General features: G+C 30.8%; 6 protein-coding genes, 1 long non-coding RNA gene and 1 other non-coding gene across 19 annotated transcripts in view; 3 read left to right on the forward strand and 5 right to left on the reverse strand.

Annotated features, from left to right (window-relative positions):
- Positions 1-4,330: 4,330 nt before the first annotated feature.
- Positions 4,331-6,533, forward strand: LOC100500165 (uncharacterized). The gene is made up of 6 exons (NM_001250876.3): positions 4,331-4,418; positions 4,558-4,604; positions 5,185-5,240; positions 5,332-5,384; positions 5,937-6,055; positions 6,149-6,533. Exons 2-6 carry the CDS (start codon positions 4,568-4,570, stop codon positions 6,244-6,246), a joined length of 363 nt encoding a protein of 120 aa, NP_001237805.1. The 5' UTR covers positions 4,331-4,418; positions 4,558-4,567; the 3' UTR covers positions 6,247-6,533.
- A 15,177-nt stretch (positions 6,534-21,710) lies between these two features.
- LOC100795374 (uncharacterized) lies at positions 21,711-23,565 on the reverse strand. Of its 6 annotated transcripts, none has more exons than XM_014776830.3 (3): positions 23,324-23,565; positions 22,300-22,449; positions 21,711-22,195 (listed from the first exon to the last, which is right to left on the reverse strand). In XM_014776830.3, the coding sequence occupies exons 2-3, from the start codon at positions 22,303-22,305 to the stop codon at positions 21,929-21,931; spliced, it is 273 nt and encodes a 90-aa protein (XP_014632316.1). In that variant the 5' UTR covers positions 22,306-22,449; positions 23,324-23,565; the 3' UTR covers positions 21,711-21,928. The 6 variants fall into 6 exon arrangements, with proteins under 6 accessions (XP_014632316.1, XP_006582360.1, XP_014632317.1 ...); XM_006582297.4 differs by having other exon boundaries at positions 21,711-22,199; positions 22,323-22,449; positions 23,324-23,514; XM_014776831.3 differs by having other exon boundaries at positions 21,711-22,199; positions 23,324-23,514.
- Positions 23,566-25,783: 2,218 nt separating this feature from the next.
- LOC100796242 (membrane metalloprotease ARASP, chloroplastic) lies at positions 25,784-29,092 on the reverse strand. 2 transcript variants are annotated; one of them, XM_006582299.4, is made up of 2 exons: positions 27,497-29,092; positions 25,784-26,026 (listed from the first exon to the last, which is right to left on the reverse strand). In XM_006582299.4, the coding sequence occupies exon 1, from the start codon at positions 28,980-28,982 to the stop codon at positions 27,639-27,641; it is 1,344 nt and encodes a 447-aa protein (XP_006582362.1). In that variant the 5' UTR covers positions 28,983-29,092; the 3' UTR covers positions 25,784-26,026; positions 27,497-27,638. The 2 variants fall into 2 exon arrangements, with proteins under 2 accessions (XP_006582362.1, XP_040872672.1); XM_041016738.1 differs by having other exon boundaries at positions 25,784-26,118.
- Positions 29,093-40,203: 11,111 nt separating this feature from the next.
- On the reverse strand, positions 40,204-40,320 carry MIR171T (microRNA MIR171t). The gene has a single exon (NR_126689.1). It is a non-coding gene; the product is annotated as a microRNA MIR171t (primary transcript).
- A 5,835-nt stretch (positions 40,321-46,155) lies between these two features.
- On the reverse strand, positions 46,156-55,079 carry LOC100793596 (zinc finger CCCH domain-containing protein 13). 6 transcript variants are annotated; one of them, XM_041016742.1, is made up of 12 exons: positions 54,404-54,539; positions 51,293-52,055; positions 51,109-51,175; positions 50,526-50,559; positions 49,655-49,796; positions 49,497-49,553; positions 48,609-48,706; positions 48,401-48,472; positions 48,002-48,216; positions 47,043-47,200; positions 46,592-46,792; positions 46,156-46,511 (listed from the first exon to the last, which is right to left on the reverse strand). In XM_041016742.1, the coding sequence occupies exons 3-12, from the start codon at positions 51,122-51,124 to the stop codon at positions 46,473-46,475; spliced, it is 1,032 nt and encodes a 343-aa protein (XP_040872676.1). In that variant the 5' UTR covers positions 51,125-51,175; positions 51,293-52,055; positions 54,404-54,539; the 3' UTR covers positions 46,156-46,472. The 6 variants fall into 6 exon arrangements, 5 of the variants coding, with proteins under 5 accessions (XP_040872676.1, XP_040872673.1, XP_040872674.1 ...); XM_041016739.1 differs by having other exon boundaries at positions 49,655-49,798; positions 50,527-50,559; positions 51,065-51,175; XM_041016740.1 differs by having other exon boundaries at positions 49,655-49,798; positions 50,527-50,559; positions 51,065-51,175; positions 51,293-51,984; positions 54,404-54,527.
- Positions 55,080-56,973: 1,894 nt separating this feature from the next.
- On the forward strand, positions 56,974-60,042 carry LOC100796773 (uncharacterized). Its single transcript, XR_136609.5, has 3 exons — positions 56,974-57,132; positions 57,570-57,725; positions 59,589-60,042. It is a non-coding gene; the product is annotated as an uncharacterized lncRNA (long non-coding RNA).
- A 2,641-nt stretch (positions 60,043-62,683) lies between these two features.
- SIP1-6 (aquaporin SIP1-6) lies at positions 62,684-63,794 on the reverse strand. The gene has a single exon (XM_003527452.5). The coding sequence runs from the start codon at positions 63,532-63,534 to the stop codon at positions 62,815-62,817; it is 720 nt and encodes a 239-aa protein (XP_003527500.1). The 5' UTR covers positions 63,535-63,794; the 3' UTR covers positions 62,684-62,814.
- A 5,152-nt stretch (positions 63,795-68,946) lies between these two features.
- Positions 68,947-72,089, forward strand: part of LOC100797670 (L-ascorbate oxidase homolog) — a 5,260-nt gene continuing 2,117 nt past the window's right edge. Inside the window, exons 1-5 of the mRNA XM_003527453.4 lie at positions 68,947-69,753; positions 69,852-69,961; positions 70,648-70,918; positions 71,472-71,574; positions 71,688-72,033. Coding sequence (XP_003527501.1) covers positions 69,616-69,753; positions 69,852-69,961; positions 70,648-70,918; positions 71,472-71,574; positions 71,688-72,033 — 968 coding nt within the window. The 5' untranslated portion in view covers positions 68,947-69,615. The remainder of the gene's footprint in view (positions 69,754-69,851; positions 69,962-70,647; positions 70,919-71,471; positions 71,575-71,687; positions 72,034-72,089) is intronic.

Below are 72,089 nucleotides of genomic sequence, written 5' to 3' on the forward strand. Positions count from 1 at the left end.
TTATCAATTTAACAAGAGAGAGAATTTAGAGGAAAGGGAAAATACAAGATATTAAAATAGATGTTAAGAAAATTTTATTCATGGAAGAAAAGGGGGTCTTAGTAACATATACGTAACCTAGTTTTACCTTTGGTGGGTCTTCCTTTCATTTATTTCACACGCGTCTTCATATAATCACGAGGAGAGGATTTAGTATTTGAGTGACTTTGTGGAGGGAAAGTTATTTCGACTTTTCCTCTTTTAGGTTATTAGATCAATTTTATGGTTCAATTTTTGTCTCTTGGCCTGTGAATTGCTTGTTACTTATACAATAAAAATGAAGGATGAAGTAAAGGTATAAAAATCCTATTTTAATTTTTAAAACTTTATATAAAAACAATGAAATAAGATTTTATATCTTTTTACAATTACTTATATAAATTATTATAAATAAGAAAATAAAATATAACATTTTCATAATAATGATTGGAATGAAAACAAAGATATTTTTTAAATCAAATAGTTTTTATATAATGATTACTAATTACTTCAAAATACTTTTCTTATAAAATGTTTTTTAAGGTTGATCTAAATTATATATATATATATATATATATGATCAAATTACATTAGTTACTTAAATAACTATTATATAATTCTATATTTCCTTTCACATGTAAAATTTTATATGAATCTAAAATTATTTACTATACATATAAGAAATATTGCATTACTAATTCAAAGATAAAAAAGTATTATACAACTAATTAATGTAAGATATGTGGGAAAATTAGAATTGTAAAATTGATCTAATGAGGGGAAGACTTTCCCTCTGCAAAGTCACTTATCCTCTCGCATAATTATGGTAACTGAACAGCAGCTACAAGGACAATACACAGTATACGCTTCAAACTTTGGATCCATATATACTACACATACATAATGTTAGCAGGTAGACACAAGCATGTGAGAATGACTACACTACACCATTAAATAGTGCTGCGACCTCTTGATGAGAATGCAAGCACGTGAATCAGAGGGGAATAAAATTCACCAAATTTAAATCTGCCATGACAAAGTAGCTCTAGTGACAAGGCAATGAGCATCTTTTTTGTAATTAAACCCTTCCCCTTTTGACATTGCCAAGCATCTTAAAGATTTGTTAAGACTCCAACACAAATTATCTTACTGTTTAAAAGTTATACGCATTTAAGGAATTTTGCTGAAGTAGTTACTTAATTCTTTAGTTGTAAGTTTCCAAGCACAACTCCAAAAAGTGTTTTTTTTTAATTAGATGATTTAATTGCATTTTTTTACCATAATTTTTTTAAAATTTTTAACAAATTTTATCCCTAATAAATTAACTTGACACATTTTACTTCATACTTGCAAAGAAATTTGTGAAATTTATCTTTTCTCGTTTTACTTATAATATAATTGTATTTTATTCTATTGTTTTAAGCAAATTTTGTACCCAAAGTTTTCAAAAAATTTATTCTTATATTTTTGATAATTTTTTAGCATAAAATTCATCAAAAATTAAAAATTAAGGATAAAAAATGAAATTAAACTTAAAATTTATCACCTCTTTCTAATGATGTATTATATGAGGGATTGAACAAATTCAATTTTTTTCACAAATTTAACATATATTATTAATCGAGTTATACTTTATTGAATAAAAAATAAATTATAGTGTGAGCTGAGATATATTGGTGGGGACAAGCGTACTGCCATAGGGTTTGAGGTGTAAGATTTTACTTTCATGGTCAATTTAATTATGAAGGACTGACCATACGAAAAATGAAATGAAGGAAAAAAATCCACCAATTGGCTACACTTGCAATGGCATGGTAAATTTAATGCTTCCGAGATTCGATTAGGGTCCAGCATTAGCAGTACAAGAATAAAAATATTAACAACATAGAATTTTGAATACATTTTATTATATTATTAATTAACAAAAAAAATTATGAGTATCATAGAGAGTCTCTATCGTAATGTTATAATTTTAAAAATAAATAATTGTAATAAAAAGTTTGTTAAAGCTAAAAATAATGTGTTTGGTCATATATTGTTAGTATATTTTTTTTTTAATAATTCTGAGTCTGATCCAACCTTCGTACGCGTGGCACGTTGAGACAAACATGGACTTCGATACACTGTGGTTCTTTACCAGACTCTTGCCAAACCTTGGGCTCAGAACTCAAAGTTAATAACTGTACTGGTTGACCTAAAATAAATCAATGTATGGTCTTTTTGAATTTTCTAATTCGATTCCAAAGTTACAATAAATCAATAGAAACGTTTCATTTCATTTTTTAGTAATAAAAAAATAAAAAATAGTGTTCCAACCCGTCCCTAAAAAAAATACATCATTGATGATTAAATAAACAAAACATTGTTAAAAACTAAAAAAAGAATTTCTCAAAAAAAAAACTAAAAAAGGAATTACCAATTGTTTGCCAATTTTTGGCTTCGAATTACTCTCTTATTAGTCTATGTTTACCAATCAAAACATAGTCTAAGTGGGCATTTGTTTGCAATAAAAACTTTAAAAACTCAAATTAAATTTAATAGTATTTAAAGATACTAAAAATATTTGGAAAATCAAATTTGTAACTACTTTAGATAAGGAAGCAACAAAAATCGAGTGAATAGGTAATTTAGTCTCTGAGATTATACTCATTTTGCATATTAGTCTCTAACTTAATATTAAATTTAAAATAATCTCTATCTTTGCATAAGTGTTGCAAAATAGTCCTTTCGTTAAATTTTAAAGTAACGCTGTTAGTGAGGTCAATTTTAGTGCCACGTGGACTATTCAACGTGATATTAAAGGATGACATGACATGACACGTGAATGTGCCTCTTAAAAGATATCACGTCATTTGATGATAACAAAACGAATAAATAGACAATTTAGTCCCTGACTTTGTACCCATGTTGCATATTAGTCCCTAATTTAATGAAAAATTCAAAATAGTCCATATCTTTTGCATAAGTATTACAAAATAGACCTTCCGTTAAATTTTAAAGTAATGTTGTTAGTGAGGTCAATTTTAGTGTCATGCCATTTGATGATGATAAAATGAGTGGCTTCTTCAAATTTGATGGTTCTGAACCAATTGAGGCAGATATACGAAAAAGAACCACACACACTTGCACAAATAAAAAGAACAAAAATCCACAACAACAACCTTATCTCTGTAGCCGTCAACACCAATGGGCGAGGTTTGCATAACCATTCTCTTTTCCTCTTTTTTTTTCTTCAATTACCATCAATGTATCATTCTGCGTTCTGTTTTTTTTTTTGTGTTTTGAATAGGAAGAGAAAAAACTAGAGGAAAACAAAGTGGAGGAGAAAAAAGCAAATGAAGAAGAAAAGAAAGAAGAGAAAAAACCAGATGAATCAAAAGATGACAAGAAATACAAGGAGGAATCTATACCGCCAGAAATCGTGCTAGGCACAACCTTTGCAATGCATGGACACTTTAAGCATGATTTCTGACATCTTTTAAGTTAGGGACTATTTTGCAACACTTATGCAAAAGATAGAGACTATTTTGAATTTTTCATTAAGTTAGGGACTAATATGCAACAGGGGTACAAAGTCAAGGACTAAATTGCCTATTTACTCGTTTTGTTATCATCAAATGACGTGACATCTTTTAGGAGGCGTGTCCACGTGTCATGTCACGTCATCCTTTAGTGCCACGTTGGATAGTCCACGTGACACTAAAATTGACCTCACTAACGACGTTACTTTAAAATTTAACTGGAATGACTATTTTGCAACACTTATGCAAAGATAAAGATTATTTTAAATTTAATATTAAATTATGGACTAATATGTAAAATGAGTACAATCTCAGGGACTAAATTGTCTATTCACTCCCAATCCTTATCAGAAAAAAAAAAACCCCAAATTTATGTTCTATCTAGTTTATGAAATTAGATTTCTTGCGATAACTGGGTTACAAATTTGGCCAGTTAAGTGAATTAAACCATTATTTTACTTATTCATTTTAAGTATAAGGTATTGATTAAAATATGATTAGTTTGATATTAATAAGAGGATGATTATCATTAATGTGTGTCAAAATTTGTGACAGCCGCATATTGAGGTCCCTATTTTATTTGTATTTTGAAAGAAAAAACTGAAAATCTACCAAAATCGTTGTGTGGAAAATATTTTAAATTTGTTCACGTATTTTATTTTGTTAAATCTTAATCATATCTTAATTGTGCAACAAGAGAGTTAAGAAACGGTGTCGTTGAGAGGAGTTTTTTTTTTTTTTTTTTTTTGTGAATATTGAGCAGAGACATTGACACACAAATGAGTATAATAGATTTTCCTAATTCCTTTGCTTACAGGGAACTTCCTCGATTCTCTTCTCTTATCTCAATCACAATTTCTCTCTCTTTTCTCTCTTCTGGTACGCAATATCGTTTTCCATTGCAATTCTTTTTCTGTTTCTCCTTTTTTGGTTCATCAATTGATCGCTACCTTCGTAGCAAACCCTAATTTCGTAATTTGCCTTCTTTTTTTCTTTTAACCTTTGTTCTCTGCTGCAGAATTATTGTCATGGCTAAGAGCTCATTCAAGATGGAACACCCACTTGGTTCGTTTTTTTCTCTTTATTTTTGTTTTAACCATTTCTGCATGCTATAGTGAATTTTTAATTAGGAATTAAAGTTGATGCTTGTAATTCTCGGATAATACTCGAGGGCATTTGAATTTTCATGTTTGTGGTTTAATTGGGGCTGTGAAATTTTTATTTTTGAGTCTCATTATGTGTCCTCTCTGGAAAATTGAACTTTTTTTTTTACTGAATTAGTAATTTTGTATTTTCCGCTTTTTTTTTTCTTTTTTCTTTTATTTAGCATAGCGTGAAAAATGGCCTATGCTATATTACTTAAATATGCACTTTCCTTGCATTTGTTAATTCAGGCTTCGGATGTGTGTTTTACTTTTGGTTTCCACATGATATGATGTGATGATATGTTACTTTACTTCATATGAATTGGGCTGGTTGTTATTAGTGAGCCATGCCTTTTTAATTTCATCTTTAAACTCATGGCGATCTGTTATTTTTGTCTTGGTGAAGAAAAAACTCTATGAACTAAACATCATTAGTGATGTAAAAACTTGCATTTGTTATGCTCCTTTGTTTTCTAATCTGTGCAAACATTTCATGCCAGAGAGGAGGCAGGCTGAAGCATCTCGGATAAGGGAGAAGTATCCCGAAAGAATTCCAGTAAGATCTTATTTTCTGCTGTTTGCATATATCATTAATTCATTATATTCTCATTTTTTTGCTGATTAATTTGGTTGATGTTTCGATGTAGGTAATTGTTGAAAGGGCAGAGAAGAGTGATGTTCCTGAAATTGATAAGAAAAAGTTAGTTTCTTCTGTTCTTTGGAAAGTGCAATTGTTAATATTGGCACAGTTTATTTACTCCGAGTATTAGTGTTAGTACTTTTTGAATGTCGGATTGCTTTTACTTTAAATTTTGTAAAGTATATTTTATACACTATATATACACTCTTATTTTGTTTGGGTATGGATTGAAGCTATATATACTTTCTATATTGAAGTCTTATACGTATTGTAAACTGTAAGAGGTTTGGATGATTCCTGACTCTCACTTAATATCATCTCACCCCTCCAAAATTGAAGGAAAAAAAAATGGCTGTGAAAAAATGTTGTTCCAAACTTAGAAGAATGAATAACCTGGCTGGAGCATCGATCTTGCATGAGTATGAGTGTGTTTGATGTGGTCTATGTTTTCATATGCCTTTGTTAACTGTAATAAATGCTTCAAATTCTTACTCCATGGAGAACATTGACAATCATTTGAATGTTCGAGTGAATACATGCCATCTTGTTTCATCTCTTTTCTTTCCTCTTTATTTATGGTGTGTATTATTGTTCTTTTTTGGATGAATGTAGGTATCTGGTCCCTGCTGATTTGACTGTTGGCCAGTTTGTGTATGTGGTGCGGAAGAGAATCAAGCTGAGTCCCGAGAAGGCCATCTTCATTTTTGTTAAGAATATTTTGCCACCAACTGGTAATATATATGGATTTTGTGGGTGTGTATGTGGAATATTATGGTTCTTATGGCTAATTTTGTGAAGTGAGCTGTGATTTTCTGTTTATGCAGCGGCAATGATGTCTGCAATTTATGAGGAAAACAAGGATGAAGATGGATTTCTATACATGACTTACAGTGGAGAGAACACATTTGGGCTTGTGTTCTGAAATAATCCGTGACTGGTAACCATCTGAATAGTACTTCCTAAAATTGACCAATGTGAAGAAGTCAGCTTAATTGTAAATTCTCTGGTTTGATGCTTTTATGTAAAGTTTATTATGTCTACTGGAACTTATTTGAAAATTGTCGTGTTTCTATCAGTTCTAAATTGCATAAGTTTAAGGGTATGTTCTTTGTTCACACCGTTGATCCCTGACCTGCATGTCCGATTGGTGTCATACAATTTGTAGTTTACATAATAAAGGAATAAAATCTCGTCTGTGTTCAAACAAAATGGAAGAGAAACAGAAACAGAAACAGAGTGCTACCCACACTTTTTTTAACAATGGTGATAGTGGGCCTAGAACAAATAATCTTGTATATAACTAATATTGAGTTACATGATTTAACCTAATTTCATATTTTTCCTTATTTAATGTGTTACATGATTTTATGATTTTTAATATAATTAATAATGAAGGGTTTGAGAGGATGTTTATTTGACTAATGTAACTCATAAAATTATAACAGAGGAAATATTGTATGTGCTGAGAGTGTAATTGAATTTTACACTGATTTTAGTAGAGTAAGACAATCTTATACCATTTTTTTTTTTTGAGAGGACTTTATGCCATTATTTGATCACAATGGAATGTTTGTTAAACATAATAATTCTTTTATACTTTTTAGGTCACATTGACAGAACTAATTTACCAAATTTTGTGATCCTCTGCTTAAATTCTTTCTTTTCTTATGAAATAATTAAGATGGGAGTCTGCCTTCTACTGTTGGAGCCAACACAACTGGATGAATGCACTTCTATGGTGAATAGTCTTTACAGCACTGAAGAAGTATTTATTCTTGAATTTTAGTATCATAATTTACATAATTTCTAAATTCAGCAAATATTTTTGAAACGTGTTACTGTGTTAGTCATTGACCCAACGATTAGTGTCTTTTTATTACCATGACTTTTGTTCAAAATATTTATCAGCTTTGTTTATTAATAATTGTCAAAAATTGATTGAGGAGTCAATCGTTTCAATCATATTTTTTTTCATTTATAAAATTCGAATCTAAGATCTTGGTTAAAGAAATTAAGTCTAATATCATTTGGATTATAACTTGATGAAATCCAACAATAAGTATTATAAAAAAAATATTATTTAATGTTATCTTTATTTCTATACCAAGAGAAGAGAGACACCCTTTGTCTCTTTATATATTTTAAATAAAATAAAGGTTTAAATATATTAAAAAATACTTTGACAATGAAAAAAAATTGTTATCTAAAATATTTTAATAATGAAAAATAAAACAGCACATTTTATAAGGATTAAAAGGAAAAAAATATTATAAGTACGAAAATGAAAAAAAAATGTTACTAAACATACGCACTAAAAATATATTTAAGTCTAAAATAAAAAATAAAAAAAGATTTAAAATCTACAAATAAATAAATAATAAGAGTAAGAATAGAAAGTAACTTAACTAAAAAGTAATGTCACAGTTGTTAAAAAGAAAACATCAGAACTTGAAGTTTAAAAACTCATGGAGCATAAAATCATTTGAAAAATGTGAGCACCAAGATAAGATATTCTCTTTATTATCAGTGTAGATAATATCAAATACTTGATTTACTTTATTTGATATCATTAAGGCTGATTCCTGTCCAGAGTTCCATCCTTATGCAGATTTGCTTCTCCAAGCTACCATAGAAATCAAAATATTTCTACTAGTTATGTTGATGGGGATTGTAATAGAGCTGCCAACTTTCTTGCAAGATGAGGGTCACGGCATGATTCTTTTCTGGTTATTTGGGATTCTCCTTCTCCCTCCCCGTCAAACTATTCTTGAGCATGATAGATTAGGGTGAGTTGTGTTTTTATTTTTCCAATGAATGAAAAAACATCAAGATCAATCAAAATAGTTAAATTAGTTTATTTCAATTAGTCATGAATTTAAAATTTATTTAAAAAATGCCGAGATTTTATTAGTTTTAGTAGTGGTCAAATATAATGACATTAACCATAATTTAAGGAATAATTTTTCAACCAACCAGCCTGAGTTATATTGTTAATAACTCAATAAATACTTCTTGAAAGTTTATTTTCCTATGTACCAATATTTTTCTTAATGAAAAATTTTCTTTATTTTTTTTTAAATTTTAGTTAATTATACTCTTAATATCTTTTATTTTTTCTATTTTTCTATTTTTTTCTGTTATGCTCTCAATTTTTATTTTTATTTTATATTAATTTTTTTTCTCTAATGATATCTCAGCTGATCTATAGTTGCATCTAACTATTTATATTTGGATTAAAGTTTATTATTTTGGGATTGGATATTTATTTAGTCTTGATTTCTTTTAAAAGTAATGTCATTATTAAATGCTCTTTTAAATTAGTTATGAGTACTTTTTTTTTTATAATATTGTGTATTTTAAGGTTTATTTGTTTTAAAAAGAATGAAATAAAAGCCAAAAACTAACCCAACTCAAATTTATTCTGATTGGATTGAAATGGATTTGAATTTTAACATTGATTGGATGAAGAAAAAAATTGTTGGATAAGTTTTCTCTTTAAAACTGTTTGAATTCAGTATACGAATAGCTAACAAACTTAATCCTATCATCGATGTGTTACTTCATAGTTGGCGAATTAAGCTTATGTTTGATTTTGCGTTTGAGATTCTTTAATTGGTTGGTGAGAAAGGAAGAGATGGCGATTTGAAGCCTTTCACTTTTACTGTCATCAGTTTATTCACTGTTCACTTCTGTTTCTACTTTCTTCTTCTCTCTTAGTACAGCTTTGGTCTGCGGCCAAGTCAATTGACTTTTTTTTTATATATATATTTTGCTTTTTTTTTTTATAAATTATGTGATATTATCCACTACATGTAAAGGTTAAATAAATTAATAAATAAAGGATTTTTAGACGGATCAAATCATATATTGTTATTTACTAGTGCACTCCTTTGTTGCTATAATACTTAATTTCCTACTTCATCAATATAAAGAAAAATAATAAATTTAATTGATGATGATAAATTTGTCTTAAGTTTATAATTTTTTAAAAATTATTCCATTAATTAATATTTTTAATTTTTTTATTTATTAATACATTCTCTCTTTTCTTTAAATTACATGTATTTATAATATAAAAATAATTAAGAAACATTATATATTTAGTCTTATAAAAAATCATCATTTTAAATTTTTGTCTTATAAGTAGGAAAAAAAGAAACGAAAGAGTATAAGTTATTGACTTGTATAATACTCTGGTGTCTTTAATTAAAAATACTTTTAACAAGATTACACATATCAATAAAATTAAATAAATTAGTTAGTTTAATTGGGTTTTTTTAAAAAAAATATTACTAATATCTATCAATTTTATTCTTTTTTATGACTATTAACTTGTTATGTGTGATACCAAAACATTAAAATCTAACAGCATTATGTAATACTGTCAATAAAAAAAACACATACACCTAGAGTATTTAATAATACCAAATAATGAAAAAAATTAAATGCTTCACAAAAATTATAAAATACCTTATAAAAAAGACAATTTTTTTGTTAGAAAAATAAATAAATAACTAAATATTAATATGGGTATAAGGGATACCCAAATCAATTTATGTGTGTGTTTTATTTTTAAAAAAATGATACACATAATTATTATGGGCAATAAAATTAAAATAATATGATATTAATTAATCCACATATTCAATGTAAAAAAAACATGTGATTAAAATCTAAAGAAAAAACTTAAATAAAATTTGTGTGTCAATAAAATGTATGAGTTTTGATTTTGGCTTCTGTAAAAGATATTCTTTATTTTTTATCTTTGAAATTTGAAATCACTATTTTTTGTCACGTGAAATGAGTGAATTTTTATTTTGGTCTTAAAAAAAATTCTTTGATTTTTATCCTTTCAAATCTAAAATTACTATTTTTAGTCTTTAACATTTATTTTAAATTTTAAAGTCCCCTAAAAACACATTCATTTTAAAGTAAATAAATAGCATTCATTGTTTTGTAAAAAAAAACAAAAAACATTCATTCTAGGAATTTGGATTTATTTCTTTTTGAAAATGCCACATGTTAACATAGTAGAATAGTACTATAAACGCTAGTGGATGTTAGTTGAGATGATTACTTAATGTCTTTTTTTATATATATAACTAAAAGTTTAGGTGAATTGAATATTGGACACTCATCATAAATTAACAAATATCAAATAATAACTAGATAAAAACAATAATTTCATGTTTTTGTAAAATTTATCCCATAATTTATCTAAATTCATGATTTTTGGCTTAATTACATGATTATCACAGCATTTTCCTTCTATTACATTAATAACATTTTACACCTTTCTCTAAAAAAAGAACGTTTTACACTTCTAATTCATATTAAATATTTGTTACTCACATTTTTTTTGGTACTTTTAAGAGCTAGAGGTTTTTAGACCCATATAAATCCAATTATATGTGGAAAAATGACTGAATTGTAATCAGTTTTGCTTATTATATAATATGAATGTATATGATATGACTGAATGTGTGTATCTTAACCAACACTCAACACATACAGCATTCCACACAACCCCACTATCTATGATCCTTGTCATTTTCTTCTTTCAATTCTTCCAAATATCATTACGAACTCAATCAACAAACCCATTATTCAATCACAAACCTTCGACAAAACGAATTCGTTTCTTCTTATTTCACAAATTCACACACCGCAATTCATTTTTGTACTAGAAAGAAAAACCAAAGCATAATACTGTAATAGTAATTTAAGAAACAAGCAAAACACTTTTACTAGAGCATCATCATGTATGTACTATTCACCAAAGCTATTGAAATGAAACTGTCTGTCCAAGAAGCAAGTAAGTGAGTGAGTTTTCACTTGAAAGTCTTTTTCTTGTTCTGATTGTTGTCACTTTTCATTGCCAAGACGGTTGCCAAGAAGGTTTCCATTCTTAGTTTGGGTCTTGCTATTCCCATTCCCAGCATAGTTGTATAAGGCTCCAGAGGTTCCAGAGGGTCCAGAGGGTCCAGAGATTATGGTCGCCGGCGGCGGCTTCTTCACTTCTATTATCGATGGGGGAGTCGGACTTGGAAACTTGCCCGCGCTCGCCATAGTCTAGCTTTCAAAAAAATTTCAATACACATTATTGAGTGTAAATCAAGTGCGTGTTTGGTTTCACGTTGTTGAACCATTCAAGATCACAATGATATATGGTAGGAACAATTAAGAGCTACAGCTATGATAAAGCACTAAAAGAAATGATAAGTGACTGAACCTTTTTCTGCCTTTATTCATTCATGCATTCACGTATTTATACATTAAGTTATCACTAGCTAAAGAAGGGATAATATCCCATTCTGTTATAACCATAAGATGCTGTCCCCTAACACTCGACAATACTAACGGCATCACTCATAGTCGTTCAAGTATGTAGGCCTCGTGTGAGTGCGTGAAGTCTGGCGTGTGGGCCCTTTGTCAACATTGGTACGTGGTACCTGCAGAGTTGGTTACATGGTTGAAATGCTATCAATACCCCCTGTCTGAAAACAGACCTTGTCCTCAAGGTCGTAAATGTCCTTAAGCTGTGTCCAAGACTCCCATGTAGTATCTTCAGGTGCCAAGTTGGTCCATTGTACCAGGACTTGTGGAATGGGTGGAGTGGTGGACTCATCCATTTTCCAGTCCAGAAATTGCAGTGGTTGGACGAGTGGGTGATTGGTAGTGCTAAAGGGCGGTAGTGCAAGTAATTCCGGTGGAATTGGGCCGTGATGAACCTTGAGAAGGGATACATGAAATATTGGGTGGATTTTGGAAGTTGGTGGCAGCTGCAAGCGGTATGCCACTTGGCCCACCCGTGCCTGTATTTGATATGGCCCGTAAAACCTTTTGGACAACTTGGTATAGGTGGATTGTATCGAGGTCTGGCGGTAAGGTCATAGGCGGACATAAACCCAATCACCAATGTTGAAGGTGAGGTCCCGACGGTGCGAATCGGCTATACGTTTCATCGAATCCTGATACTTTTGGAGCCTGCATGTGAGGGTATGATGAATGGTGGCCAGCGAATGTAATATAGCATCTACAGCTTCAACAGTGGAAGTTCCGGCAGAATACAAAGGAAGAGCCGGTGGTGGTTTACCATACATAACCTCAAATGGTGAGAAGCCGATACCACTATGGACAGAGGTATTGTAGCACTATTCAGCGAGAGACAAGAATTTGAACCAATGCTGAGGATGATCATGTACGAAAGCGCGCAAATATTGTTCGAGGATGCGGTTGATAACCTCTGTTTGACCGTCTGTTTGCGGATGGTAAGCCGTGCTGAATCGAAGCTTGGTACCACTTATGTGAAAGAGCTCATGCCACAAACCACTGATGAAAATGGGATCCCTGTCAGAAACGATACTACGCGCAAAATTGTGGTGCTTGCAAACAGTATCCATGAATAATACGGCAGCCTTATGAGCGGTGTAATGCGTTAGTAAGGGCCCGAGGTGGGTTCCCTTGGAGTAATGGTCGACAACCACCATGATGGTGGTGTATCCTTGAGAAGCCGAAAGACCCGTAATAAAATCCATGGATAAGTCACTCCAAAGGGATGAAGGAACTGGCAAGGGATGTAGGAACTGGCAAGGGTTGCAGGAGGCCGACGGGTTTGCTCGTTTCCGTCTTCATCTGTTGACATGTGGCACACTGAGCAATATATGGGCGGATATCTTGGGCCAACATAAATGTTGTTGAATGCGATGGAGTGTTTTCGTAACACCCATATGGCCGCCCAACGGTGTGAGATGACATTCCTCCAGCAACACCTTCGAAAGATCATGACCGGCAGGAAGCCATAGCTTATCCCGAAAAAGAAGCATATTTTGCTTAACTGTGAATCTTGGGTGGTCCACTGGACAACGTAGGACCTCGTGGAGCAATTCCTGGTACGCGGTATCTTGCGAACAAGATTGTCGGAGCTGTTCCATGAAGAGATTATGTGGGACCGATAAAAGCATAAGAGATGGTTGAGCCGGAACCCTAGACAAAGCATCCACAACCACATTTGTCGCATTAGGTTTGTATTGGATGGTATAGTCATACCCAAGAAGCTTGGCCAGGTAACGCTGTTGCTCGGGAGTTTGAATGACCTGTGACATCAACTCCTTTAAGCTTCGGTGGTCTGTCATGATGACAAGGTGTGCCCTAACAGGTAATGCCGCCATTTACGTACGGCGGTGGTAATAGCATGCAACTCGCAGAAGTAAGTAGATGCTCTCTGCAACTTGGGACATAGTTGCTTACTGAAGAACGCGATGGACCGCGACTTCTGGAGTAGGACAACGTCGATGGTTGTGCCGGAAGCATCTGTTTCCAAAGTAAAGGGCAAAGTGAAGTCTGGAGATGCGAGGATTGGTGCCTGAGTCATTAAGGTTTTCAAGTGTTGGAACGCGGTCTGAACTTCAGGATTCCACATAAACTTATCCTTACAGAGTAACATTGTTAAAGGAGTAGCAGTGGCGGCATAATTCCGAATGAATTTGTGATAAAAACCAGTGAGGCCCAAAAAACTTCTGAGGTCCGAAGGCGTTGCAGGGGTGGGCCATGCAGTCATTGCCTGGATTTTCTTTGGGTCCGGTGCGACGCCCTGCGGGGACACAATGTGTCCGAGATAGTTCAGTTGTTGTTCGACAAAGGTACATTTTGAACGGCGGAGGTAGAACGAACCATGTAACAAAGTGTTGAATGTGTGCCGGAAACGAGGGGCTGTAGACGAGGATTTCGTCGAAAAGGACAGCCGCAAACTTCCTCAGAAAAGGCCGGAGAAGGCCGTTCATGGTGGCCTGGAAGGTAGAGGGTGCATTGGTCAGACCGAAGGGTATCACCTTGAATTCATAGTGACCATGATGGGTGCGGAACGCCGTTTTTGGGATGTCATCTTCGTGCATTCGAATTTGATGGAACCCTTAATGGAGATCCAACTTCGAAAACCAAGAGGCGTTTCCAATCTCATCCAGTAACTCGTCTATCGTTGGCATGGGAAAGCAATCTTTGATAGTAATGGCGTTTAAGGCGCGATAGTCAACAAAGCATCGCCAGCTTCCATCCTTCTTCTTCACCAATAACACCGGAGAAGAGAATGGGCTATGGCTAGGGCGGATCATATCTGCTTCCAACATGGCGGCAACCTGCCTCTCAAGTTCATACTTTTGGGAATAGAGGTACCTGTAAGGTCTAACGTTGATTGGGTTTGTATTTGGCAGTAAATGGATGCGATGGGTGATGTTACGTGGAGGTGGGAGCTGGGTGGGTTCCTAGAATATACTTGTTTATCGTTGAAGAAGACGATCTAGGGAGGGGTTGGTGTGGATAGTAGGAAGGGGTGTGAGGTTGGAAGAAAGGAAAGTCGTGGTAGTGACACAAGTGAGCTGGTATAAGGTCGAAATGTTGTTGGTTTGGGCTAGGCGTTTAACCTGTTGGGCCGAGGCTAGGCTGGGATACATGGGAACGTCCACATGAAGAAATATGGGCTGATCCTCGTACGTAAAACTCATCGTCAACAACGAGTAGTCAGTGGTGATCGATCCGAGCTGCTTCAACCACTGAACGCCAAGCACGATGTCCGCACCACCTATAGGCAACTGAAACAAATCAACAGAAAAAGTGTAACATTGTATTAGTATTGGTACAGTGGGACACTTAGTGTCACAATCGATGGTGCTGCCATTGCCTATCATAACTCGCATGGCCGCGCGGGAACCTGAGCTAGTTGCAGAAAGGAGGTGAGGCGGGCTTGAATAAAATTGTGGATGCTGCCGCCATCCACAAGAATGATCACTTGATGGTGTGCGATGGTATCGTAGAGACGAAATGTCTCCGATGTCGGCATTCCCGACAAGGCGTTGAGACTGATCTGAGGAGCATTAAGGAAAACTGGAGAATCACTGTTGGCAGCTGGGGCCGTGGTTAGGGGAGGAGGTGGAAGGTCAGGACATTCCTCATCATTATCCACAATGAGTAAGTGGAGGCGTGGGCGACAGTGGTGACCAAGAATCCACTTCTTGTCACAATGGTAACATAAGCCCTTGTTGCGGCTGATGACCAGGTCTTCCACAGAAAGCCTCTTAAGTGTTCGAACTTAGTGAGATATTCGTTCACTGACCCTCGTTGCTGAAGCTTAAAGAGTGCCCCCTGGGGATCATCGTAGAAGGTTGGAGCGAAACACGACTCCAAGGCTTGAAGTAATGCCGACCACGACGAGATGAACCCGTTGCGGGTCATCCATTGATACCATGATAAAGCCGAGTCGTCCATGTAAAACGACGCTGCGGTGATACGCTCATGGTCTGGCAAGCCCTGATAATCAAAGAACTGACAGATTTTGAAAATCCAGCCAACGGGGTCCTATCCGTCGAACCTGGGGACGTCGAGCTTCATATGCGGTTTGTAAGCGTGTGGGGAATGTGTGGGGGTGTGCGAAGGTGGTGGGTGTGGAGAGGATGGTTGGATGGTGAGGGCCGCTAGGTGTTCGATCATGGAATCCATTTTAGTATTCATTGATGATCTTAGGTGAGGGTGGCCTGAGCCTGGGTGAGAGTTTGGCGACTGCCTCCTCCAGACGTTCTAGGGTGGATTGGCGGGTGTTATGGTCAGGCATGGTGGCTGGTTGATGAAGGGTAGGTCGGACCAAATTGGTAGGAACAATTAAGAGCTACAGCTATGATAAAGCACTAAAAGAACTTATAAGTGACTGAACCTTTTTCTTCCTTTATTCATTCATGCATTCACATAATTATACATGAAGTTATCACTAGCTAAAGAAGGGATAATATCCCATTCTGTTATAACCATAAGATGTTGTCCCCTAACACTCGACAACACTAACGGCATCACTCGTAGTCGTTCGAGTATGTAGGCCTCGTGTGAGTGCGTGAAGTCCTGCGTGTGGGCCCTATGTTGACATTGGTACGTGGTACCTGCAGAGTTGGTTCCATGGTTGAAATGCTATCAAAATATCAGTTACCATCATGTTAGGTAAATGTTTACATGCTTGGTGTCACATTGAAGAATTGACTCTTCTTTTTTTGCCTTTTGGTGCTGGGTTAGGGACTAATCTTGATTGGAGTGTGTGGCTATCACTCCACAGGTTGGCCCAAAAGAATTTTGCACATAGTGAGAATTAAGCATGAGTTCTCTCACTAAATAGATCATTTCCAGTGAGACCTTACATCACTTGTCAATCCATTGGGTTTGAAGAATTGAATCTAGATCTAAAATTGATTTTTGAGTTAAAATAACTTTGGATAACTTTTGTGTTAAATAACAAAATTTATACCGAATTTTACTCTTAACTTCCTTCAAGAATAAAAAACGCCTAAACCTAACTCACTTCCTTTCAAAAAATCAAAATCAATTCAAACCAGAATCAATTTCACAAACACTCACCCAAACACATACTGAATCTAATCAGCAATCAGAGTTCAGAGACTATAGGCACAACATAATCTGGTGGCTAATAGAAAAAGAAATTAAGAGACAACTATTAAAGGAAAAAAAATTGCATTTAATCTAATCTAAGTCGCACGCGGTCAAATTAATGGCAAGTACACTCGCGTTAACGTCGATTGTGACAGATAATCGATACGATTATTCAAATGAAAAGAAAAAAAAAAAAGGAGGTTATGAATTGGTCAGAAGATTTAAACCAAATTATATCAATTTTCCTTTCAATAAGATCTCTGAAGGAATTCAAAGCAAAGTTTGAAGAGCTTATCAACCAAAATTCACTCGTTAGCCCAATAAAGACTAGATTACAGATAGATCAAGTTATGAATCAAAATAATAAAAGACACCCAGAGAGAGAGAGAGAGTACCTTTGTAATTGGTTGGTGAGAAAGGATGAGATGGCGATTTGAAGAAGTATGGGTCGAATCGAATAGAAAACCCTTTTGTTTTGTTTTGATGCAGTGGCCAACTGAGGTGAACTACACGCTTTTATACTAAAGCCTATCACTTTTACTGTGTTCACTTCTGTCTCTACTTTCTTCTTCTCTCTGTGGTCTGCGGCCAAGTCAGTTCACTGTTTTTTCTTTTTTATATATATTTTGCTTGTTTTGTTTTTTTTTTAAAAAAAATTAGGTGATATTATCCACTACATGTGAAGGTTAAATAAAGTAATAAATAAAGGATTTTTAGACGGATCAAATCATATATTGTTATTTACTAGTGCACTCCTTTGTTGCTATAATACTTAATTTCCTACTTCATCAATATAAAGAAAAACAATAAATTTAATTGATGATGATAAATTTGTCTTAAATTTATAATTTTTTTTAAATTATTCCATTAATTAATATTTTTTAATTTTTGTTATTTATTAATACATTCTCTCTTTTCTTTAAATTACATGTATTTATAATATAAAAATAATTAAGAAACATTGTATATTTAATCTTATAAAAAAATCATCATTTTAAATTTCTTCTTATGGGTAGGAAAAAAAGAAATGAGAGAGTATAAGTTATTGACTTGTATAATACTCTCGTGTCTTTAATTAAAGATACTTTTAACAAGATTACACATATCAATGAAATTAAATAAATTAGTTAGTTTAATTGGGTTTTTTTTTTAAAAACATTACTAATATCTATCAATTTTATTCTTGTTTATGACTATTAACTTGTTATGTGTGATGTCAAAACATTAAAATCTAACAGCATTATGTAATACTATCAATAAAAAAAACACATACACCTAGAGTATTTAATAACAAATAATGAAAAAAATTAAATGCTTCACAAAAATTGTAAAATACCTTATAAAAAAATTTTTTTTAGTTAGAAAAATAAATAAATAAATATTAATATGGGTATAAGGGATACCCAAATCAATTTGTGTGTGTTTTATTTTTTTAAAATGAAACACATAATTATTATAAGCAATAAAATTAAAATAATATCATATTAGTTAATCCACATATTCAATGTAAAAAACACATGTGATTAAACTATAAAGAAAAAACTTAAATAAAATTTGGGTGTCAATAAAATGTATGAGTTTTGATTTTGGCTTCTGCAAAAGATATTCTTTATTTTTTATCCTTTAAAATTTGAAATTATTATTTTTTGTCACGTGAAACGAGTGAATTTTTATTTTGGTCTTAAAGAATTCTGATTTTTATCCTTTCAAATCTAAAATTACTATTTTTAGTCCTTAACATTCATTTCCAATTTTAAAGTCCCCTAAAAACACATTCATTTTAAAGTAAATAAATAGCATTCATTCTTTTGTAAAAAAAAGAAAAGCATTCATTCTTTTGTTAAAAAAAAAAGCATTCATTCTAGGAATTTGGATTTTTTTTCTTTTTGAAAATGCCACATGTTAACATAGTAGAATAATGGAGACTCATCATGAATTAACAAATATCAAATAATAACTAGATAAAAACAATAATTTCATGTTTTCTTAAATTTTATCCCATAATTTATCTAAATTCATGAATTTTGGCTTAATTACATGATTACCACGGCATTTTCATTTTATTACATTAATAACATTTTACACTTTTTCTCTAAAAAAAGAACGTTTTACACTTATAATTCACATTAAATATTTGTTACTCACATTTTTTTTGTACTTTTAAGACCTAGAGGTTTTTAGACCCGTATAAATCCAATTATATGTGGAAAACTGACTGAATTGTAATTAGTTTTGCATATTATATAATATGGATGTATATGATATGACTGAATGTGTATCTTAACCAACACTCAACACATACAGCATTCCACACAACCCCAATATCTATGATCCTTGTCATTTTCTTCTTTCAATTCTTCCAAATATCATTAAGAACTCAATCAACAAACCCATTATTCAATCACAAACCTTCGACAAAACGAATTCGTTTCTTCTTATTTCACAAATTCACACACCGCAATTCATTTTTGTTTCCCAATGAAGAGTACATGTTTTAACAATTCGGGTTTTGTATTATTATCCCATTTTTCTCCTTATGGGTATTCTCCGTTCAACTAGTGTTTTTTTCTAGTCATATGATTATCATTCTGGAAGCTATGGCCAGTGTTTAATCCTGACAGATCTCTAGATGCCGGTGGTGTGGAATTTTCTTAAGCAAATTCAACATTCGACAACACATGCACACACACAACTGCAGACACACAAGATCAAATATATGAAAGTTTCACAAAAAAAAATTAAATATATGAAAGAAGAAAATAAGTTATATACTTTGAAGACTAGTTGATAATCTCTCAGTCAACTTTATATCGAATGTTGAAGTTATCTAAAACTTAATGAGTATAATTATTATATTGTACCATTCAATAATTTAATTTGTTGAATTTATATTTTATAAGAGTTATTTGATAGAGCGCTCAATATCTTTTTTTTTTTTTTACAAAAGTGTTCAATATTTTAATTATTTAAAAATGGTGACACTCCATCCAAAGAAAATGATATTCCCACCAAGTAAAGCAGGCAAGGTTTACTCACTCCAATCACATTGACCCCTACAAATGGAGATATAAGGTTAGCTTCCTGGTAAAAGTAAGAGGAAAAAAGGGAGGGTGGTAAAAGTAAGAGGAAGAAAGGAAGGGATAGGTGGTAGATTTGAGTTATCCATTGAGAAAAACTATCATATTAACAATTAACATTTGTCGATAAAAAAAAACATTGGTCTCTTCAAATTTCACAATCAATCCTTAGCATTGAGGCCTACAAACTTTTAACACCGTTGAGTAACTCCTTTGTCCTAAGCACCATATGCATTTAACATCTTCTTGTTTCAGCAGGTAAAGTATCACAATATATTGTCTCCACTTTATCATCTGAAATCCTGTCAAATAGGGAAAATCAGGTTTAGAGCCATTCCGAATCTCCTAGATGCCTGAATTGAGTCAATTAGTAACTTTCACGAACTCAGTAATCCTAGTGACATACCGGGAACTTCCCATGAGTTAAGAATTCAGCAGTTCAAAATGGATTAAGGATTTAGAAAATGGAGTTTGCTGGAATGTAAAAACCTATCAAGCCCTTGTATTCATTACTGACTATTTTTTCTGGGCTAATTACTCTAACCTCCCTATAAATTAGTACTTACTATTCTTGACCATTTTTTTCTGGGCTAATTACTCTAATTTACCCCAAGTATGAGAAATCCCATCACATTTCATTGGTGCAATTAATACTAACACCCAATCATTTTAAAGTACGTAAGAGAATTGCACCAGTCAGGTATGATGGGTTGTTTAACTCTTTTTTACTTGGAGTAAGTTAGACACCCACCTGATACCAATATACACTTAAAAGAGAGAGAAAAAAGAACCAATAATGAGACATGCAAGATAATGAGACAAGAAAAAAGAAAAAGAGAAATATTGAGTATTTATACTGTTGGGGTGTCCAAAAATAACAGAAACATAAAGCCAGTTCTCTTGTTTGAGAAAAATACACTTGCAACCCTTTTAGGCTAGTGCTAATCGTGGTAAGACTATAATATTGGTTTTGACAAGATGGTGTAAAAATTTGGTCACAAGCTAATCTTAGTTTGAATTCTTATATATTTCACTCCCACTTCCTGCTTTTAAGGAGAAAGTTGTTAACCTTTTAGGAACACTTTCCAATTTTCCAGTTTGAATAAGTTTTCTCTGAATTTTAACATAAAGTGATTGGATGAAGAAAAAAAAATTTGTTGGATAAGTTTTCTCTTTAAAACTGTTTGAATTCAGAATACGAATAGCTAACAAACTTAATCCTATCATCGATGTGTTACTTCATAGTTGGCGAATTAAGCTTATGTTTGATTTTGCGTTTGAGATTCTTTAACGTGCCTACGCTTGATTTTGCTTTTGGGTTTCTTTAACTAACAAGTGTAAAATACATGAAACTATAACAAATTGCTTTGACTCGCATTTGGAAATTTGACACGAAAACGTAGAAAGCAACACCAAACTAAATACGCTTTAAGTTATTTTTAAAATTTTGAGCAACTTCTATTAAAACAGAGTTTTTTTAAAAAAATTAAAATAATATATCTTTATATTGAAATATAAAAAAAAGTTGTTAGTTTATTTGTGTTCAATTAAATTAAAAAAATCTAATATTTAAGCTGATTTGACATTGATTTCGTTTAAGTGACACAAAAAACCAACCTATCCAACCCTATTTGTACCTTTTAGTTTCCAATTGTTTCAAATGCAAATATAGGTTGTGTAAAAAGCAAAATAATGTTATATTCATTTATCATAATTTAAATTTAAATATTTGTCTAAATTAATTTAATTACAAAATATAGATTTTACAATATAACATTTGTAAAACATCACCCTGCAGTCGGCACAAATGGTGTAAACTGTAAAATTTGTTCACTGAGAGCAGTCACAGAAAGATAGATATGGAGGGTAAAAATTTATAACATGATTAACATTCAACATTTTTCTATAAAAAAATGCAAAAATATAAAAATAACAAGTTAGTCTGGACTGTTGTACTAGAAAGAAAAACCAAAGCATAATACTGTAATAATAATTTAAGAAACAAGCAAAACACTTTTACTAGAGCATCATCATGTATGTATTATTTACCAAAGCTATTGAAATGAAACTCTCTGTCCAAGAAGCAAGCAAGTGAGTGAGTTTTCACTTGGAAGTCCTTTTCTGGTACTGATTCTTGACCCATTTGAGGCCAGCAGAGGTTCCACTCTTCACCTTCTGGGCACCCACAACTGCTGCAGTTTTGGCCTTATCCATCCCAGCTGATGCCACAGCCTTTGCATCTGCCATCTTCTTGCTGCTCCCACTCTTCTTCATCTTCGTCTTCTCCTCTTCCTCCTTCTCATAGTGGTCACTGGCAAACCCTCCACTTCCCCATTGGTCAGACCAACTTGGTGCCTTGCTCCCCATAGTCTAGCTTTCAAAAAAAATTCAATACACATTATTGATTCTAAATCAAGTGAATGTTTGGTTTCACGTTGTTGAACCATTCAAGATCACAATGAAATATCAGTTACCATCATGTTAGGTAAATGTTTACATGTTTGGTGTCACATTGAAGAATTGACTCTTCTTTTTTTGCCTTTTGGTGCTGGGTTAGAGACTAATCTTGATTGGAGCATGTGGCTATCACTCCTCGGGTTGGCCCAAAGGAATTTTGCACATACCTAAGAATTGAACATGAGTTCTCTCACTAAATAGATCATTTCGAGTGAGATCTTAAATCACTGTGTCAATCCATTCCATTGGGTTTGAAAAATTGAATCTAGATCTAAAATTGATTTTTGAGTTAAAATAACTTTGGATAACTTTTGTGTTAAATAACAAAATTTATATCGAATTTTCCTCTTAACTTCTTTCAAGAATAAAAAACGCCTAAACCTAACTCACTTCCTTTCAAAAAATCAAAATCAATTCAAACCAGAATCAATTTCACAAACACTCGCCCAATCACATACTGAATCTAATCAGCAATCAGAGTTCAGAGACTATAGACACAACATAATATGGTGGCAAATTGAAAAAGAAATTAAGAGACAAATATTAAAGGACAAAAAAAATTGCATTTAATCTAATCTAAGTCGCACGCGGTCAAATTAATGGCAAGTACACTCGCGTTAAAGTCGATTGTGACAGATAATCGATACAATTATTCAAATGAAAAGAAAAAAAAAAAAAGGAGGTTATGAATTGGTCAGAAGATTTAAACCAATTTATATCAATTTTCCTTTCAATAAGATCTCTGAACGAATTCAAACCAAAGTTTGAAGAGCTTATCAACCAAAATTCACTCGTTCGCCCAATAAAGACTAGATTACAGATAGATCAAGTTATGAATCAAAATAATAAAAGACACCCAGAAATTTTATTGGTTACAGAGAATTGTTGAGGAATTTATGTGTGAAAGAATTATAGGTTAAACGAGTTTTCTGTTTTTCAATTTATCTCATGCATGTACATATCAAGATACAGAAAGACCGTATTAATTAAAGGACTAGAATCAGAGAGAGAGAGAGAGAGAGAGAGAGAGAAAGAATGTACCTTTGTAATTGGTTGGTGAGAAAGGAAGAGATGGCGATTTGAAGAAGGCAGAGTATGGAACAGCGGTGGTGGGGTCGAATCGAATGGGAAACCCTTTTGTTTTGTTTTGATGCAGTGGCCAACTCAGGTGAATTACACGCTTTTATACCAAAGCCTTTCACTTTTACTGTCATCAGTTTATTCACTCTTCACTTCTGTTTCTACTTTCTTCTTCTCTCTAAGTACAGCTTTGGTCTGCGGCCAAGTCAGTTGACTGTTTTTTTTTTTTATATATATACATTTTGCTTGTTTTGGTTTGTTTTTTTTTCTAAATTAGGTGATATTATCCACTACATGTAAAGGTTAAATAAAGTAATAAATAAACGATTTTTAGATGGATCAAATCATATATTGTTATATACTAGTGCTCTCCTTTCTTGTTATAATACTTAATTTCCTAGTTCATCAATATAAAGAAAAATAATAAATTTAATTGATGATGATTAATTTATATATTTTTTAAATTATTCCATTAATTAATATTTTTATTTTTTATTATTTATTAATACATTCTCTCTTTTCTTTAAATTATATGTATTTATAATATAAAAATAATTAAGAAACATTATATATTTAGTTTTATAAAAAAATCATCATTTTAAATTTATGTCTTATAAGTAGGAAAAAAATAAATGAGAGAGTATAAGTTATTGACTTGTATAATACTCTCGTGTCTTTAATTAAAGATACTTTTAACAAGATTACACATATCAGTAAAATTAAATAAATTAGTTAGTTTAATTGGATTTTTTTTAAATATTACTGATATCTATCAATTTTATTCTTGTTTATAACTATTAACTTGTTATGTGATGTGAAAACACATTATGTATTACTGTAAAAAAAAACACATACACCTAGAATATTTAATAATAACAAATAATGAAAAAAATTAAATGCTTCACAAAAATTATAAAATACCTTATAAAAAAGACAAATTATTTTGTTAGAAAAATAAATAAATATTAATATAGGTACAAGGGATACTCAAATCAATTTATGTGTGTGTTTTATTTTTTTTTAAAAAATGATACACATAATTATTATGATGAGCAATAAAATTACAACAATATCGTATTAATTAATCCACATATTCAATGTAAAAAACACATGTGATTAAACTCTAAAGAAAAAACTTAAATAAAATTTGTGTTCCAATAAAATGTATGAGTTTTGATTTTGGCTTCTGCAAAAGATATTCTTTATTTTTTATCCTTTGAAATTTAAAATCACTATTTTTTATCACGTGAAATGAGTGAATTTTTATTTTGGTCTTAAAAAAAATCTTTTGATTTTTATCTTTCAAATCTAAAATTACTATATTTAGTCCTTAACATTCATTTTAAAGTAAATAAATATCATTCATTCTTTTGTAAAAAAAAAAAAAACATTCATTCTAGGAATTTGAATTTATTTCTTTTTGAAAATGCTACATGTTAACATAGTAGAATAATACTATAAACGCTAGTAGATGTTAGTTGAGATGATTACATGATGTCTTTTTTTTTTTTTTTTACAACTAAAGATTTAGGTGAGTTGAATATTGGAGACTCATCATCATGAATTAACAAATATCAAATAATAGCTAGATAAAAACAATAATTTCATGTTTTTGTAAATTTTATCCCATAATTTATCTAAATTCATGAATTTTGGCTTAATTACATGATTAGCACGACATTTTCCTTTTATTACATTAATAACATTTTACACTTTTCTCTAAAAAAAGAACGTTTTACACTTCTAATTCATATTAAATATTTGTTCCTCACATTTTTTTTTGTACTTTTTAAGAGCTAGAGGTTTTTAGACCCATATAAATCCAATTATATGTGAAAAAATGACTGAATTGTAATTAGTTTTGCTTATTATATAGTGGATGCATATGATATGACTGAATGTGTATCTTAACCAACACTCAACTCAACACATACAGCATTCCACACAACCCCAATATCTATGATCCTTGTCTTTTTCTTCTTTCAATTCTTCCAAATATCATCAAGAACTCAATCAACAAACCCATTATTCAATCACAAACCTTCGACAAAACGAATTCGTTTCTTCTTATTTCACAAATTCACACACCGCAATTCATTTTTGTTTCCCAATGAGAAAGACTACATGTTTTGACAATTCGGGTTTTGTATTATTATCCCATTTTTCTCCTTATGGCTATTCTGCGTTCAACTAGTGTTTTTTTTTTTCTAGTCATATGATTATCATTCTGGCAGCTATGGCCAGTATTTAATGGTGACAGATCTCTAGATGCCGGTGGAGTGGAATTTTCTTAAGGAAATTCAACATTCGACAACACATGCACACACACAAGATCAAATATATGAAAGTTTCACAAAAAAATTAAATATATGAAAGAATAAAATAAGTTATATACTTTGAAGTAAGAAAGAAAGGGAGGAATAGGTTGTAGATTCGAGTTATCCATTAAGAAAAACTAACATATTAACAATTAACATTTGTCGATAAAAAAGCATTGATCCCTACAAATTTCACAATCAATCCTTAGCATTGAGGCCTACAAACTGTTAACACCGTTGAGTAATTCCTTTGTCCTAAGCACTAAGCACTATATGCATTTAGCATCTTCTTGTTTCTGCAGGTAAAGTATCACAAGATATTGTCTCCACTTTATCATCTGAAATCCTGTCAAATAGGGAAAATCAGGTTTGGAGCCATTCCAAATCTCCTAGATGCCTGAATTGAGTTAATTAGTAACTTTCACGAACTCAGTAATCCTAGTGACATATCGGGAACGTCCCATGAGTTAAGAATTCAGCAGTTCAAAATGATTTAAGGATTTAGAAAATGGAGTTTGCTGGAATGTAAAAACCTTTCAAGCCCTTGTATTCATTACTGACTATTTTTTCTGGGCTAATTACTCTAACCTCCCTATAAATTAGTGCTTACTATTCTTGACCATTTTTTTCTGGGCTAATTACTCTAATTTACCCCAAGTATGAACAACCCCATCACACTTCATTGGTGCAATTAATACTAGCACCCAATCATTTTAAAGTAAAGTACGTAAGAGAATTGCACCAATCAGGTGTGATGGGTTGTTTAACTCTTTTTTACTTGGAGTAAGTTAGACAGTCCACCTGATACCAATAGACACTTAAAAGAGAGAGAAAAAAGAACCAATAATGAGACATGTAAGATAATGAGACAAGAAAAAAGAAATAAAGAGAAATATTGAGTATTTATACTGTTGGGGTGTCCAAAAATATCAGAAACATAAAGCCAGTTCTCTTGTTTGAGAAAAATTCTCTTGCAACCCTTATAGGCTAGTGCTAATCGTGGTAATACTATAATATTGGTTTTGACAAGATGGTGTAAAAATTCGGTCACATGCAAATCTTAGTTTGAATTCTTATATATTTCACTTCCACGTTCCACTTCCTGCTTTTAAGGAGAAAGTTGTTAACCTTTTAGGAACACTTTCTAATTTTCCAGTTTGACACTCTCTTTCCTCCTAGGCTCCTACCATAATCTAAATAAAGATTAATTTCCTCTCTCCACTTTTTACGTTTTCTTCTCCGTTTTCTCCGCTTTATGTCTATGTGAAGGGCCCTCTGATTGGCTAGCTAACCAGAAAAAATTGTAGATGATAGATATTTGCCTTGATGTTTGTTCCTCAGGAAATTGCATACTGATTGTTCATAAAATTAGCAAACAGCAAGACATGTAATGTAGCAAGAGAGTTAACACAATTATGTCAGACAGTTCAATCCTGGACATATATTGGACTCTAATTTTCATGAGCACAGCATTAAATACATTAGAAACGAAAAGAAAACGCATATCATTCCAGAAGATTAAAAAACTAAGCAAGGATTTTGCTCTGTATTCATCATGCTTTATTAAAGCATTGTTGAGTCAATGACATCTCTAGAGGCCGAGAATTCATATCAAATAGTAACCTATATTTGTGCACAAACATAAATTCCAAAGAAAATGCAAAGAGAGAAAATATTAAAATTCATAATCGAAGCTAGTAAGTATCTGTAACTCGTAAATTTATATTCTAGGATCACAAATCCAATCCGGATCAGATCAATGAATTGGTAACAAAGGGGTGCTTCTCACATGACATCCTTGGAGAAAGAAACTTACCTCAATCGTTTAAAATGATCTTGCCTCCTCTAGTACAGATATACCACCGGCTAAGACACTGGTGTGCAACAGCATTGAAGATAAGAATCATGAAGTACTTTTTTTGAAGCCCACTGCTAACTATAGAATTCACAATAATTAATTACAACAAGTCTTTGATAAAATCAAGGTTTAGGGTATCTCGAACAATAAGGAATAACCCCAGAATTATAACAAGCATAATTCCAGAAGACATGATCGTTTGCTCCACTTCCAAAGGAAGCTTTCTCCCACCCCTAGCAGCCTCAATGAGGATCAATGCCAATGTACCTCCATCCAAAGCAGGCAAAGGAAGAAGGTTTATAACCGCAAGGTTAATATTAAGTATCGCAGCAAACTGGAAGAGACCATCAATATTCGACCGCGCCACTTCTGCACCAACAGCAATGATGGCTACAGGACCCGAAACCTTACTAGCTGACTGGGAGAAGTTCAAAAAAGTCTGCTTTAGCCCATCTAAAACATTAGATGCCAGACCCCAAAACTCTTGCCCAGTAAACTCCACAGCCTGCACCAGATTTTTTGGCCTAACCTTAGCTATCTTAACATTAGGGGCTAGCTGAACTCCAATTTTCCCGGTTCCATCAAAATTCTCATCTGGGGTGACCCTTATATCAAAATTCTGCTCCCCCCTTTTAATCTTGAGCAAAACATATCTCTTGGGGTTCCTCTTGATGGCATCAACAACTTCAGAAACAGCACTAGGACCTGGTTTTGGAAACTCACTTCCATTGACCTCAAGGATCACATCCCCAGGAACCAACCCATCTCTTGAAGCAGCTGAAAAAGGTCTGACATCAGGCACAACCACCCCAGGAAACACCTCTTGCTCAGGCAAACCAACAAACAGGACTTGTGCAAAGATAATAACAAATGCAAAAATGATGTTAGCAACAACACCAGCTGAAACCACAATCACCCTATCCAATATTGGTCTGTTCTTAAGCAAATTTTCATCATCAACAGGGATATCACTCTCTGGATCATTATCAGGGAACCCCACAAAGCCACCAAGGGGGAAAGCCCTGATGGAATATTCAACATTTTTGGCGTTAAACTTTGCTAAAACTGGACCAAAACCAACAGCAAACTTACTCACATGGATTCCTTGGAGAGAAGCAGCAAGGAAGTGGCCACTCTCATGCACAACAATGATTGCTGTCAACACTGCAGCAGCCTCAAGCACAGACTGAGGCCCTTCAAAGTTTCCATAATCAAAACCAGCAATAGACCAAGTCCTGAAATCCAACCTGTTCCTGTTTTTACCGTGCAAAAATTGATTCTTGTTGCAAGTGAAGTTCACACTTGTTGGGGAAAGGAGTGGTTTTGGGAAGTGGGTTTTGAGTCTCAACCATGGTTCTGAAATGGGTGACTTTGAATTTGCCAATCTGATTATGGAACTGGAATGTAAAGGTGGAGAGGGAGAGGGAGAGAGATTTACGACCATGGCTTCTGAGGAGAAGGGTGGACAACATAGAAAGTGGAATTGGATAATTCGTTTTGTTATTTAATTTAATATATAATTTTTTTTCTTGTTTTGGACCTGTGGAGGAGAAGTGAGGGACATGTCTTCCTCTTATATCCAACAAGTTGTTGTGTCTGTCATTTTTTCTTAGTTTCTTGACAATGTTTTGCTATTTATATTTTTCTGTCAAGCCCAAAGTGGAAAATAGTCATGCACTTCTTTTGGGTATGGTTAAATGCACAGCCATTTTGTTTTGTTAAGTACACCACCCTGATGTTTTTCTGAGTAAATTACCCAGGCCTCCATGAGGTTTGTATTATTACACCCCATATTCCTCTATTTTTGAATCCTATAAAAAAACTCCCTAATTTTTTACTTCCATTACACTAACCCTCTCTTAGCCATAAATGGTTACATCGATCCTCTCTCTTATGTTCTGTTTGGTAGAGGACAAAGAGGATAGAAAATGAGTGAAATAAATAATAAAATTATGTGAGACCTACACTTTTACTCTATACTTTGGTTCAAAATTTCCAATATTTTATTTCTATTTTATTAAACATACACTTAGGCATGATAAATGTTACATCAACCCCCATTAGGGGGCTCAGAATGATGTAAAAAAATTGGAGAGGTACGGGTGTAGTAAGAGCAAACCTTAGAGAGGGAATTTTGTGTAATTTATTTTGTTTTTTTAATGAAAAATCCTTCATAGAAACTCATTTTTCATTGATTTTGAAACAAAACAAAAACATACTCCTTGTAGGTTTTTTTTTTTAAACTGTGATATTGGTACAAAGTTGTCCTACCAAAAATAATGATAAATTTTTGTCAAGAACTTAAACACACATAAGTTGAATATTTTCCTTTTAATACAATTTATTTCATATTCAAAGACCTTAAAACAAAACAAAAACATACTCCTTCTATTTCTTTTTAATTTTTGGATTTTTTATTTTTTATTATTTAACTATCATTTTTTGAAAATTCAAGATAGCATTAATTTACACTTATGTTTTACTATGGAATGAAAAGAAGAAGAATAAAATAGGAAAGCTTTCATCTATTTTATTTGAATTAAAAAATTTATTATATATATATATATATATATTTTTTTTTTACTTTTAGGTAAAAACCTTAAAAGACCGATAAAAGGAAAGTGAGTATTCATGTTTGTGCCCGGGGTGTGTGTTCCCAGTACAAAGCAGAAATATATTTGACTGTATTGTTTTGTGAACTAAAGTTGTTTTGTACCGAGAACGAACATCCTAATACAAAATAAAAATACATTTTCGTTTTTGTTTTGAAATCAACATAAACATGTTTTTGTGAAGGATATTCTCGTAAACAAGATAAACTACAGAAGGGTGGCATACTTAGCATAAATGGTGTGTTTTTAGCAATTCCCCTTTGCTTTGTTCACACCAATAGACTATAAGTAATCCGGATTAAACCCATAGAAACCCAAATATGTTCGAAATGGACCTATCTTTTAGAATTCAATCCCCTTCTAAGTTTTCAGGCTCAAGGAAAATTCTGAGTTTAAATGTATTCGTGACAAAAAAGAAATAGAAGTCAAAATTTGTTTTATGAAATTTCATTCTTGGTTAATTTATGGATTTGGTGGGAATTAGCTTTCCAACGAGCTTTTGTTCGGCCCAATTATTATTTACAATTCATTTCTTCATGGTGGTTAAATAAATATATATAGTTTTTCAATTTGTAATATGTTGACTTCATTTTAAAACTTATAATGTGTTGCTAGGTATTTGATTTTAAAAATTTATTTAAGTCAAATCCATAATAAGAAATATTTCTTTTTCTGTGAGAATCGATCAGAGTCTCCAAACTCACTAACGGATTTATTTTGGTTTGATTTGGTTCAATCAACCTTTTTAACAAATATCTGTAGTCAAACTTACTTTAATTTCTTTTTCTCTCCATCACAGAATTAAAAGTTAATTGATATGACTGATAGGAATGTAACGTGATAATATTGTATTGTTTTGTTATTTTTAAAACTATTTTTTTTATTCTCTCTATTATTTTTAAAGTTGCTTCAACATGATTTTAGATTATGTTGAAACAAAGGTAATTTCCCATCATCACTTACCAATGGCAATGATGGAGAGCTTGAGCTTCAATGATGGAGAGCTTGAGCTTCATTCATGGAGAGATTCACTCAACACTTAATTACAACCGATTTAGTTACAACAGAGTAAATAAATCCCTTGACTATAACTTTTTCGATAAATTAATCAAACTTATTGATGCCAATAACCAAATTCCTTGATTATAACTATTTAAACAAATCAACAAAATCGGGTAGGTGGTTGATCTAACACGCGTAACTTAAAACCAAATATGCACTATTCAACCATTTTCATGAGCAAATCATTCACAATAATTTACAATACACAAGGAGATTAGTGTATAGCTTTGGGGACAATATATAACCCATAAAAAGCAAAACAAAATCTCAAATGAGATGAGATGTAAATTTTTTTTCGACTTGTTACAAGCAAATTCCACTCTGGAGGAATGGATTTTTTGCATCTTATTTTTTAACAATGAAAGCCTCAACTTTATTTTATTATGATTCTTTATCAAACAATTTCACTAGGTGGACTACAATTGCAACCACAACAACCATGGATGCAATCCTTTACGCAACGAGGGCCAGCGCAATGTAAACGATCACAATCTGTCTCGAATTCGCAATTGGTACATGCATCAGATGCATCCACAAAACCTGCAAAATTTGTTCACTCAATCACCCTTTTGTCAAAACCTTAATTAACACTTAACTAAAACAAAATTGTTTCATGAGAGCAAATACTCGACCATTTCACAAGATTTTGCATTACATGCAAACTACTCTAGATAATAAATTAATTCTTAGTAAATATAATTCTATACAAGAGACAAACAACTAAGAGGCCTAGTTCAGTTGGCTCAACATGATTTATAAGTGTTGTAAACCCCTGTAAAAAAAATACAAGAGACAAATAACAGAGAAGAATCGAGAGGAATACCAGTTCCAGATGCTATGAGAAATAAAATTATCAAGCAAGGAAACAACAATGAAGCTTTCACCATTTCGCGCCTTGATGTTGAAAGTGACATTCAATTCTTTTTTCTTTGATTATACAGAGTTTTATTTCTGAAGATTATTTATAATGATAAACAATTTTTTTTCTCATAATTAACGGTTCATTATTAAATATTTGAGGCAGATTTGGTTTTTATCTTTTTGATAATTTTAATCAAGGAATATAATTATTTTTTTTACATAAAAGTGCATTTAAAATGGAGAAACATTAAAAATATTTTTTTATGGAGTCTTCCTAATAAGTTCCTTATTAAGAAACAACAAATACATTATAATAAATTATTTGAATCATTTAAAAAAGTAAATATCAAATAATTTTACAATAGTAATTCTTACTTTTGTCTCCTTAATCAACACAGCCATTTATTAATATCCTTTTTAGTTTTTTAAAACCAATCTATAAAATAGTTTTTAAAAAATAAAATATAAAACACAAACACGGCTTTGTTATACCTAGTTTTTTTTGAGTAATGTTTTAAGATTTAATCTCGTGGAAGAAAAAATATGATTTGGATGAGAAATTCATTAAAGGTAATGAGTAGTGTTTTCTGGGTGATATCAATTGATGGATACTTCACATAAATGTCATAATGACCAAAAAATTACACCTTAATTATGCTTTTTTAGTAGGTATTGTTTATTCTTTAAGTCAAAAGTCTTAATGTTTGCTAAAATTCATTTATAAACTGGTTGAAAGTTTAAAAATGAGCTGAAAACTTATAAATTATAAGTTAAGTGTTGAAAAAATGAAAAAATTGGAAGTTGATGAAAAGCTTATAAGTTAATTGATTTAATTTAAAGTGTTTTGTAAGACTAGTTAATAAATTAGTTGAAAAATATCAAGATGATGTAAAATGACATATTTAATATTTATAATATTTGGATTTTATTTTTAATAATTTATCATCTTAAAAATTAAAACATTTTTTCTTTTATGAATGAAATCGATAAAATAAAAATTATGTAAGAAATTGAATTAGGTCATATAATTAAAAAAACATAAAACTAATTCAATAAATAATTGGAAAGTTGATATAATTAGGAAAAAAAATCAAATCTTAAGATATGATGTAACAATAACAATTGACGAGTTGATTGTGATGTGTAGGTAAAAACATAAAAGTAACTTATAAGGCAGTGAAATAAATTTATAAATTGTTTAAAAGTCTTAACAAAAATATTTTTTTATAATAATGTACTATATAATATTTGTTTAGAAAAATAAAATCTTTAAGCTTTGCGAATTGAGGTACACGGTTACACCACATTTTTTATATATGCAATGAGAAATTCATATTTTTAATCAATCTTGCGTTACGAATTGACTAGCTTACACTACATTGTAATAAAATATTAGTAAGTATCTTGTGCGGATACTTTTAAATATAAGAAAATATTTAACTATCTTTTTACTTATTAAAATAAGAATTTAATAATCATCATTATAATTTTTTTATATTATCATCCAATCATAAATCATACCATTAATATAATTTTTAAATCATATTGTTAATATAATTTTTAAGATAATAATTTAGATAAAAGTGAATATCATATTTCTGCATCATTTTATTTCGATTGACCCACATTCTCGTTCTACTAATAAATTTCTGCATCTCCACTCGCTATTGGTGCATGAAGTCCAATTTGTGTGTCCTCATCCTTTGTCAACACCTCCTTCCTGTATCGGTGCATCAAGTGCAATATGTGTGTTAGGTTAGTAATTTCTCACGTTGGAAATCAACAAACCAGTGTTGTTGTTTTGTTTGCAAGTCTCTTGCCCAGTAATCTTTGATTTGGGAAAATTGTTTGAGTGGGAGATGAATCAATTGACACAACATTAGAGAGGAAAGTCGGAAGGAAGTAAGTTTGAAAAATGAGAGGGTAGTTGGTGAAGTGGCTGTTGGAACTTCAAGGAAAGGGAAGATGAGAGTCAAAAGCGTAAGAGGAGGACATTTTTTTTTACTCAAATGTCCTTAAATTTTAACATAGATGACATGTAAAATTTTAATAACTTGGCACAATATTGTTGGATGCCACAGAAAAGGAGTCTGTGTTTGGGACAGGTGATTTGAGTCCTAATTAATAAGTATTTAAACTCATCCATTTATTTATTGATTAAGATTAATAATTTATAATAATTCACACACATCATATTCATCATCATGTTATCTCAATCATCATGTTATCTCAATCAATTAACTTAAATTTATGATTATTCATTTATAAATTTTAATTTTTATTAACCCTATCATATTTTGTTTTCTAAAAAACACACACTTATCATATTTTTTTAAAAAAAGTAACTAAAAGTATTAATATGTAATTATTGTTTCATTTATCGTTAGTACGTACGTAGTGTATAAGTTTGATTGCATTTAAAAATTATAAATATGTAATTATCGTTAATAATTAGTAAGAATTGAAAATAAATATTATAGATAGTTTACCATAACTCATATATTCTACTAAGTAAATTGAGTTAAATTTATTTAGTTGTTATCACTAATATGATGTATATAGACAAATTATTTATTTTTTAAATTGTAAAGTGAATTTCTCGCAAATTCTACCAAATTTTACAAAATTCAAAATACATGAGATTTAATTTTTTTATCCCCTGTTTCCTTGAAATTCAATCTTGAACCCATCTTATTTTGTAAGAGATTAGGAAATTCAAATTTACCTTCAACCTCTCTGTTGCAAATTTACCATGCCTACACACAAGATGATTTGGCCGCACACCTTCAATGGGTTAGTCATAATTCCTCCATTTTATTGTTTAGTTGTTTTAGCCTTCTATGTTTTCTTTTACCAAAACAGAAATCTTAGAATATAAAGGATCAAAGACAAAGACAAAGACAAAGACAATTAAAGCCTAATGTGAACCACACCCATTCTATGTGTCAACACAAGGGGTCCTAACTGAGTAGGGCAAACATGCCAACTGAGAAAAGTTTCTCCATGCATGGCACCATATTTGGCAAATCAGTTGGCACACGCATTGCCTTCCCAAATGGTACGCTTGAAATTGACTGTTCATTCCAAATCTATAAGCTTGTGAAGAATCTGATGAATCAAATGAGAGTAGGGATGAAACTCATTGACAGCGTTCTGGATGAGATGTAATGCGAGCTTTGGGTTCAATTCACATATAATGTGTTTGGAACTATCCTCCCACACCTTACAAAAAAAAAAAAAATCTCATTTTCCTAGACGAAACTGAAAACCCTAAGCAAGATGGTCGTGGAATTAAGTTCGAAGGATAAAAACCCTAATGTAAGTACTTGGATTATAGCACTTGAACTCAAAGCTTAGCTTCTGCTTTTAATGTAAAAAAATCTCAAGTATGCTTCCCTAGGAGCGCTATATATATTAACCTTACGGGCAGGGTGAATTAATATTTAGGCCCCAAGAGATTTAGGGAGGGAGATGGTCTCTCGATTCACCCAATGAGAGTGATTGTTTTCCCAGATGAAATGACAAATATAGTAATATTTTAAATTAAATTCTTTTAGAATTACTATAAGTTTTAAATGTAGATCAAGAAAACTCTGTTACTTGTATTATTCAAGAACTTATCTTCGTTGGATAAAAGAAAAAGAAAACATATATTTATAACCTATTGTATAATGATAACACTAAAATATGAATAAGGATCCATTTGAAAAAGTTTATTTAAACTTATCTTATGACAGAAGTATCTGTATCTGTATAAGTATGTGAGATAACTTACAAAAATAATTTATGATATATTCATAAATTGTTTTTAACTTATATATTTCAATAATCTCTTTATGATAGTTTATGAAAATAACTTATAAGTTATATAAAAACATTTTAATTACTCTTATTTTCTCTTTAATTATAAAACAACTTATATATAAATTAATGCACATGATAAATGTTTATTCAATAAATACTTAATTAAATTTTTTACTTAATTATGCTATTTTTTTACGAGTGTTACCTAAATATGTTCTAAATTCTTAGTATGAACCAGTAAAAAAAAATCTTATTATGAAAAGCACATTTTTAAGGGTGGCAAGTGGCAATAATACTCTTTAATCAACATCACGCACATATAGAGACACATTCGATAAGATGTTCGTAGTTGTCTATAAAGAGAACACAAGAGGATAAAAATGAAGGAAAGACCATTTCTCATCAAAGATTTCTTTTTCCCTTATTTGTTTGGGTGTAAATAGAGTGAAAGAAAATAAGGAAGAAGATAAGATAGAAATATTAAATTCCTACCATTTGTTTGATTTGAAAGTAGAAATAGGAAAGAGAGAAATTATTTCTCCGAGACTTAGCAGAAAAACACTTACCTTCTAACAAATTGTAGAATGGGAGGGAAAAATCTACTATCGCATTGTAATTTTCTTGTTTTTTTAAATATAATATAAAATATAACAAATAATAAATCTTTTTTACTGAAAATAATAATAGATTAAAAAATTAAATTGTTTTAACGAGTATAATATTTTTATATGATTTATTTTATTTCTTTCTACTCTCTTTTTCACTCTTCTAAAAAACCGGAAATAAATTTCTTTATTTCTTTTATTCTTATTTCTACTTATCTAAGCAACGTATTTTCCACTCTATTTTTATCCTTCATATTTCTTCCATTCTCTTAATTTCCTTTCTATTTCACTCTTAATCCAAAAGAAAATTAAAAAAATTCTTTATTTAATTAGTATAGAAAAATAATCTATTTGACTTAATTTCCTTCATTTAATTAGTATAGAAAAAATTCTTTCTATTTGTGGAGAGAGAATCAAATAAAAATTTAAAATTTGAATTGAATAAAAAATATTTTTAATAGTAATTTTTTCCCTTTATTTTATCAACTAAGTAAAAATATATTATCATACGTATACATTTTTCTAAAAAAAAAATCTCTCATAAATACGATAATTGGGAAGTCACCAAATAAAGATGACCCTAAATTTGTCTAATTAAATCCAAACGTATCTGCTTTGGTGGGCCTCATGATTATGATTTGTTAGGAGTCATGACAAAAGGTAGAAAGAGAGCAGGATTATAATCATAATCATCAACTTGTCGCAGCATGTAAAACCCATGAGTGGTGCTCTAATCCTTGACCCACGAAAATAAAAAGGAAGTTACATAGTGGACGTGAACAAGTAACAAGAATGATGAATCTATGATGCTCCTCTCACGTCATTAATTAATTGCTTAGATTGACATAAAGAAAGGTGTCAAGTATTTTATTAACTTTTAACATCAATATTCAATAAATATAGTTCCCTTACAAAGAAGGAACGAAAACTGGAAAAATCAATGGCCAACAGCTCCACCACAGATCAGCTAGCATCGAGCTAATAAAATTTCAAACCAAGTTAGGTTAGATTAAAATAATTTCCAACCTAATTTTTTTATCAACCCAACGATCTTATATTTTCTATTGACCTAATTAGGTCAATGCCTCAAGTTTGTCTCTTAAAATAGAGAAAATAAATCAGAAACCTTCCTTCTTTTACTGTAAACTATTAGTACAACAGTTAAACATATATAAACACAATACAAAAAATAAATAAAAATTAGAAGCGTGTGATCGAAAAATTCAAAACTGCACGTAGTGCAATTGACTGGTGGACCACTCGATTGGATGGCTTTCCCCTCTCCTCAAAATTGAACTTCCCTTCCCTCCATGTTGACCATAAAGTTAAGCCCTAATTAAGTAAGTCTCTTTTTCAATACTTTTTTTCTTCTTTTTATTCTTTTCAGTTTTTGCATGAGTTATTATTCGAATCTCAAAAGGACAGGATAGTTGGAGAAGCATCACAATTCACAATGCCTGCCCCGCCGCTAGCCAAGTATATGGGGACACAACTTAATTATGGTATAGAAATTAATGCAAAACACAATAGAAAGAAAGATTAAAGAACAAAAAAAATAGAAGTAAAGGGTACGTATCAGGCCCCACTTGAGTTTGCACTTCCAAGAGCATAGCTAGAGCTAGCTTCTTTTTTTTGTTTTTTTTTTCTTTTCTGAATAGTTCTCAACCATGAAGGATTGATTTGATTCCCATCATTAATTCTCCTTGTGTCCCCTCCCTGTTACCAGTCCTGAACATCATTCTCATTATTCTTCTCTCGCTTAAATATGCATGAGAGTATCCCTCACTTGTGGGACAACAACCCCCACCCCCTCAATATAGCAGAGAATTTATAGTTCTACGTGCATATATTTATTATTTGACATAACTGGCATCGACACCGGGGACATTAAGTGTTTCAGATGAGTAGCTAGAGAAGATGACATTAATTCTTTATACAAATGTACCGCTCAAGGGAGTGATTCATGTTCGGTATATCAACAAGTTTTACTTTAACTATTGTCGAAAGTCTAACATAACACTTCTTCTTAACCTAAGCTCGGGACAGGCTATGAAAATATATGTAGAGTTTTTAATAGGTTGTAAAGCTCATCACTTAAAAACTCAACCTTTGGTTTAAACTGGATTGAATGGTGTCAATGGAATGGTCTATATAATTAATCTTATCTAAACATATTGTTTCTTATTATCATATTGAACAATTTTACTTATTATCAATTGATCTTAAGTTAAAATTTAACATGATATGATATGAAAACTTATATATAATTCATCTTGGTTCTCGTATATTATAATAGGTTTATTGTTCTAGCAAATATCTGTGAAGAAGAGTGTTAGAAAATTCTGCATCGCTCGTTAGTCTGATTATATGATGAGGTGTTCAATTTTAAATTTAGATAGTAATTAAAATTATGATTTATTTTAGATTATATATACAAAAACTCTTTTACAAGGGTAGACTTAGACATACTTTATCATCTCTTTTGCTTATTGTTAATTTTTGAATTGCTATGTTTTTTTTTTTTCTAGGATTCTCTCTATTTTTTGTATAAAAGATAATGCAATAGAATAATGGATAGTGCAAGCTCTAATGGCCGACCTGATACGCCAATTTTACCTACTGCTGACGTTAATGAGCATTATGTTATGCATTAGTTTCTCATCGTATCAATATTGTTAAACTAGCAGCGTGCTTTGGAGGAAGCAGAAGATTTGAGTACTCGTGGGGTAGATGTTTTGGTTCCCAGGGTTAATTATAGAGATGTGAGAAGACAAAAGATACCGAATCTAGGTGGAGAAGAAAAGTTGGTGGCAAGTAACACTTGAGATTTTGTGACCAAGATCAATATCTATGCATCCTACCTAACACATATAGGCATACCGTGTTACATAACTCTTCTGCTTAATTAATAGTATATATATTTGTTAATTACACCTATTAACTACATGCTTGGATTTCTCTCTGAAAAAAAAAAACCACATGCTTGGATATATTAGAGTTTTCAAACTATAGTTTGAATGAATTTTTTCTTACAAACTAAGTTTGTAAAACAATCTTCATATTGCTTTTAATTGAAACTTAGTGTCTAGCCAAATGTAGGTGCGCAAGATAACTTTGAGGAAACCAAAACATATCAACCCAACTGAATTTAATGGACAAACGCAAAACAAATAAACCAAACATAGCCTTAAGTCTTCTGTTTAATTCATTCCTCTCGCGCCCTAATTCCAGTTTATCTGAGAAAGGGTCTTCTTTGGTTAGCTTTATTTTGATTGACACAATATGTTAGAATAGCTATAGTACTAATTCCACCGGCCAACTAAACTTAGATATACACATTATACATGTTTATATATGTGCGTATATATGATATATCTACTTTCACTTCATCACCTACATGTGGAGAAGCAAAGTTCTTGGCATAAGAAACAAAACAACCACATAAAGAGAAAACAAACATACAATTAACTAGAGTCAGCTTAGTGGTAGAAGTTAGAGTTTTTTACACAAAGTTCTAGGTTAATTTAAACCTTATTTTCACTATTATACACACACACACAGAAAAAACAGACATATATGTTTGAAAAGAAATATATAACTCAGAAAATTAATAAAGGACAATTAAGGGTAAAATTAAGAGAGAAAAGAATTAATATGAAGATTGAACAAATAACATGAGCATACCAGGGAGGATTTGAGATTGAGTGATGGAGATGGAAAGAAGTGCAAGATGAGATATTGACGCGGCTCAATTAAAACTACATGGCTTGTTTCATGTTAACCATGACTTCAAATTGAGGCGCGCCAATACCTTGATTTGTGCTTCATACAGCACTTCCCCCATCACCACATATGATCCTTAAGGACCTTGATTCTTTCTCCTTTCTCTATGTGTACCCCAGATGCTGATTATGCCACTTTTCACCACTCTTTGCTCCTCTTAATGATCTTGAAAGAAAGGAAAGACTTTAAAGAGGAAGCTATATATGTAAGAAGGGGTAGAATCAGTTTGGTTAATTTCCATGCACTGGTTGACTATAACCATTTTCCATCTTCCACGAAGCCACCAGCCACCACGTAGGGGCCCGTATTTCTTGCATTTAATTTTTTTGGTGCTTTTTTATTCCAGTGGCTCAGTTTGGCGAATCTTTACAAAATATAGTATTAGATTTTCCACACAACAGATAGATTTTTTTTTTCAAACCCGTTAGAATTGAAAACGATAGGACAAAGGATTTATAACCGTCAGACATACACATATTTCATTCGGCCAACAGAATCAACTCTCTTAATACACAACATATACTCATTTATTATTTTTTTAGTTTAATTTTACTATATTAAATATTTTTATATTAAGTTTAATTAAAAAAATTAATTAATTTTCATTTATTTGCTGGCTATAATAAATGCTTTTTGTGCATATGGGTGGAGTTTGAAGTAAATGCAAAACAAAAAAAAAAATATAACTTTTTTGAATAAGTAATGAAATCTCTTCAAATGATCCACCTCAACATTTACCTTAGTATCTTTAGATTGCATAATTTTAGTAATGGAATTAACAGAAAATATATAATATATTATAAAAATATTTATTAATTGGCAATTGAAATTAATATATATATATATATATATATATATATATATATATATATATATACTCTTTGGTCCTTAATATAAAGTAATTAAAAAATAGAATTACAGAGAACAATAAAAATAAGTAAGTTTGTTGGTTTTATTGTTTTTTCTAATATTACTAATGTAAAAATATTTTATCTTTATTAGTAATTATTAACTTATTATTGGTGATGTAAAAATATTAATTAAAGTCTAAGAGTATTATGTATTACTACCAATAAAAAATATTTTATCTTATATAATTGTTTTATTCACAAAAAAGGAAATAATTGTTTTAAAAATTTAAATTTTTTTGAGGCATTAGTAATTGGAGTCTTAAGCTATCGCTTCACTAGACTTATTAAACGATTTATGACCATGTTTTTTGTTAGTGGAGAAAAAAAAAATCAGTGATAAAAAATGATGGGCTTCTAAACCCAAAAAGTATTCATAAAAACTACTAACGTTTATCTGCATCAAAGAGACGAGCGCAAACTAGAATCTGCACCATATCAAATCCTAATTTAGTCTATATGACAAATTAATCCATTGATATATTTTTTTATGAAAGTGATAATAATCGTTGAGATTTTGCCAACTTCCATTAGATTGTAGACACTTATAAATAGTTTTTGTTAAAAAAAAAAAGACACTCAGCAATAGCTTAGATAATGTATAGAAATATTTATTTGATGAAAATCATAATTGAACATCTTATAGTTTATCAAATGATAATGACTAAAATAAAAAAATAAAAAATGATAATGGCTTTCAACGAATGGGACCTATTTTAAACTTTTTAAAATGCAGAAAGACTTCATTAAAAAGATTAAATTATAAGAAATCATTTAAATATTTAACAAACTACAAGGTTAATTAAATAATTTAAATTTCTAGTATTTTTTTATTTCAATTTTTGTATTCCAAGTTTAGGAACACTTGTTAGCATTTGTCTTATAATAATTACTTTTTTTTACAAGGATATCATAATAATTACTTGAAAAAATCATATTAACAATAATTTTTTATTAGTTAATACTGTAAAACAATTTACATTGACAATGCATATAAATTAAACTTACACACATGAATGATGATGCAATAATATTTTTTTCCATGTGATTACCATAATTAGGGTTTCTCTTTGGTTCTACCTCAAGATAGTCAATAAGATTTGATCTTTTGGATTAAGTATGTGATTAATCTTAGGTTTAAAAGCTTTTTTTTTTTTTTTGTTCTTACATTGTTACACCAACTTTTTGAGTTTTTTGGTTTGAAGTTTAATTATACTTCAAGTTTATTATGCCTTTTTAAAAGATGTATTATACATAAATGGAAATCAAATCTAGCTCTCCCCACACGATAATATCAGAACTTCATTTAATTTGTATTAGGGTTAAGTACTCGCTGATAAGCTCATCCAAATAATAGCAAAATGATTTATAACTATCTATTGCATTAAGTAAGCTCAAATAAACTGAAATTCAACTTTTTCAACCTTGTACCTACACTCCGGCGAAAAATTAGGTGGTAGTTGAAACAGACATTAGATGAGCATAGCCCTAGGGCCTGCCACATAGTATAATTTTTATTCACGTTTTATTTTTAAATGTTGCCCATGTAGATATTAATTAAAATTGTTATGAACTGCACCAACCACTCTGGACCACTGACAACACGACGATGCCTTTTAACAGTTGGAGAATATAAATTGAGGTCTCTGAATTTATGATTTTCACTCAGTAGATACCCTACCCATCCGATTCTAAGCCCTAAACTTGGCTCTAGGTTGCTTACTCGAGTCCTAACAAGGGACCACTTTATAAGAATTATGTCTCAGTTCTTATCATAAACTTTGAAATATGTTCGTGAAGACACGGATATGGCATGCATCACGAGGTTTAAATACAAATTTTGTTTATCTTCATTTGAGAAAATATAAAACATGAACATCAAATACAAATTTTGTTTATCTTCATTAGAGAAAATATAAAACATCAACATCAAATACAAAACTAATCATCATTAAAAATATAATTTTTTTTCTCACGTGCCACATCAATTTTTAAAAATTCTATTAACTTTTTACTCTAATAGTTAACTTCATTTGGGTTCCACACATTACTCCACATGTTTCTAATTTTATATTTTAATATTTTTATTTTAAAATGATAATTCATTTGTATATTTTCTTTTAAATCATAAATATACCAAAAAAAAATATATGTCGTTCTTGAAGCTTAATTATTTTTTGGAAAAATAAAAATTAATAAAAAAAAAAGAAATACATTACATTAATTCTGGGTTCACAATAAATTAAAAATGAACAAAAATACGTCATAATAAATGTCTAATTAAATTTTAATTAGCTTTTTTCTTTATGCATGGAATATGTTAAAATGTGTTCCACCAAATTTGTTTGAAATTGTCAAATGCATTTTCTTTTGAAGCATGTGTACTCTTATTTCAATATATTTTTCAACATCAAAATGATGACCATAAGTTAATGAAAGGTTGACATGTCATATTGTCTAAACATCATATATAAAAATGCTAATTATTACTATGTGTTGTTCATTCTCAATTATTGGTGCAAGACGCATATATTATATCTTTCTTTTATTGTATTCACTTGTCAACCACATATGACCACTTATCATTACAACTTTAGATTAGAGCACTTCAGAAAAAGAAAAAGATCACTCGACATCCTTTCTACTTGATTGTTGGGGCAAATAATTATCTCTTTTCTCGTAGCCCATTGGATCATCTTCACAAACTTAGCTCATTTAGGATATATACCATCTACTAGATATTATTATCCCATATTATACTGGTTTCATTAACTGGATATTACCCCATTGGAGTTTTTTCCATGCAAAACGTCGTGAAACAAATTAGATTGATTTAAGATGCATTATCAGGTTGCATGCATATCTCGTGCGACTCATTTTGTCTTCCCCAACGATTGCATCACTTTGATTCCATTGTCCGTTCTTGTTATGATCAGTCTTAACATCCACCCTGGAGATGCTCTAAGAGTCACCAATGGATTAATATTAGTTTTTGCGTGCTTTGCCAGAATATCAGGAACCGTGTTGCCTTCTCTAAGAGTATGAGTAAACGACATGCTTCATGCATGAGATTTTAAGTTTTGAATCTTAGCAATCAAAAGGACATATGCGTCAGGGATGTCATTGTTGAATCCCTTATAGATTTATTGATTTATTTATTTATTTTTGTGTGTGAGAATTTAATTTTCATCCACGTTCACGCTCGCTTAGTGAAAAATATGAAAGTTGTGATTTTAAATATAGTTATAATAAAAGAACAAAAACTTTTATTTTCTTCTGAAAATAAGATATTCTTAAATAAAAAAAACATGAAATTAACTCTTTTTTTTTTCTAAAAATAAGGCATCGTCATAGTTAAAAATCATGGAACTAACTCATCATATATAAAAATCACCAAATTCTGACAAGTTTTAAAGTAATAAATTTTATACATTTAACTATAAATTATCAAAGTTAAAATTATTATTTAAGATAAATTTGATTGATTGACATTATAAAGTTTATTTATTTACAGTAACAATAAAAATGCACAGAAGTTAAATTTTATTCTAAAGTTAATAAATTTATTATATATATAGTCAATAAATTTATCAAATTGTGATAAGATGGAAACGTAAAAAAAAAATACATTATCATTTTATACACTATTTATTCTTAATCTATTTTTTTTAAAAATATATTATGATTTAATTATAAATAATAATATATGATATAATTGTTTATTTTTATAATAATTATTTTAAAAATTATATTTAAAATAATTTTTGCATTATTGAAAAAAATCTACCATTGTGTGCGCAGAGGAGAGCCTTGAAAAAAAAACTAAACATAAATTTTCATAATTTTTTTCCTCTATTTTGTACAAACAGCTTTAAAATTCAGATTTTTATTATAATTTTTGTCTGACGAACTGCCCTATAAAACAGAAGCCATAATTAGGCAAGCCACTTCTTCTGCAAACTAATCCCAAATTAATATAAAGTTTTGGAGACTAAAATTTGTAAGATTCTTAAATTTTAAAATGTATCAAATTAAAAACTTTAAGTAAAATTCGTCAAAAAATAAAAAATCAAAGAGTAAAATGTGCAATTAAATTCAGATTTATTGATTCCAAAAAGTGTTATGGGCATAACGTGTGCCATCATTAAAGAACTAGAAATCTTCATTTTTCCATCTGAAATGCTGTTTTTCATTCCTAAACAAAATCTTTCTGTCACTTTTTGTCCTTTTCTTTTTTAAAGGATAATATATAAAAAATAAACTCCTATTTTAAAACCTAAACAAAATCTTCCAGTCACTTTTTTCTCTCTCTAATACAAACAGCTTTATATTTTAGTTTTTTATGTTTATTTTTTCTATCAATTGCATATAAAATCAAAAGCGATAATTAAGTAAAGCTATTTCTGTTTGCAAACTAACCAGAGATGAATATAAGTAAAGTTATCAATTTATTTTTTAGAAATCTTCATTTTGTCATTTGAAATGGGTTTTTTTTATTAAACTTTTCTCTTTTTCTTTTTTAAAATACAAACTACTTTATAATTCTGATTTTTATTTTTTCCTTATCAATTTGCACATAAAACAAATAATTTAATTAAAATGTACTAAGAGACAGAATAAAATATTTTTATACTCTCCTAATAAGTTTGTTCACGTTTGTTCACGGTTATAATAAAATTTGAAGTTATATACTTATATGTAAGATAATTTCTAATTGATTGAAAAAATCAAAATTGAGTTTATTTTTACACTATCCAACCGAAGAAATAAAGTTTACAGTCAAAAAAAAATTTGTAGGATGCAGAACATTGCATGTTATAGATATAAAACTTCGTACCCCATTGCCCAGAGACTCTTCGCTATGCGAAGGTATGGGGAAGGGATATTGTACGCAGCCTTACCCTTGCATATGCAGAACATTGCATGTTATAGATATGGTACTCTAAAAAGAAATTCAATAACTAGATCTGGAAAACCAAATATAACCGTAGAGAACAGAGGATTACATTTACAATCACATCAAGTCCAACAGAAAATAGACAATCAGCTTAAGCACCACCACAAATATGGCATGTATGCATATCAAGGCCATAAAATTTATCATCAAAATAAAATGTATCATTAGATCCATGCAAGTCTTCTGTTTCTTGTTCTACTATCTTGAATCCTACCCTCTACTTTCAAATACTCCTGTTCAAGATATTGACGTTTTCAACAACTACCTTCAAGCCACCAAAAGAAAGTTAGAAATTGCCAATATTAATTAGATGAAACCATACGTGCACCTGCTGCCTCTTCATCAACCATCCACATCAACATTCTCGTCGTTACCCTCATACTGCACAAGAAGTTAAAGTGCTCTTACAAATGTTTGTTACAAGGGCTTAAAGGATGTAAAATATGCACACAAGAACTAACCTGCGAATAATTGCTACGAGGTATCAAAGCTGGGGGAAGCATAAGTGGCGCACCCTTCACCTTATATGCCGCTCCATTATAATTTTCCGTATTTGCAGTTTCATAGATATCATTTCCATCATAACGTTCAATATCAACGTCCTCATCAACCACATGAGCTGCCATGCTGGTTGATGGCGCTTCAATCCTGGGTTGCTTCAACTGCATATTGATGGTGAAGAATGGAAAAGGTCATTTTCAATGACAATAGTCAACTTCAGGAATCTTATTCAAGGCAAATTAAGATGCGCTGCTTGATGTATGAATGAAACAAAAAAAAGGATAAAACCATAAACACAATAAAACAACCTTTATTTTTCATTATGCCAGACTGCTAGTAGAGGCTGAACTACAATGGAATTAATTAAATTTGTATGTTTTCTGAAAAAAGGTTGTTAGAAGAACTCCTTACTCCTTTCTTGTGCTTGCCTTCAAGATCTAGAGATCTAGTAACTTCAGTTCCATTGTCTGGAGTACCAAGAGAGTCCTCATTCAATTGATCAGATAAATTCCAGCGAGAACGCTTCCTAGTTCTAGCTGTCTCAACCAAATGCCCATCTTTTGATCTATCTGCATGCGTTTTACAAAGATATTAGCATGAATAACAAAAATGCAATTACAACAACCAACTTGTGAACAGATTAAAACAAAAAATAATGAATCATATTAACAGAGCAAACATAACAATAAAGTCACAAGAATTGACAGCAAATGTCCCTTGTCTCCAAATGAAATTATAGGGATGTGATATGCCAGTAAGCTAATGATCAAAATAGTATCCAAATTTAATTATCAAGCAGTATGTCACATCTGTAGCATAAAGCCAGCAAAAATTTAATATTTACAACTAGGTAATACAAACTAAGCTATGCACATTAACAGAGCAAACATAACAATAAAGTCACAAGAATTGACAGCAAATGTCCCTTGTCTCCAAATGAAATTATAGGGATGTGATATGCCAGTAAGCTAATGATCAAAATCGTATCCAAATTTAATTATCAAGCAGTATGTCACATCTGTAGCATAAAGCCAGCAAAAATTTAATATTTACAACTAGGTAATACAAACTAAGCTATGCACATTAAAAGGAAATAAGCATCACACTAGGACCAGATGAGACTTTTCCATTTATAATTGACCATTGAATAGCGAACTCAAAAGCTTGAGGTCAACTCTACATTATTCTTCACAAAATAAAAAAGGTCACAGATGCTTGGTTATTGATTGTAAGAACATATCCATCCCCCCACTAAGTTGAAAGAAGTCGTCAGTTTTGATTTTGAACCTCCTGATGTTTCACTAAATAGTATTTCTGGAATTCAAACAGTTAAACAAAACCAACATCACTACATTTTCCATAACTACTACCTTGTTTCAACTCTTCCAAAGCATCACATTCAATATGCAGCCTTCTTCTGTGGAAAGATGCATCATTCTGCTCCACATTATGTTTAGCGATTGGATGAAGACCAGTATTTTCACCATTGCTTAAAATATCAATGCTTAAATCTTCTTCATTGGCACCAATTCTAGAAATGTCTGAGAAAAGCTGATCTCCAAACCTTTGAAGTCGGACTTGTGATCTTTACATAAAATTATGAAACAAAAATTGAATACAACGGCATGCCACAATATATATATATATATATATATATATATATATATATATATATATATATATAAAGGAAATGAAGCACATCAAAAGACAATTAAAGCATACTACAAGTCTGCAAAGCAAAGTAAATTGGGGAAAAAAATGTAACTTGCCTCTTCAGTTCATCTTGTAACTCTGACATATGATTGTGCACTCTTACAAATTTCCTTACTCTTGAAGTAATTCTGAATTTTTCAGAGAGAACAAAGAGAAAGGAAATGATAGGAAAGGGAACATCATTATCAAGAAATGCCAACATAATGGAGACGTCTAACAGTTAACACAAATTATCAACATTTGCATAATGAAACATTCCAGTACCTTTTGCACTCCTCATCCTCTTTGGATAATTGACCTTCAAGTTCCCGAATTCTAGAATTAAGACTATCCACTTCTTGAACATTCTCATCAAGGAAGACCTTCAAAAATATGCATTTCTACATCAGAAATCAAAGCATGATTTGAATTTAATTACAACACCAAAGGTTAATTAGCATTAGCTCAAGAAACAGGATTTTTTTCGCATTTAATTTAGGGAAGTGGATTCAATGGTGAATCTCATTAATATTCTCAAGACATCATATGAAACAACACTTCAATATCAGTACCAGAATCAAACTTCAAAACAAAGATTTGTCAGACAAATCATATTTCATATATTTTGTATAGTTTTGAAAAATAGCAGAGCATGACAAGTTGATAACTGCTACAATACTTACTGACTTAATGCCTATCATTATTTAAAGAACTATTCACATAATTACAGTCAGTACATACATTTACATTTTACACTCCAAGGGTCAAGAGAGAAATATATATTAATTCTTAAAACACGATAAACAGAGTGAGTGATAGAGGATATATCAGAAGCTACTCTAAGATCATTAGTTAGCAAGTGATAGTTATTGGCACCAAGGAATAACAAGCTGAGATGGCTAGTGAAGATAAAGTACAAATCTCAACAAATTAAAAACTAAAACCTAGTCAATTCCTTAAAAAGACAGGAAGCATCATAATTCATTATGCAACAAAATCAAGGAATAAGTTTCAGAAGAAACCCTTCAGTAAATGATTTGGAAGTCCACAGTACACTTATGAAAAAACTAGGTGTTAAACATTAGATAACCAATATTTTTAACAGACAAACTAACAAAGACAAAACACAAGGATAACCTGAGAAATGCAAATATAAGAGATAAAAAAACTAACCTCTAGCTGGAATTTTCGGTTCTGAAGAGTGCTGATATCTGAATCTACTTTCTTCAGCTGCACACAGTTCCATGTATAAAAACAAACATGCAATTTTACATAACAAACAAGGGAATTTTACACATTTGTGAAAGAAAGATTTTACAGAATTTCCAAACCTTCTCCTCAAGATTATTCCTAGAACCAGAGGAAAGCAATTTTCCTTCTTTAACTCGATCTTGAACTCTATCTGAGACTTTCAAATTTCCAGAAACATCACTTTGGCCAGTAATATCCTGTTTTCTCCTATATCTCCTGTCACTGCAACAGCAATTAATGATATTTATTTATTTTAGACTAAAACATGGATAAGGATCTGAAACAAAATGAAATAACATTTTGTTTTGAAAAGCAAAAGAAATAATATTATATAAAGCCAAACTGGCAAAAGCAGTGACTGTTAAAATGAAATAACATATTAATAAATTAAAGTTTGCTCCAAGAAGGGCATATTCCAGTTTTTAAGTGCCTGGAAAGTGAGAATGGAATTTAAATTTCAATTCAAGATATGGTTAACCCTATATAAAAAAACACCTTTAAACAACAAGGCTGTCATGCCCACAGCATGTGACTACTATGAAAAATAATTGTGAAGATTAATATCAAAAGCCAACAAAAATGGAAACCTCATATTCATCATCGCACAATTACACAGTAGAAAATTTCATGGCACACAAAATACAGTCACTTTTGGTTTGCTCAGCATATGTTCTTTTGAACTTGATCATCTCTTATCTATTATTCACAAGGCATCAAGTCTCCCCCTATCCTTCTCCATTTTCCCTCCCCTTTTCAAAGGCTGCCTCTCCCAAATCAATGCAAATTCCTTCTCTCTAAATGGAATTATGAAATTAACAGTTTTATCTCTTAAATATAGCATATTTTAATTTTAATATACATTTACATGCAAGAAGAACAATAATAGACAGTCAATGCCAACAAAAACTAAAGGATGCATACAAAATTATCAATGATTCATGATTAATTTACCTTTTTTTCTCCAAAGATCTTGTAGGACTGTATTCTGCAATTTTTAATTCATGGAACATTAGGAAAACAGCAGGTGCAAAATCATTAGGTAAAGCAGCATGTGCATATCTCTCTCTTTGGTATGTGCATCAACATAAAACATAAAGAGGCATGATCTTGTGCGTAAAGAAATAAAACTACATACACAAATGCATACTCCCATTTATGCCCGGTTAAACAGGTGCAAAACTTCATAGTGAAGCAATGAACATTGTTCATAGCTTAAAGAAAATTGGAGGCATAATAGATAAAAATAAGTCATGCCTCTACAACTCTCTTGTTTGATGTTCTATGAAAATCTAGAAAATGGTTACATCAGACACATTCAAGGTTTGAAGAATGAAGGCATCAGCCTCAGAACATGAAACATAAAATAGCAAATGGAGAAATAAAAATCAAATACTTAAGTGACAGAAAAGCTGGACCTCCCTGGTACAACTAATTAAGAAATGATACTAAAAATAAGGAGCAAAAAGAAGTATAAAGATGTTGTGTCTGACCACGGATGATCTGGCGGCCTCTAGTATCTGGAGTTGGTGAGTACCTTCGAGGAGATACATGCCTTCTGTCAAGTTTATCCCTCAAGTCATTATCTAAATAGTCTCTCCTCCCTGGAATATAAAAAAAAAAAAACAAAGCTCCATTATTGCAAACTAATATAAAAAAACCAATAAACATTCCAGAAGATACAAACAGAACGCATAAAATGATAACGAAACCAAGCTTACCATTAACAGGAATAACAAGAGAAACATAATAATGAATAGTAATAGTGCCTCCCACTTAAGAGCAAAAACGCGGATAGAAACTAGCACCCTCATATTATGACAGATATAGTAAAACCCACACATGTAGCTTATACTTTGTTTGGAGTGTAATCAGGGTACCAATGGATTAAGAACATTTCACATCCCCAACTTGTTGAGAGAGGTAAGATATAAAATAGAATCTCAAATGTAGAGATATATCCAAGATGCTAAAGAAATAAAAATCCATCAACAAGCTATCAGATTTGATTTCTCCTGACATAATCTCCACTAATCCATTTTTCCTGTGCCCATGTAGCCATACCATATCCAGAAGTATCAGCCAAAAGGAATAGTATAAGCTCCATACACTCAAGCAGTAGAAATTTTAAATGAAATGATTGGGAAATTTGCTGAACTTGCTTCTGATCAAAACATGATGCTAGCAGACAATCCACGTAAGGCTAATCATGATCTCAGATAACACTGTACTTCCACAGATTCAAGGAATGAAGCATAAAAAACATGGCCAAGAAAATACAATTTCATGAACAACACCAGCATTGCCTTTAAAACAAACCAATCAGCAGAATGCCTTCTGAAGAATCTCTCATCTATAATGAAATATCCATACTCCTGGAAATGCAACATCTCAACAAGATAATGTGATCATCCTATCATTGAATAAATTAATCTGGCATTAATCCCATATGCCATTTGTTATTGCATATCTAAGCTTCCGTATCTGCTTACATAGAATCAATGGACATATGGACCAGTCTATCAGATAAGTATCTCAGTGTTTTTAAGAATATGGCATTCAGCTAAACAAATGGAATAACAGTGTAAATAAAACATACTGGGGGCATAAAAAAATAGTTTACAGGAAATGCTTTGAAAGTGGCAACACATCTCTCAATAATTTATAAATTTATTTTCTTACATATTTCTCTTAGTATATTATCTTCATATGCAATGCTTTGTTTTCTATAATTAATCAAATTTCACATGCAAGTTCAGCATGTTATCACAAAAATGGGATTAAATTCAGACTCCCTTCCATTTAAAACAGCATCACATGAATAACAGTCATATACAAACAAAGAAAGACATAGCATTAGTGGACTCCAAGCACATATATACAAGTCACCTATATCTGCAAGAAGAAAGATGGTGAACTCTTCAAATGTGTGTCAATTTTTCATTCTGCAACATTGTTTTGAACACAACAATTCAAAAAAGAAATATAGCTTGATACTGGCATAAGAAGGAAGTATTAAAACCAGGTTCAAGGGTAAAGCTATAAAATTGCATGAAATTATAAGTTCATAACAAAAAAGAAAGAAGACTGCTTTGATGGACATGAAATTAGCTAGCAAGTAAATATAAATGCTCTGCTCGGATTCAATGCCCTGCACTCAAGGGTGGGGTTATTGGAGGAAAATTCCTAGGAGGAAAACCAAGACTAGAAAGTGGCTGAAGCAGATGCAATAAATACAATAGTCATACTTCAAAATCCACTGAATAGTTGAAGTGAAAACTGATCATTGAATTACCGTTATGATGCATATCAAACTAATGAATTTATTCATTCAATGATTTAATTTAAAGAGAAAAAAGTAGCATCATGAAGGTAAAAATAAAAGTATTGCCTCGTAATGCTACAAAAAAACTGGAAAAAGAAATGGATTATGTTTATGATAATGAATACCCAAAAAGCTAAAATTTATTCTATTGTAATCTCTACTCCCAAAAATAAACAAGAACAGAATATTATAAGAAAACAACAATGGAATGATGGCAAAAAGCATCTCCAATATGTTACCCCACTTTTGCCCAAGAATAAGAATTGCTGATCCCCCTAATGTAATGGGTGTGAGTTTGAAGTTATAGATGTTGTAAACATGATTATATTAGTGTGCAGTAATGATGGCAAAAAGAGTCACACGAGTGGAAGAAAGTCATGGACATGGATGGAATAAAATTGATAGATGACATATGAACAATTAGTGCACATGGGCAGGATAGAGTCAATTAAAAAGTGGCAAAGAGATTACTTATAAATAGAAGAACTACTATAAAGTATAAACTGAGCTAACATATCAACAAGAAAATGAAGTGACCACGGAGGAGGATAATGATTATTAAATCATGGATATGATAATTTGAAACACAGTATTTAATATTCTCAAAAAACTTGTATTGCATAACCGTCCCGTCCTTATTGTCAAGACTCACATTATTTTTTCAAGCAAACTCCAAGCAACATAAATTGCGACACAAAACCTTTAGTTTTAAAAAAGCTCTATGATACTTAACAATTAACAAATGGCAAATCGGGGACCATATTGTCAATCACTTCTTTCTTTTCTACACAGTTTCCTTGCTGATAAAGTTCTACTCAAATAAAACACCTCAACACCTTCAAACACAAAGAAGCTTCTTCCTTCACTCACAAAAACTGTTTACCTCACATAACCTGCCATTCTCTTGTCCAAGGGAAAGTTTTGGAGTAAAACTTTGGAGGTAAAGGAAACAGAGGACAAATTATTTCTAATGTATAATAAATATTTTTAGTTTGATATATTTTTTTAAATGAAAGAGAAAAAAATGATAGATTAACATAAATGGAATGTTCTAACACCCCAGTGCCCGGAGGCTTCCCGCTATACGAAGGTATGTGGGAGGGTTATTGTACACAGTCTTACCCTTGCATATGCAAGGAGGCTGTTTCCGGATTCCAAACCATGACCAAATCGTCACCAAGGCACAACTTTACAAAAATTAAAATAAAATAAACTCCTAATTTATTTTTATAAATACTAAAAATATATTTCTCTTAATTTAAAATTGAAAAAATTGTCCCCCGTTACTTTTCCTCCAAACCCATGTTCTCAGACATATTGTAATCTAGGGCACTTACCCATCAAAACACCAACCAAGTAAAAAGTTATCACAGTACCCACCAAACATCCCTCAACTAATATCAACTTACCTCAATTCACATGATATAGACTCAACTAAACAATTAAATAATAAAATAATAAAACTATAGTAGCACTATATGAGCAATGCAAAAATATAAAACTATACCACTATACGAGGCAGAGAATCGTCGAAGCTCGGCACTCCCATGCGCGAAGGAGCAATTATGGCGATTGCAGCGACCTCTCTGATACAGAACGCATAGCTTCGTCTTGAACTGCTTCCGTTCAACCATCTTCAACTATTTTTGTGTCCAAATAAATGATTCGATTTACGAATATTCAATTCAATATGAGAGGCTTCAGTTCCTGCGCGAAGAAGACGGAACCATAAATCCCGCGTTTCGCAACATTGCGTCGTCCTTGCTGAGAAAATGTGAATCTCAATTTGTAACTGTGACGTTTTCGATCATTCTATATCCTTTGGTTGTCTCTTTAAACCCTCAAACCCTAACCAAAACCGTGCAAAAATCAGAATGGAAGATTGAAAGAGAAAGACATAGGAGACAGATTTGGTGGAGAAGGCGACGCGGCACGGCGGTGGCGGTGGCGGCGCAACGGCGGAGTAGGATCCACGGAGAGATGGAGAAGGAAGGAAGCTTGGATGTATCTCGTTTTCTTGAGAGAGTGAGAGGCTGAGGCTGGTTTTTTTCAGAAAAATAAAAGTTGGATGAATTATAGAATGACACTGCTACCCATACTTTTGGACAGCTGTCAAAATTTCAATTGAGGTTAGATGAGTAATTTAATTGTACATTAATTTATATAATAGTGAGAATTACATTCACATATCTTATCCATTGAATTAGACAAAATTTGTTAATCACTCTTAGTAAGGGGAGACTATTGATAATAAAGCTATAATCTTATCAACTCCTCACAATTTTATAATTGGTATATATTGACTAAATAAATAATTGATAGAAAATTATTTTAGCTTGATAAATAATTTTGAGAATATATATATATATATATATATATATATATATATATATATATATATATATATATATATATATATATATATATATATATATATATATACTTGCATAAAGAAAATTTTATTAAATCAAGTGATTGGACATACATAATTATTGTGTTAAGTTAAGGTTGAATTATTTAAGTACTATTCGAGTTTAAGTTAAACTTCGACTTAGATAGTTTTTTTTTATGAATAGGAGAATTAAGATAAATTTTCATATGTATAATAATTTTATTTGATTTGAACAAAATTGTTTCCTATAAAAAAAAAAAGACATGTAATTTCTTACCAAAACATTCTTAAAATTACTCTATACTTACTTGAATATAATGATTAACTCTCAAAAATCTAATCGTCACATTCTAATATGTAACAACAGATAAATGTGGTATGCATATGGTTGTAATCACTCTTTGGTCTCTACTTTTATTTGTCTATTTTATCCTTAAATTTTTTTGCATGTTTAAAACAAAAATAACAATAACCATGCACAAAATGAGGAATAAATAATCATTTTTTTATGATGTGGTATCTACTTTCATCTAGTTAATTTTATCCCTTTCTCTCACTTTTATCCACCCTTTCACAATGCGAACACACAAATGCGATAATGTATGTGTTTCCCTAGTAGTAATAATGCCTATTCATTAATCAATGAGATTGCTTGAATTGGTATCTTAATTTGTTCACATCAAGCGTAATATTTAGGAGCATGATTTAAAATTGGACCGCAATTGTAACTGTGATTGCAATATTGTTGCGGATTTGCAACCGCATTGGCCCATAATTGTGGTGTGAATTTCAATCACACAACATAGCCTCAATGGAACCTTGACAGTGTTCTATTTCACTTTTTTGTCCAAAAAAGAAGGATAAAGATTCATATTTCAATCTTTCATTCTAACTTGTAAGTGAGTACGTGTGGCCGCATGAGATATTATAAGAGACTAAATCTTAAAATAAATGAAATTTTATACTGTTTTATAATAAAAGATCTATCAGACATTGGAACAATTGTAAAATTCTTATTAGTAATTACAGACAAGCGTAATTTATATTTTTCCAATAAAATTCTTATTTTACATTCAACATAAACTTATATTAATTTCATGCCGCTATAGTCGCAATCTGCATCACATCAACTGCAATGGCTACAACCGTGACAACAATCACAATTTAATCAGAACCATGTTTAGGAGTCATCTAAAAATCCTAATGTGTCCTTTTCATGTGACGACCTAGAGTGATCAAGGGAAGTCATTCCTATTTATTGAATGTGATTGAATTCAAATTAAGTTAAATGCTCAATTGTCATATGTTTTGTCGAACAATTCACAGTCCCTTAAACATTGAGTCTGAAAAATTAAGGTGTGAGTCCTTCTAATGATTGGTTTCTCTTAAGATCGATGAGTCACTGATGATTAATTAAGAAATATCCAACAAAAGTATACTGTAACTATATGCATTCGCCGCGTAGTGAACGGTGAAGATGCTCTAAAACATTATTAAATTTCGGTTTGATTCTGTTCCCCAAAAGAGAAAACGTTAAACAGATGCTGCGCGCACCTTCCAAACCTTTTACAGCTCTCGTCCCATATAGCCATGTTCCTGTGTACTATGCACCACTCTTGTGTGTGTCTAGGTTCAATGAACCAAGTCACTTCCCTTTTTCATTTCGTTACATTTTTCTATTTTCCACCACATATGAGTATTTAAGGTTTAAGCCCTAAGCTCTCTTTCGAAGAGGAGCGGCCAAGAACTAATGGGCCAAAACCCTTTGTATCCGTACTAATAAACTTGGCTGCTCCTCCTTCACCCACTTCTTCATCATCTTTAAAACCTGAGATCAATTAATGGTATGTTTGTAATTTATGTTTTTTTTTATCATGGTACTGGTAAAAATACTGATGATTAATCAGAAACTTAATTGATTATTTTTAGTGAAATTCTTTAATTTTAATTATTTTTTTTATTCACAAAGTTTAAATTTGATACCTAACCTATGCTCTTATTACCGAAACCTTTGTTTTCTCAGTTCTTGATATCTGATGGTTCAAGGCTGTTAATATTGAGGCTTGGAAACCAAATTACTTGGAGTACTTGGTTAACTAATTTCTACTTAGTACAACAAAAAAAGAAAAAGAAAAAAAAGAAGCATATCCCTACTCTTCAGATGCTCCAAAATCCTGAGTTACAAATTGATGGGATATAAGACATTGTGCATAGAATGATATAGAAATATTTTATATGAAGAGGGTCTTACTATATATTGATCTGTTGTTTGTTGTTACAGTTTGCTGGGGAGGTTGTTCTTGTGGTCCATTGTATCAGTCAGTAGCCCCAGCATCAGTGAAAAAGGTGGTTTTTGATAACAACATTAGCTTCTTGTCCTTGATCTATCGGATCAAAGTTCAGTGTCCCTCAAGAACCAAATAGCAGTTGCTTTCAGGTACTTACTTTTATGCTATTTTTATATGAACCTATGAATATTGTTCTTCATATGCCTAATCAGGTTCAAATTAATCGGGTTACTAAACTGTAAAACTGACTTCAGGAATGGTTCTTTTTCTCCCACCTCTATGCATTCGTTATTTTGTAAAATAATAAACTTTTTCCTTTTTATTTTTTTAATAAAATGGTGGCTCTTAAAAATTTTGTGGTTGTGACGAATTGCTTTGTAATCTATGTCGGGAAATAAGTAACAATGAAGTAAACAAATTGTGAGATCGATCATTTCCATGCTTGATGAGTTATAAAATATTCTTCAACAACCAAAATTACATCACAAAGATGTGTGCAGGTCTTGGATTTTGTTCTCAAGGAAAGGTCATTAATTGGCTAGTGTTGTTTTCACTTTCTAAAGTCTTAAAATTATAGCATTAGCCAATAGAAAAACTTACTTTGATTTGGGCAGCAATTAGCTAGAGTAAAATATAACAGAAAGCTCTTTATTAATTGGTGTTTTATTAAGAGAATTAATTAGTGTTATATATAGCTGCACATATAAACTAATCAAAATCTCAGAACTATACATATATATTTTTTTATTGTGGATTTTTTTATCTTCCTTTTTGTCTCATGCTTCCTCTACTAACCAACTTTTTCTTCCTAAAAATGTCTGTGTTTTACATTTTTTAACTAAATTATTTCCCGAAACCTGATGCATGGAAAATGGAAAGCCTCTCTCTAGTTTCCCAATAATTTGATGCCAACTGTGTAATAGAATATATTATTTATGAATCCTCTAATATGCTTGCAAGCTTATTGACTATTACACACGTCAGTTCTACTGTTGATCATCAGTCTTCATATAATATACTACTATACTATAAATAAAAGGGTACTTAACCGGTTAGAATAATCAAAAGGACAAGATGATATAAATAATTTTAAATAAAAATTATTAAAAATCAGAAAATTATATGAATTTCACATCTTATTTAATGAGTTATATTCACAAATTTTATAATTTGTTAATTAATTTAATCAATAGTAAACAAATGTTTTAACAGTCAAAATAGATCTTATTCGATCAACTTTGTGTACAGTCAATATCTAACCAAATTAAAACCACTAATTAGTTATTGTACAATACTTAAATAAGAGAGAGTATCATAGATGGTATAGATGTTTGTTGCAGAGACATCCTGCTACAATAGAAAAAAGACATATATCCTGTTGCAGAGACAAGATCTATCTATCGGTTAAGAAAAGTGTGTTGTTAATTAACCTTCATCATCATGGACATGGATTCTTTCCGGCCGGTTGGGAAAACTGGGGAATGTCCAGTTTAATCAATATCTTTTATTTGTGATTTAAATTTGTAAAAAGTTAAGGATGGCTGAGATTTTGTCCAGTTTATTCAAATTGGAGAGGATCTTTTTCCTTTAATCATTTATCTATTTACTGGCACGCAACCACAAAAAGGAAAGTTTGCTCTTAAACCACTTTGTAATTAGATTACAGTTTAAAAAAAGAAGTTTAATTGAACTTAACTTTGTAAACTTAAGTATCATTAGAAGTAGGTTTAATATAACTTAATTTATGTATCTTATTTTCCTCGTTCAATAGAAAAAACTTATATTAACCAGAAAAACAATCTGTGAAACAAGCATATATAACTTTCCAAATATAATATTAAGACCACAAGTTATTTTTTAATGCAAATATTGACCGGACTCTGACTCTGACCACAAGTAGTAATATTTTAATTTTATGAATGCCTTGGTATATAATTTCATTAATTATTGATTAGAAAAGGTTTTGAAGAAACCGGTGCTAATTAATGCCGTTTATCAATAATTTGGAATAGGAAATACAAATCCGGGTTTATTTAAGATGAAGATGAAACTCTAGTCAGAAGCCATGAGTTGGATCCATGGTGGTGGTGATAGCCTGATAAAATGGGACAAAGGTTCATGCGATGCCTTGTGCAATTTTCTTACTCATAAATATTTTCCCAATTGCATGCTATCAATGCACTATACAGATCCTTCTACTTCAACTTGAAGAACTACTAAGCAGCAACATGGCACCCCAAAAGGGCCTAATGGTTATGCTCAAATTACCAATGCACCCTCTTGTAAAGGACTATGCATGATCTCAGGTCTTCAATGTAATATATTTTGTACTCCATGGCAGATTTCTACAAGTGTGCTTCATTTAGATCCTGTGCTCTTGTACCTGCTGAAGAGAGTTCCCCTTGGAAACTTCAAAACATGTTCACTCTTTTAATCCTTTACTGAATACTAGCTTTGTTTATTATAGCAGTAAGTCTAAGATTTTGCATTCTATATATGGTCGTAATAGTACTGTTGAATTTTAATTCCTCGTTGTTTGCAGCAGATTATATTAAATTATTGTGGTCACGTGAGTTATGTGTATGAATAGTGAGAGTTTAATTTACTGAGTAAAAATGGGTTGGATTGTTTAATCTTATTTATAAAAAAAACTTATTTTGATAAAATAAATAAATATTTTTTATATTTTTTAGTGTATTTATTTAAATTATTTTTAATTAAAATAAATAAAATGTAGTTTATTTTAAGAAGGAAATCATAACTGCTTATTAGAAATACATTTTTTAAGTGCTTAGTTTAAAGTTTTTATTTTTAAGTTTAAATAAACTCACCAAATATCATATTGTGAGTTATATGTGTTTTTTTAGGTTAAATTATAATTTTGGTCTCCTAATTTTTTAAATTCATGATTTTAATCTTTTTAATTTTTAATTGTAATATTTGTCTCTAGTTTTATAAATTGACAATTTAGATTCCTCTAATAGATTATTAACTAATAATTGTGACTATTAGAGATTTTAAATTAAATAAAAATGATTAATTATTAAAAAAGTTTAATAAAAAATTATTAATCCAAACGTGGGGTTGTTATGTGTGTAAAAGGTGAAAGAAAAGTTTGTGGAGATGAGAAAGAGAAATATAATATTGTGAAAAATTAAGATTATTAATATTTTTTATTAATTTTTTAATAATTAATAATTTTAATTAATTTAATAACTCAATTAATTAAAATTATTTATTAATAATTTGGTAAGAGAATCAAAATCACTAATTTATAAAACTAGGAAAATCATATATTACAATTAAAATTTAAGAAACCAAAATTATGGATTTAAAATTTTAGAGGGATTAAAATTATAATTTAACCTTTTTTTATCATTTCACTCTCTTTCCCATCTCTCCCAATGTGTGACTTAACGTGAGTCTGTTTAAACTTAAAAAAATAAATTTAAATAAAAAGAAAATATAATCTATTTCTTAAAATAGCCATAAAAAATAGTTTAAACAAAAATAGTAAAAAAACCAAAAAAAAAACTACTTATTTGAATTATTTCCGATATAATTATAAAAAAGCTAAATTTTTGGAAATTTTATATAAGCTCATGATAAACTTTAATTCTCAGCTAATTCAGCACCAACTCTTGAATATATTTATTGCTAGAAGCATTGCTGATTATCTAAATCTGCAGAAGAGGAAGAAACATCCAACATATAAAAATCAAACTAAGAAAAGATGAATCCGTTTACTAAACACTCATTTTAACAAATAATTTTAAACAAAAACTCGTACTTAATCTTTCCCAATTTCTCTTTCTCACATCATAAGCTTAGATGCACACAAGAAAACAAATATGATCACATTTTCTATTCCCTTCAAAGTCACAATAAATAAACTTCAAGTTTCAAGGGCAGAGGATTCAGCGCAGTCATATTTTTGCATGCATTTATGTATTCAACACATTTATATCCGTTAGATGAAAGATCATCGGATGGATGAGATTTCTTATGTTTATTGAGCGAAATAAAATATGAGCCGTCCAATTGTTTAACGCGTGAATATCTTGAAAGTGAATGCATTAATTAATTGAAAAGCAAATGCAGTGGGTCACTTAAATTTTCAATGCTACCTTGTCACTTATTTCAGAAATCTACCTAAGCTCACCTATTGGATTTTATATGAAAGGACATTTACAATTGCACAGAAATACAACAATAATTGTATTCACATACTCTATAAATTATCACTCTTCAATTTAAGCAATTCATTCACATATAATAAAGGGTCTAGTATAATTAGTTCAGCATATACAAATTATTGTAAATCTTGAATATTTGTACGAATAAAAAAAAATCACATATAAGTCTAGCTAAACTATTAGTTCCCCATTTTCATATAACAATTATTTTTTGTGCAGTTCAAAAATAACTGCAGAGTCCTGCTGTTATATATGGTTCAATACTCCAGATGTTGGAGTCATATTTTCTTTTATTATTTTATATATATTAATTATTTTTTGTGGCCAGGATTTCATGTAATCACAATAATGACTTGTGACTGCAGAGAATCCACATCCCCCTATCCATTATCTTCATTTGCCTCTCTTATTACAAACACCTTTATCATGAATAGCTGAATACTCCTGAAAAAGTTAGCATTCAAATTGAATCCTGAAATTTCCCTATAGTCTTCCAGAATAGCAGATAGAAATCATGTACACTTTCCAACTTAACCACATGTGACAATGGAATAAAAGGAAGAAGGAGTAAAGACAATATTTTATTTCACAATTATATGAAAGAGCATTCACAGTTGCACAAAAATACAGCATTAATAATGGTTCATCCAGGAAATTATGCAAAAAATTATTAGTCTTAAATTTAAGCAATTCATTCTCTTCATTTGTCTCACTCTTATTATTAAGCGCACCTTTTATCATGAATACTCTCCTAAAAAGTTTAACATTCAAATTGAATACTAAAAATTTCCTTTTTTATACACAATAGAATAGTAAGAATACTGAAATTTCCCTAGCCACAATAGTCTTTCAGAATATTTACAATAACAAGATATAAGATTGATCAATAAAAACTAATAATTAATAATTAACTTTGTTGATAAAAAAGAAAAGATTTAGAAAATTCCAACTTAAAACTAGTGACATTGGAAGAAGAAGAAACTAAGGGCAATGGTTTATTTATTACTCAACTAGTAAATCAAAATGTAAAAGCTTAACTAATTCAAGCTTTCTTCTGCTTGATTGGTGGCATAAACATAGACCTGAAAATCAAAGCAGCTGAGGAAGCCCCAATGAAGGGACAAATCCAATAGACATAAAACTGCTCCCAAGTGTTGTGCTTGTTGTTGACAAAGGCCCATCCAAAGGCATTGGCAGGGTTCATGGAAGGCCCAGTGAATCCACCACCAAGAATAGCCAAAACAGCAGTTGTCACAGAGAGCAAATACACCTTCACAAAAGGGTTCCTAGGACCCTTAAACATGACAAAGAAGATAGCCATGTTGTGAGTGAAAGTCAAAACACCTTCAGCAACAGCACCAGAATGCAAGTCAACCTTCAAGAAAGGTCCTTTCAGCATGTCATTATACTTGGATGGCATCACTAGAAGAAGGGTTTTGACGCCAACAGCACCACCATATGCCTGTACAGGGAACCTTACTGCCATTGATGAAAGGGATGAGTCAGGCCTCAACCCTGCAGTGTAGAATGAAAGACTTGTTGAAGGGTTGAAGTTTGCACCACCTAAGATTCTTCCAATGAAGCTTATGGTGAGGACATAGAAACTGTTTAGGATGGTGCTGATTATGAGGCCTGCAAGTGAAAGAGGTTGGAGGCCAAGGAAAAGTGCCACCTCAGTTGTGACAATCCTCAATGTTGAGATTATGAAAACCCACATTGATGTTAAAACTCCATCTCCAATTGCTGCTTTGATCAACCCCATTTCCTCCTTTTTTGTTTAGAGTTTGTATTCTTTTTTTTTTTCTCTATTTGTCAATGTAGATATTGGAGTTGGAGGTGGAATCTAACACATTACTCTGACTAGTGATATGGGCCAAGAAAAGGAAGAAAGAGAAAGAGATGAAGATTCTGTGGATGCAAGTGAAAAGCTCCATATCCTTTGTTTAGAGTGATGGGTTAAAAAGACATATGAAACACTCCAATTTAGCTGGTGTGTGTCATTTGTGGGGACTGGGAACCCCCGAATTGCCATGGTTGAATGAAATATGTTTGAAATAGACATGTATAGGTTATTTTTCTTTAATTTATTTCCATTTTAAAGTTTGATATTTTTGTATCGATTTTTTTTTTTACAATCATGTTATAAAATAAAATAATATTTTCCTTTTTAATCGATGTTATTTTTTTGCACTGCCTTTTTAATCGATATGATGTACTACAGTTGTGAGACCAATTTTATCTCAATATATACTATTTTACACATCTTAAACAAACCATACTACACATAGTTCATTTTTTTTTATAATTTAAGTAACTTTTCTTTATAATCCAAAGATTTAAATTTTTTACCAAATAATTCCTACAAATAATCACGCATTCTTATATTTTATTATTGATAGAAAAGTACATCTCATATCCTCTCCCAAAAAAATATTAACTCCGTGAGAGAATTTCAACTATAAGCACTTGGAATGGAGATGGCTTAAAAGGGTGTAAAAAATATTTTTTGAATTTTTTTATTTCACTTTTTAATATCAAATCATTTGATATGGAGAGAAAATAAAAGTATAAGGAGATTTTTTAATAGATGTAAAAGTAAATGTTAAAAAATGTGAAATTGTCAGAAATTAGTTATAAATATTTTATTTTACATCACTTTTTCCTTTTTTTCTTTCTTTATAAATTGTGAAACCATCCGGAAAAAATAAAATATTATTTCTAGTGAATATAAAAATTAACGTGAAATAACACGAGTTAGATTAAAAAATATTAAGGCAGATACGTATCAAAGATGTGATCCACGTTAAAAGTTCCAGAGCTCAACATAACAACCGATAAAAGAAAGAAAAATTCATAAATCAATTCAGAGTTGGAAAGTAAGCCACGTGGTGGACCTTGAACCCATGCAACATAAAATATTTTTGTGGTTAATGACGTGAAAGATATGTTTAAATCTATGCCTTAAATATGTTAAAATTCTTTTTGATAAATAATTATATTTTGTTATCATCTTTAATAAAAAAATTTGTTGGTTTTATTTTTTAGTTACTGATCTATTAAAATTTTGATTTCATTTTAATTACTGATGATGATTTTGTTTTTTATTTTACTTGAATTTTATTTTATTTATTTTAATGGGAAAAAAATAATTATGCCAGATCTAATTTTATTATTATTTGTCACATGTGCAAACAACACAAACAAAAATTCTATTTTATACAATATGTTGATTGATTACAAAAAATATAATTTCATTAAAAGTAATATATTTTATTACATTAAGTGAATAATATTTTTTTTCTTCTAAAAAGGCAAAATATATTGATGACATCCAAATCAAGTACAAGACGTATTAAGTGAATAACATGGGTTAAATAAACCTTAAAAAATATATCATATTTTTCATTCTATTTATTTACTTATAGTATCGCCTATCATATTGAATTTTGATTTGTATTTTTTTTTATCTTGTTAAAAAAATAAACACTTTAAGTATATTACGGTATCATTACATTACAAGAATTAATAATCCCACTAATAAAAATAATTACATTAACTATTTTTTTCACTTATAAAATTAAGGATGCACAATAAAATCTATAAATAAATTAATGATAATATAAAGTTAATTTTATAAAATTTATTCTCTTTTATTTTATTTATTTATTTATATAAAATAATATATCATGACTATTAGTTTAGGACTAAAGGAGTACAAACAAATCACTACTTTTTCCTACAGGAAAGCAAATACTACTTAATTACAAAGAGCTACTTACAAATTATTATAGTTATTTGAATAAATGAGTAAGATGCGAATAAATAAATTTCTTAATTATAGTTGTTTCAATAAATTAAAAAATGATTAGTGACTGGTCTAACAGATTTAACATGAATATAAACAAATTCAACAAAAAAACATGAATATAAACACTCAGTGAATCAACCATTTTCATGAGAAGAATCAACAATAATTTGGAATAAAAGCGGAGATCGATGAGTGTAAAATGAAATTTGGGGAGAATATAAAACACATAAAAAGCAAAACAAAATCTCAAGTGAGATGAGATATGTGAATGTTGTGGATGAAGACTTGAAGATAGTATTATTATATAAGTTCAATTTATCTTATTAAAAACAAATTCAACCCTAGAGGCATGGAGTTTTTGCATCTTATTTTTGAACTATGAAAGCTTCAGCTTTATTTTATTATCCTTCTTTGTCAAACAGTTTTAATTACTAGGTGTTCTACAGTTGCAACCACAACATCCATCGATGCATTGTTTTACGCAACGAGGGCCATAGCAACGTAAACGATCACAATCTTCCTCATTTTCGCACTTGCATTGCATTGGTGCATGCATTCACAAAACCTGCAAAATTTGTTCACCCAATCTATCATAATCTTAATGCTTAAATAAAAACAATGGTTTCATGAGATCAGCAACTCGATTATTTCATAATATTTTGCATTAAATGCCACCTGATGATTTGGATGATAAATTTATTCTAAGTGTATATAAGAGACAAAAAAACGAATAAAAGTTGAAAGATATACCGGTTGTAGATGCTACTAGAAATAAAACTATCAAGCAAGGAAACAACAATGAAGCTTTCACCATTTTGTGTCTCTGTTGTATTTCTTTGATAATACAAAGTTGTATTTTTGAGGATTATTTATAATGATAAACAAAATTTTGCTCAGTATTAAGGATTAATTATTATTTTAAAAGGATTATTAAATATGTGAGGCAGATTGTTTGCTTTCATTTTTCATTTTTCATTTTTTTATTGTTTCACTTCATCCTCTGTTATAATTTTACCTAAAATTGCATTTAGTATGGAGAAAGATTTTTTTGACCGAAAATTAGTATGGAGAAACATTGAAAGTCAAACAAATCTGTATCATATTTTATTTATATGGACAATGTGATTGATTGAAATTTATTTGTTTTAATTATTCCTGCGTCTAAATTATTAAAAAAAAATGGGATCCACATATGCCCTATGTGTAATTAATCACACAAATTAATTATGAAGTAGTTAATGGATTTAATTTCAGAATAACAAATTACTCTGTTTGGGTAATTAATGTGGTTCGTTCGATTAATTATGATACTTTTAAAAGGTAATAAAAATAAAAATAAAAATAATTACAGAGTAGCATATTATTCTATTTGTTACCTTAATTAATTGATTTCTAATTAAAAAATTTTAAAAATTCAAAATTACTTTGATTCATTCAATTAATTATGATACTATTAAAAGGATATTTTTTTTTATTCTGTATATGTAATTTTGGTCAATTTATTTTAAAATAAAGATATTTAATCATTCTATTTTTTAAATTTTACAATTTTAGTCTCTTATTTTAAAATAGAAACATTTAGTATTTTAATTTTTTGAAATTTTCTATCACATTCAAAATGCATTGATCAGTAAAAATTAACGAGATAATTTATTTTGATAAAGGTCATAGTCATTGTTAATCTATTAACAATCAACGTTTTAGTTTGAAGGAAGGACCAAAATGACATATTTTACAAAAGTGAGAAACTAAATGTTTTTATTTTAAAATATGAAAATAAAATTATGGATTTTAAAAAAATAAAGAAATTAAATGGTTGATATTCTCAAAGTTGTGGTCTTTAGAGATACGGATAGAATTGATAATGTTCTTGCATGGAATAATGACAAATAATTATATTTTTTGCATGGATGAAAGCTAATGTTAAATATCAGGAAGCACTTAAGTTTACTTTTTGTTAATTTCCTGGAACATTTGTGTATGATTCAAACTCCTTAATTATTTGCATTTACATCTTATTGAGGTTTTGTTTCATTTCTCTCCTTTTTTACATGGTAAAATGGACTTTTGTTTTGCGCTGAAGAGGAGTCCAGAAATCCAACGTGGTGATTGGGTTGGCCGAAGTCCATGTGGCTCATTCAAGTATTATTGAAGGCGCCTTCTATTTACACTTCCCCATTTTCCTAAGTACAATCCCATCTCTCCTTTTATTTTTTCTACCAAATTTACCCTTTTAAATCCTTGTCTTTGCACCCTCATGTTTGTTAGTCTTTAAAATCTTATTTTTATCTTATCTTTATTGTTCTTTAAATTTTAATTTTGAACCTCATCTTCATCTATATTCATTACATAAATACTGCATTTTCTATCAATATTATATGTAATATTGTACATTTTTCTTCATATGATATCACGTTTCAAGGTACCTTCATTATACACCTTAATTGCAAAGCAAAACTTTTGATAACAACTTGTAACATTGTTTTGTGTATCACCAATGTTGAATATGCATTTTCATTCTCTTAAATCCAGGTCTCCAATATGCCTCCTAACTCCAGATCTATAACATTCAAATAAGTGTGCGCAGATCAAAGATTGCAGCGGCTCCTTAAATACATTTCCATAAATGATTTATTTTTGGTACTGCTTTATTTTGTTTTATCTGATTATAACTCTATTTATTTTCTAATATAAAATTCTTTTAAATTAATTTAAAATTGATTAAAATGAAAATTTATTTGTTGTAGACCAAAAAACCTTAAACCAGCCTAAAACATATATAACACTGATTAAAATTATTATGATTTTATTTAACAAGTTTTTGAAAATTTGAATATATAAAATTACTTATTAAATTTTCACAATAGATTTAGTTTACGATTTCTTAATTTCACTTTTTAAAAAATTCTCCAAATTTCATGATTTTTTTTATGATATCATGATGATTTTTTCTTAGTAGACGTGATATGTTGTTCTTCACATGATGTTATATTCAGGTTTGTAATTTATTTTTTTATGATATCGTGATGATTTATTTTATTCTTAAATGAGTAAGATGTATAAATTATAAATCTCTATATCCATATGGATAAAAAAACCAATCACTAAACCGATAAACAATTTTTTTTATTTAAAAAATGAGAGTATAATGGATTAATGAGCCACGGAATCAACGTGTAGAATTAAAATCTAGTAGTGTTACAGTGAAAGAAAAAGTGGTTAGCGGCTATCAATGCACAAGACCAGGATTTTCAAACACCTGCAGACAAAGTAGACCCTAATGCACTGTTTCTGGATCATATCAGTTACATAGTCATCTCCTCAAGACAAAAAACAACAAAGAACAAAAAGACACATTCATCCCTGACAAGTTTTTCTTCACATTTCTTAATTAATTAAGAAAGTAACTTGAGATTATAAAAGTAATTAAAGTTAAACCGTGAATTTGGTTTGAGTTTAAAATTGTCTTCTATGGTAATGCATTATTGTTCTTTTTGGATACCAAAGTAAGTAAATGTCATTCCATAGTAGGAGTTCTATAATTTTGTCTGGTAACTTTGAATTTTTTAATTCTGGGAAAGTTTTTTTAACATGAAACAAACATTTTAACATAAATGACTTAGCTATGGTCAATTTGAAGGGACGTGGTCTGAAGGGGTTGCTGGCACTCTTTATAAAGGTACTGCATTGTTGGGTACAGCTCAATTATGTCACTGGCTACTATCTCTCACATCCACATGCAAATGCAAGAGGTGGTTCCCTTAATGATCCATTGCTTCTGTTAAAGAATCCTTTGGTTTCTCTCTCTACCGACATTATCTCCCTTTATATCAGTTGTCCTAGGCAGAGTTTCTAAAGCAAAAGAAAAAAAAAAGAAAGCAAAGGGTAGGCATTGACCCCTTTGCACAAAGGAAAAGAGGGGTGGTGTTGTGTTAAAAAAATATTGAACTTGGTTGGTTCTAAGTAGAAACAAAAATTGTCATTTTCCCATTTCTGCATTTTTGGTTTGGGAGAGGAGAAACCAAGAATTAAGAAATGGGTTGCTCCGTAAGAGTTTGTTGTGTCTTATTTTTGGTGTTGTTGGTGGCATGTGTTAGAGGGGAGGACCCTTATAGATTCTACACTTGGAATGTCACATATGGAGACATTTATCCACTTGGTGTTAAACAACAGGTACTCTTTTTTTTAGTCTTGTTTTGATTTTCTTATCTTCATAATCTTAGTTTTTCTTAATGAAATTAATATATATGGTGTGTGAATTTTAATGGCAGGGTATTTTGATAAACTGGCAATTTCCAGGGCCACAAATTGAGGCTGTGACCAATGACAACTTGATTATCAATGTATACAACAGCTTGGACGAACCTTTCCTCTTATCTTGGTTAGTCTCTTTCTCTGATTTCCTTCTTGTTTAGTCCACTCTTAAAGTATCAGCTGCAGAAAAAAATGTTGAAAAAAAAACTATCCTTTTTCTTATGTTTTTTGCTCCATTTATGAAAGCCTATTTTTGGAAGCTACGATGTCGTTTAAAAGAGGTAATGCAGAAGAAGGATTGTGGTTGGTTTGGTTTATAGGAATATATTATATACTAAATGCCTAGATCTGGGTGGTTTTAAAATCTTTTTGACCGGAACTGTCATTGATTTTATGTTTTGTGGTTCAATAGATCTTTAAGATTCTTCTATTGTCACTCTTATGTTTATTGTAACTCCTGTTTATATAATTTTCTTTAAAATACCCTTATTTGTTAATCAAAATAATAATTTAGAGAATTTTATAAAATTAAAAAATTGTGACAAGTGACAACAGACACTCCCCTGATTGAAATATTAAATAGTTGTCTGATTTAGAAATATCAAATTTTCAATGTAATTTGTAGGTGTTACAATATAATACATGAATGGAATCTTGCCTTTGCCCCCAAAATGGCAGGCAATGTTTGATGAGAAAATCAGTGAAAAGCCAAATAAATAAGTAAATAAAATGTCAGAGCTAAGACTTCAATTGCAGCACTTATTATTATTCATGTGAGGAGAATTCAGTGTTATACTACTTGATTCTTTATAGGAATGGAGTGCTGCAGAGGAGAAACTCGTGGCAGGATGGAGTGTATGGTACCAATTGTCCAATTCTACCAGGGCATAACTTCACTTATGTTCTTCAAGTGAAGGATCAGATAGGTAGCTACTTCTACTACCCTTCCCTTGCTTTTCACAAGGCAGCAGGAGGTTATGGTGGATTCAAAATTGCTAGTCGCCCCGGGATTCCAGTGCCTTTTCCTACTCCAGCAGGAGATTTCACCATATTGGCAGGAGACTGGTACAAGAGAAATCACACAGTAAGTTTTGCTTTCTTTGGATAAATGTTATTGGATATGTGGCTAAGTTTACAAGTAGTTTAATTCAAATCAATGTTTTAGATGTTTTCTTACTTTTCCACTTTATGCATCTCCTCACTTTAAAGGAGCTAGATCTCAACGTTATTAGTCCTTGCATTCCGTACAATGTAACTAAGAAAAAATCTACACTCTTCAAGAAATCCTACCCATGTGTGTGTTTTGGTCATGTGTCACAACAAATTATTACATGGTTCATGGTACAGAACCACCATGGTCCCAACTAATTATCATACGACATGTAATTGAGTGTTATTAACTCTTACTCATAAATTGAAAATCTTAGTTATACGTCGCGTGAAGATTGGTTGGGACAATATATACGTGATGGTCTGGGACTATGTAATAATTTCTCTGGATGTGGATTTTCTCATCTGTATAGAAGCTACTAGTTGTAGCTTTTGTGTCATTAACCATTTAACATGATTTGTTCTCTGGCAAACGTGTTTCCAAACACAGCCCTAAATCATCAGAAAACTTGTGTTGATTCATGCAGGATTTGAGGGCAATTTTGGATGGTGGAAGTGACCTTCCCTTCCCTGATGGGATTATCATCAATGGTCGTGGTTCCAATGCTTACACATTCACAGTTGATCAAGGTATTAAAAAAACTTTAAGCAATTTGTTCACTTGAAAGCTGATGCCAATGCCATAGCAGAGATCTAGCTATAATAATTGGATTTTAAATTGAGGTACTTTGATTTTTGGGCAGGCAAGACATACAGATTCAGGATATCAAATGTAGGGCTCACCACTTCCATCAACTTTAGAATCCAAGGGCATAAAATGACAATTGTTGAGGTGGAAGGGACCCACACTCTCCAAAACGTTTATGACTCACTTGATGTTCATCTGGGGCAGACTTACTCTGTGTTGGTTACTGCTGATCAACCACCCCAAGACTACCTCATTGTCGTCACGACACGATTCACCTCCCAAGTGTTGAATGCTACCTCCATTTTTCGTTACAGTAACTCTGGTGGAGGTGTTACTGGCCTTTTCCCTTGGGGGCCAACTATTCAAGTTGATTGGTCTTTAAACCAAGCTCGCTCTCTTAGGTATTTACTTAGATTCACATTTTTCATGTTGTTCTTCATTAGCTAGCTATATGCTA

Source organism: Glycine max, chromosome 6 (assembly GCF_000004515.6).
Source record: "Glycine max cultivar Williams 82 chromosome 6, Glycine_max_v4.0, whole genome shotgun sequence".
Taxonomy (NCBI): Eukaryota; Viridiplantae; Streptophyta; class Magnoliopsida; order Fabales; family Fabaceae; genus Glycine; species Glycine max.

Bases quoted from the DNA above. Each gene is read 5' to 3' on its own strand.
- LOC100500165 (NM_001250876.3), top strand. From the start codon at position 4,568: ATGGCTAAGAGCTCATTCAAGATGGAACACCCACTTG. The intron at 5,385-5,936 runs GTTAGTTTCTTC...GGATGAATGTAG, and splicing joins CCTGAAATTGATAAGAAAAA to GTATCTGGTCCCTGCTGATT. The intron at 6,056-6,148 runs GTAATATATATG...CTGTTTATGCAG, and splicing joins GAATATTTTGCCACCAACTG to CGGCAATGATGTCTGCAATT.
- LOC100796242 (XM_006582299.4), bottom strand. From the start codon at position 28,982: ATGGTCGTAAATCTCTCTCCCTCTCCCTCTCCACCTTTACATTCCAGT.
- LOC100793596 (XM_006582301.4), bottom strand. From the start codon at position 54,530: ATGGTTGAACGGAAGCAGTTCAAGACGAAGCTATGCGTTCTGTATCAG. The intron at 49,797-50,525 runs GTAAATTAATCA...TTGCTGTTGCAG, and splicing joins AGATCTTTGGAGAAAAAAAG to TGACAGGAGATATAGGAGAA. The intron at 49,554-49,654 runs GTTTGGAAATTC...AACTGTGTGCAG, and splicing joins GGAATAATCTTGAGGAGAAG to CTGAAGAAAGTAGATTCAGA.
- SIP1-6 (XM_003527452.5), bottom strand. From the start codon at position 63,534: ATGGGGTTGATCAAAGCAGCAATTGGAGATGGAGTTTTAACATCAATG.